The 70,490-nt window shown below is 45.4% G+C and overlaps 5 protein-coding genes across 8 annotated transcripts in view; 3 read left to right on the top strand and 2 right to left on the bottom strand.

Moving 5' to 3' along the window:
- LOC8053881 (peroxisomal targeting signal 1 receptor) overlaps positions 1–7,064 on the bottom strand; it is a 31,014-nt gene extending 23,950 nt beyond the window's left edge. For 2 of the 4 annotated variants that reach the window (XM_029982263.3, XM_029982264.3), the window contains exons 1-5: positions 6,456–7,064; positions 6,232–6,270; positions 4,983–5,006; positions 3,437–3,572; positions 1,580–1,775 (exon numbers count right to left, since the gene is read on the bottom strand). In XM_029982263.3, the coding sequence (XP_029838123.2) occupies positions 1,580–1,775; positions 3,437–3,572; positions 4,983–5,006; positions 6,232–6,270; positions 6,456–6,551 (491 nt within the window). In that variant the 5' untranslated portion in view covers positions 6,552–7,064. The remainder of the gene's footprint in view (positions 1–1,579; positions 1,776–3,436; positions 3,573–4,982; positions 5,007–6,231; positions 6,271–6,455) is intronic. The other 2 variants (XM_029982266.4, XM_029982265.4) reach the window with 2 other exon arrangements.
- A 150-nt stretch (positions 7,065–7,214) lies between these two features.
- On the top strand, positions 7,215–14,326 carry LOC8053880 (retinal rod rhodopsin-sensitive cGMP 3',5'-cyclic phosphodiesterase subunit delta). Its single transcript, XM_002434725.4, has 6 exons — positions 7,215–7,427; positions 7,655–7,717; positions 7,789–7,814; positions 8,907–9,032; positions 11,096–11,201; positions 12,929–14,326. Exons 1-6 carry the CDS (start codon positions 7,387–7,389, stop codon positions 13,008–13,010), a joined length of 444 nt encoding a protein of 147 aa, XP_002434770.2. The 5' UTR covers positions 7,215–7,386; the 3' UTR covers positions 13,011–14,326.
- A 7,295-nt stretch (positions 14,327–21,621) lies between these two features.
- Positions 21,622–22,899, top strand: LOC120836706 (zinc finger MYM-type protein 1-like). The gene has a single exon (XM_040205728.1). The coding sequence runs from the start codon at positions 21,622–21,624 to the stop codon at positions 22,897–22,899; it is 1,278 nt and encodes a 425-aa protein (XP_040061662.1).
- Positions 22,900–32,639: 9,740 nt separating this feature from the next.
- Positions 32,640–50,921, bottom strand: LOC8053879 (NADH dehydrogenase [ubiquinone] 1 beta subcomplex subunit 5, mitochondrial). The gene is made up of 4 exons (XM_029982261.2): positions 50,772–50,921; positions 44,165–44,364; positions 37,456–37,562; positions 32,640–32,855 (listed from the first exon to the last, which is right to left on the bottom strand). Exons 1-4 carry the CDS (start codon positions 50,860–50,862, stop codon positions 32,714–32,716), a joined length of 540 nt encoding a protein of 179 aa, XP_029838121.2. The 5' UTR covers positions 50,863–50,921; the 3' UTR covers positions 32,640–32,713.
- Positions 50,922–51,241: 320 nt separating this feature from the next.
- On the top strand, positions 51,242–68,302 carry LOC8053878 (sperm-associated antigen 7 homolog). The gene is made up of 7 exons (XM_029982260.4): positions 51,242–51,529; positions 51,628–51,695; positions 53,054–53,142; positions 55,708–55,792; positions 55,861–55,950; positions 61,526–61,682; positions 67,595–68,302. The coding sequence occupies exons 1-7, from the start codon at positions 51,448–51,450 to the stop codon at positions 67,741–67,743; spliced, it is 720 nt and encodes a 239-aa protein (XP_029838120.1). The 5' UTR covers positions 51,242–51,447; the 3' UTR covers positions 67,744–68,302.
- Positions 68,303–70,490: the final 2,188 nt, after the last annotated feature.

Here is a 70,490-nt window from a genome sequence, read left to right as displayed (position 1 = left end):
TTTTCAGAGTGTGGTAGCAACTATTCAAGCAGGGACTGCGGCAACACGCCGCAGTCCCTGCTTGAATAGAGACTGACAATTTCAAGGCCTCACTGAGGCACCCAATGTTAAAAAGAAAGGTAGGTGATCAAAATAGGCACATTACATGTGATTTAGAGACCTGTATAGTACTACGCTGAAGTTCCCAGACGTTTTCAGGGCCCTCTACTGGAAAACAGTAAGGCCTTATGCAATAGACACATTAAAACAGGAAAGCCAATTCTGTTGACATAAGAGCTTACTTCAGAGCTTTTATCTGTTAATAGTCTCCCGTCTTGTTGTCTTGTTTTGTGTCCCTGTCTTTGAGGCGTTTATTTTTCTTTCGATGTATACCAACTAGCCTAATTATCTATTTTGCTCCCCTCTCCTTAATCCTTTTCTACTTGCCCTGAATATCCCATTCAAACATATTTTTGCTTAGTCCAAGTTTCTACTTTCTAATAGAGTGCAGACATCGAAGCATGGTGTACAGAAGTAACAAGTATATATACTGATGTCATGAAGACTATTTGCTCGAGCTGGTATGAATGATAGAGGTTCCAAAATGGCCAATAAAATGTACTCAAATGTAAAACAGTCCTTCTGCATTGTCACACTTTGACACTAGCAGCAAAGAAATTGAGCAAATGGATTATTTGCCACACTCCTCATCGCAGTAATGAAATGAGGAAGAGTGAGGCTGACAAGATGGGCCAGATTCAGTCAGCGAATGAGATTTGTTATAACCAGAGCATTGCTCGAAGCTGCACGCTAATTCTGTTTCATGAACAAGTTGTCGGCGGTGTGTTTGTCAAATGAATTGTCACCAGTGCTTCAATTCTTCAGCCGAAACATTTGAGCTGTGGGGAGAATGAGGTGTAAAATGTGCAATCTCTACTCTGATAGTACCTTGCTATGGCCAGAATACTGTATTTTCCTGCATATATGCAGCATTTTTTCCCCCCAATTTTCGCCGACGCATTTTATACGACGGTGCGACTTATATGTGGTTTTTTCTCATATGTACTATATAATCAGTTACAGGTTAAGGAACATTTTCACGGGAAAGGAAGGCTGGGGAGGAGAAAGCAGACGGAACGCTGGAGAGAGGAGTGTGTTTCCTCCTCTCCTCTCAAATATTCTGTCTGCTTCCTCCAACCCAGCCCTCCTTTCCCTCGAAAGCTTTTCATAACCTGTAACTGACTATAGTATGGACCTTAACTGTGCAAGGTGTATGCTGTGAGGGTTATATTTTTCGTTTGATTCGTTAGCAAAAATATAGAAATTGGCTCCAGCTTGAGCACATGGTTAAAATTGCACACAAAAAGACGAGAACGGAGGAGAGAAACACGTAGACGACAGACAAGCATTCCTCTCATCTGTTCTCACCTTTTTGTGCCCAACTTTAAACCCGCCCAACTTACTACAGTGTACCAAAGTTTTCGTCAAACCCACAGTTTATTGGGGGCCTGAATCGCGCGGCACAACTTGGAAGCCGTAAAACATTACGACCTGAACCGCCATTTACGACAAAGTTAAGCAGCCGAACTGCACCACTCACCCGGCAAGGTCCTCGCTGTCCACGAGATACTCCTCGGCCCACTTGACCGAAGACACTCCAACCGTCCCCCGGTTTGCCGCAAATTCCTGCGACCAGTCTGCGGCTGTGGCAGCCACAGGATGCGCCGGCTTCGGGGCTTCTGAGGGAGGCAGGAACTCCCTGGCCCACTCCTTGGACGTGCCCAGGCCCCCGGCAACTGGAACAATAGCGTCCCTCCGGTTACGCGGGATGTGAAACTGTCCATTGCACACTGAACAGTGCCACTACAGTACCGGGAGTGCGTCTTCGACCGGTGCGTTTACCGTCCTATCCTGCCCACACATCGAGAATGGTCCCAGAGTGGCAACAAATTGCATCGCAGGGGCCGGTGTGTCATGCTATTGAACGCCGCAGTCCCAGCGGATGGTCATAAAAATGCTGGCAAAAGAGACAAGCAGATGCGGGGATCACTGTCGTGGTGGTGTCTCGACTCGCGTCTGCTTTGGTTTCCATCGATCATCTGGCAGTGGAGACACCCACGGCGGAAAGGGCACCTGCCGCATCTGCTTCTGTGGCTGTGCCGCGACCGGGATCGCAGCAGGCAACGGCATGACACTGATATGACATCAAATGGTGTAAATCCTTTCCACGAGCTAAGTCATGCTCACTCGGAGTTTACATCCGCTTACAACTGGGGCCCGTGCGCCTACCTTTGTGTGGAACATGCGCAAATGGCCAATCATTATGCTCTATGGCAGTGGTGACATGAGTCAATCTGAACAACCTTTTCTTATGAAAGCTTACACTTTAAATAAATTGTAAACAAAAAAGGAAAAACACAACTGTGCTCATTTCCCTCATACCCGTGTGCTGACCGAAGCATTCTCAGCGATGGGTCGCCCAAATTCGCCGCTGAGGCTGCGACTCTGCGGTAAGCGCACGTCGAAATCGAGTTTCTCAATGTTTCCCCTACTAAACTGGTTGTTTTGTGGAGCCAAACGAGCGAATTTATTTGCAACAGGCAATGCCTTTGGCTGTCGTTGACCAGAAAAGTATGTGAGCACCCAACAGTGGACAGAGATCAGTCTTGGCTCAATCTGATTGGTTGCCGTGGCACTGACAGTGCGCCTTTAGTGGTTCCATTTGTTGCTAGGGTATATCCTCCCCTGAATGTGATGGGAAAGAGTTTCGAGATAAGAGACATCAATGAGCTGTGCTTGGCATGTGCGTGAAAAAGGCTGTCCAAGTGATCACCTTCGCATGATATGCGACAAGTGCGTCGTCTGTCCTACCTGCGCTTTAACTAGAGCTTATCAGTGCTGCTACGCATAAACTGTAATGCTTCGTAAGAGTGCATGTTTACATTCAGGTTAAATGAACATATATACTAAGAAAACTGCTTTTATTTGAATGATGTCCAAACTGAGTACTATGTGGAGTTACAGCCTGGGTTGTTTGTGCTATGGGCCCCCACCCACCCTCAGAAAGTGTACGGAGACAACCGATCCAACGTAACGAGCCGAATGAATGACAAGGTCCAGAAAATGTTCTGGGCTGGGTTCCGAGCAAGTAAAACATCACTCAGCGTCCAGAAAAATGTGCAGTATTCAGCATTCAGCAACATGCACACAGCATTTTGTGCACAAGCATGTCTCTGATTGTCATCCACTAGGCTCTTTCCATAGATTACAATGACTGACCATGAATACCTGCGCTCCGTAACACAGTAATTCCATGCAAGCAATGTTTGTAAAGGGTGAAAGTAAACGCAACATTTTTCGCCCTCATAAGAAGATGCGCTGCAGGTCACTGTGTCGTTTGGAGCAACGAGGCAAAGAACCCAGACAATGAAAGAGGGAGGAGAGGCGGCGCAGTCACCTGGCTGGGGCATGCCCTGGTAGACTTTCTCGATGTCCTGCATCTCTTGGAGCAGGGCGGCCATGTGGAAAGTCTGAGGCGCCATCCTCTGCCGAAGGCCGGGCCCATGTCTCTCGGCCAGAAACTCGTCGACAAGCTGCGCCAAGTTGCACACCCGTCCCTCAAGCGTCATGCGTGTGTTAAGTACCATTCAAAAACCTATGCTTTAAAGTAACCACACTTCAGCCACGCTTAGCCCCTTAAAGGGCAACTCCGCTGTATTCCAAAGATTTCGAGATAATGAGTGATTTCACATTAAAAAGCCCTAGTAAAAGACACTATGTCATTTGGTTAACGAAAAATCGGGTATACACTTTTAAACCTAATTTTAAACACGAGCAGAAATCGAAGCCGAATCTTCGGCTTCGTCCGGCAACATTGGCCTCGGGCTACCAAGAACATGGCTATTACGTGGTACGAGATGTCAAATGATCCTCCATGCAACGACGGGCAGGATTGGGGCAGGCGTGTGCCAGGTGCAGGTGTCGTCTGCACAGCATTCTTCCCCATGTTTTGGTGTCTACGACATTTGACGACGTCTGCACAACTGCAGCATAAGTTTGCACACATAGTGTCCATAATGTGGACGAAACTCCGAGAAAATAATCACAAACGGTGAGACGAAGACAGCAATTGTGACACAGGAGATGGCGGTAACAGTGGGACCATGGCGGGGCGGCCGGATGGCCACCAAGAAGCGCACTGCGGAGGCACGTACGCCAATCGCGTGGACACTGCTGAGCGCAAAAAGGAAACATTGCCGACTTTCCCCGTTACGCTTCCCGGGAGAAGTAAAAACAAGCAAAAGGGAGCAATGGTGATGACGTTTAGCTCAAAGTTGGCTTCGCCCACGCCATAGCCTTGATTGCGCTGTTGGTTGCGGCTCAATTCGCCCACTCGAGTCAGCCGATTTCGGCAACTTGGCGAGTTGCAAAGCTTGCCGTACCGTTTAAGAAACATTCAGACAGAACTACGTCGTAATATTCGACGTGTGATCTTCCTAGGTGATACTGAAGAGGACTGCATTGTTTTTTCAAAAACAAAAAATCTTTCAGCCTTTCTACTCTGTTAAAGAAGGAAGAGCAGCAAAGCTGTAGCTTCTGTTCTCGGCGGTGGCTTTCCAGGCAAGTGATCTGTTCCTCTTTCGCAAGGGAGTCTGAAGCGCTCGATGCAGTGGAACTTTAGGCGATAACAGCCTCGCGGCCGTTGCGGAACCATTCGCGCTGCTGCGCACATCGCTGCTCGTTTTGTTAATGCTCTTCTTCTTCTGAAGAAATGTTGCCGCCATTTATGAGCAACACTTCTGCATCTTCTACAAACGTGAAAACAATCAGCTACAGAGCAAAACGATATTGCCTAAGCTTGCTCTGCGCTTGCTATGCACCAAGTACCAAAATGGCAGCACCCACAAGAAAATCGGGCAATGGAGTGCCTGTACTTTAAGAGTAGCTTCTCCAGTGGGTCTAGTCATGCCCAGCACCACTCTGCTGGTGAATTCTGTAGTTACCTCTGCAGAAGTGCCAGCTTGTGCCTGCAAAGAGAACCAGAAGGAATCTGTTTAAGCCTGAATAGCAACCAACTGATCGAGGCACGCGGCAAGTCATACAGATTGCTTCGTGAGCTGCGCACAGTAGAGACGCCAGTATACGTATACAACGCATGACCAAGTACAGTATCGAGAAATCAATGCAGGTTACAAGACTGGGACATTAAAAACAATCCACAATTCACGTAAATATCTTACAGCAGAAATATGTTTCTAGAAAGGCCTCAGTATGCTTTCAATAATGAAGGTGCTCTAGAAAAAAAAGTAAAGTAGATAACGTATGCATTTTTTTTTTCCTCTTCATCCAAACACTTAAAAAATTATGTATGAGTCATAGGTTGTGATGTCGGTTTTGCGAGAAACATGAAAGGGTCAGTATTTTACACGCCGCCGCTCGGGAAATCAAAGCACTGGTCAAAGCTATGATGTGTTGTGCATGCCCTTATTCTGTTTTCCCCTGAGTATTTTTGCATTCTAACCTTACTGCTGCCATCATACCCTTCAGTTCATTGACTCTCAAATTACTTTTTCTTTTTATTATTTTGAACTCATCAATGTGGTATATCATTCAAGCTTTTATTGTAAGCCAGTGTCGGGCTATGTCGCATCCATACTCCGGCGCCTATTTGTTTCATGTGTCAAGCACTTTGTAAAGCAGTATACTTTGCTAAAATTTCAACTACATCAATCTTTTATCAAATGCAAGAACTATAAATCTATATATTGCAGTGTTCGAAAACCAGCCTACTGAATCACAACACTGGATTCATTTGTGTCGAGACCAAATAGCAACAAAAACGCGCTACACATACAAATAAAAAAAAAAAAAATTGGTTGCAGGTTTTTTTTTTGTTTTAAAAATTTTCTTTCATATTTTTACACACCGCTTGACTGACTCACAAATCAATTATAGGTACACGGTGCAGCCGGAAGGACCAATACACTTGGCACGCCTTGCAAAATTTGCGTTCCAAACATACCTGAAATTGGGCTTGCAAACACAATTGTGCAGGAAGTTTTATGTATCTTTTTTAAAGCTCAATTCTGAGGTAGTGAAATATTAAAAACAAAGCAAAATCGGAGGCGGTGTATTGAGGGGGAGAGAGAGAGGGCCTTGCATTGTCCTTGCAGCGTGTGAAAAACGACGGGGAAAGGGTGAGCAGTGCCTCAGCTGTTGAGTACGGTTGTGCGTCTGTACATTGATTCTTACCGAGAGTGGACGACCGTGTCTTTCTCGGATGAGTCCTTCCTGAAAAACAGCACGTTTAAGTCCTTTGAGAAAAGCAAGTTTTTTTAAATGAAGAGTTCAGTCAGAAAGGATAAAAACAGATAGGACCAAGGCAAGAGCGTAGTTGCATCTGCGCCTTTCATCCAATCAGTTTTTACCGCTTCTAATTGAAGCGTACAGGCGCGTAGTACGTGAAAAGCCCTTACCTGCTGTAGCGCTCTGTCTTGGCTGACGTGACCCGTGAGTTTCACAAGCGCGTTCGGGGCGCCGCACTGGGCCTCAACCAGATCGCGCAGAGACATATTACTCCCCGAATAAAAAAAAAGCTAAAGCAAATTGAGAACCTCGAAGTGAACGCTGCACTTGCTACTGCGACGACTTCCTTCAAGTCGCAAAATTCGCCTGCTACCAGAATTTGGAACTCGCCCCGAATCTCATTCCTAAGTCAGGTTTCAATCTGATTGAACCGTGAGTGTGAGATTAACGAGTACGCTCGTGACAATGCGAGTCGCTAATTTACGTGGATTGAATTTTTTAAAGGGTTGATTAATTAAAGAGTTGCTGATTGTCGCTCAATAAGTGGTCCCGTGAGCAATTATGCCCCGAAGCTGGGCTTCGTTACGCAGAAAGCACTGGCAGTGATACATACGTTAATCCAATTTACAGTTACCGTACAAGCGCTGATGAGTGCCCAGTGCTCCGTTCTTGATTGTTTTTTTGTAAATAGTCATGTTCATCCACCACATCACATCGCTACGGCTGATCGCTCATTTCGCTCATCACCTGCTCGCGTACCCTCGAACGCAGCCAAACAGAAATAATAATTTTTATTTATTGTTATTTAAATGAGTATTAATTCTATTTGAATGGGTATTTTTATTAATTTATTTAATTAAACTGTAATTTAGTTAAGGTCTGATGCCTTGTTTAATTATATCGGTGTTGATGTTATTTGTAAAAACAGCGGTAAAAGTTGTAAATTACGCGAAAGCACGCCGGGTTCGCGGCTAGTCTCGTAAACATCGGCCAGCATCGGCTGTGGATGTTTGTCTGTTTGTCGGGAGTGGTTGTCGATTTCTCGCAACTGTTCGTTAATTTCTGTGCTGAGATTGCTTTTATACGCTTAGACGTTTTTAAATGCCTTCGAAAGGCGAGGATATACTCAATGGATTCAAGCTGTATCCTTTTGACCGCTTCAACGAGACTCATGAAGACCACTGTCGAGTAGCTTCCATACCTTTTGGCACGCAACATTGATTATCGGCATTTAAATGGCCTTGCATTACGCCTCTATCGTAGAATCTGGATTCGATCGCTATCTGCAGACTAGTCACTGATTTGGGTTTTCAAGGAAAGTGTTCTCCTACAAAGCCTAGGCGACTTCCTTAACTCCGAATACACCTAGGAACTGGATGAACTTGAGAGACGCCGACACAGGCAAAGTCCTTTGGCAAGGCACTGACGATCTGTGAGTGAATCTCTGACTAAAATTTCTGAAGGACGAAACGTAATTGGTCTTTTTTCCCCGTTCAATTTCAGATCGAAGCCAGACGTTGAGCACGAAGGTATTTATTTATTTGCACATTTATTTATACCTTTAGCTGTACGGACATGAAATTGACTAGACTTCAGGAAATGAATGAGTCGACAAGCGTTGATAATACAGTAACAGTAAACTATTAGTAGCAGTGCTGAACTCTTCGTCAGCAGTTTATTAACTTCGTTAAAATTAAGTTCTATCACTCATGTCCATGGTGGACTTTTGGCTAGGATCTGAACCTATTGAGTCAAATATAGACTCGATTATATAGAAAGCATCAAGGTGTTGATTGACTGATTTAACATAAAAGAGGACCAATTTATGGGTTGAGCTTTAGCAATTAGTAAAATTGGTTTATTGAAAGGACGAAGGGGTTAACCAAGCTGAATAGTATTCGCTAGCTACCTCGTGCTGGGGAAAGACGATGAGAGAGAAGAAAAAAAACAAAAAAAACCAGATTTAGATGGAGAGAACAAGAAATGGGCAAATAAACACGAAAACAAATAAATATATAAAATAAAGTGGAGGTCCCGTAACATGCAAGGTTGGTTCACTGATAAATGCTGTATTTGTTAAAGGTCTTCGCACAAAACCATTGATTTATTGCTAGGCTCAACTTGATGTGCCTGCTTGCTTGTAGATGATTTGAAATTCACATATGAGGTTACTCCTCTCATTACTGTAGACAAGCTGACTTTTCCGCTGCTTTTTTTTTTTTTAGATGCATACTCTATTGATGTTTGCTCGAAAAATCTGTGAACTCATTCTGATGCCTGCGTCTTCTCATGTGGCATCGTGCCCTCTAATGGTTTACACTCTCAGCATCCTATGTGGAGCGCAAGTTTGTCTGCATTTTCACAGCAGTTGCGATGATGTCAAAACGCTGAGTTCTTATTGGCTGATTAAAATGATAGTGTGTTGACCTCAAGTCATCTAGCATTGAGGTCTACCCACTATCATTTCAATCAAGCCAATCGGAGCTCGGTGTCCTGACGTCACAGCAACTCCTGCAGAAGAAGCAGACAACTTGCTCTCCGCATAAGCTTGCTGAACAGAACATAAACGAGGACAGTCTCTGTAAGGAAAGAGCTTAATGTCATCTGTACGTCTGTTCCAGCCCGCGTTCCAAAAAAGATACTGAAATGTCGGGCTGTGTCAAGGGAGATAAACTTCTCCTCTGTCGAGTCGATGGAAAAATTCCGGCTGGAGCAGAAGGTGCTCTTCAAAGGACGATGCCTTGAAGGTATGTTGTCCTGGATACTTGAGTGCCGACGTGCGCTTGGATGTTGCCATGCCTTCGTGCCAGGGTATGCAACAAAAGAAAAGAAAGTTAATATGTCTGCAAGATATCTGGAAGATCTACTTTCTGCGTTAAGTTCTAGAGCGAGTTTCAAGTTTTTTTTCTTAGCAACATGGCAGTGGCAAAACAGAATGAGGGACGAGGGAAAGCGGGATGTATATGGTGTCTGAAAAACCCAAGCTCGATCTAAAATGGACTGTAAAAATTGGCGCCTGCTCGTAGCAATCTAATTTTTTCTTCAAAGGTGTATTTCACAGGACGGTTTACCCTGTAAAATTACAAAGCGTAGCTCTTTTTCTTTAAAAAAAATAAAGGGCCAAAAAACTTGCCAGGGTAAACGGCAGACGGCGACGCAGACGACCGAGACGAGTGGCGGGGCACGTTTGGCGCACATATTGATAGATGGGTGGCGTTAGAAGCAGCATCGGAAGGTTTAGTCGACCAGCGAAGTAAAGCAAACGACATACAGACAAAATCTGTCGGCAGCAAGTGCGTCGTTAGCACTGTCATTACGCAACTGCCTTTTTTAAACTTTTGTTACTTCAAGTTTTGCAATCATTATCCACGTTTATTTTTGAAACCAAAGGTACATTACAAAATCGAGACTGCTCGCGATAGCCACAGTTGTCGTGAGCAGTCTTGATGAGGAAATAGTGCCATCTATCAATACGTGTGCCAAACGTGTCCCGCCACTCGACCTGGTCGTCTTGTGTCGCCATCCGCCATTGACCCGGGCAAGTTTTTTGCTACTATTTTTTTACAGAAATGGAGCTAAACTTCGTAATTTTACAAGACAGAACCGACCTGTGAAATACACCTTTGATGAAAAGTTTAGATTGCTACGTGTAGGTGCCGATTTTTACGGCCCATTTTAACCCTTTGCCTACCGCAAAAATTAAAAAAAAAAAAAATTGCAAATACCGATTACATGCACAAGCTCCTTGCTCTAAGGCACATCTCGGCGGCACAAGCTCCCGTGCACGAAGGGCAGCTGCAAACGCTATGAGCTCGCGGTTCTAGCCTTCGCTGCGGTACAACATAAGGTGAAACGGAGTATAGCCCAGTTCGTCCATGGTAGCGTGAACGAGCCCAGCTCGTCGTCGGGGGGGAGCGGTACAAACAGTGTGGACGAACCGAGGTCGTCCATGGTAGGGAAAGGGTTAAATTCAGCCTGGATATTTCAGACAACCTATGCATTAAGTCCCACTCTCAACCCTTATACTTTTCTGAGAACCTGTCTCATCATACACACCCCCGACACTTCCTAGAACGGTTCACAATCGCCTAGACTGCGGTCGCCTGCTTGAAACGTCTGACCCCCCAGAATTCAAACTCCATTGAATGTCCCAAACCGCAACCCACACTTCCAGCTACACTGAAGATTGTCACACTGCGGACATTGTCTTAGATATCCATAGCAATGACAAAATTCTTTTCCATCCTCCTTTTTCTTCTTACCCCTCCCATCATGCCAGACAAACGGCTCTTTGCTTTCCTGGAGTAGCCTTATCCCTATCAGCATGCTCCCTTAGACTGAAAGGCGCACGGTATAGGGACATTTACTGTCACCACGCACCACCACTGTTGCCTAGGGCTGGAGTCCTCAAACTTATAGATCTCGAGGAATCCCCATGTGCCTTGAGATGTGGCTGAGGCACCCCTCCTGTTGTCGGCATTAATGCGGTATAGCAGTACAGAAGCCTTCAGACTTTGTAAACAATAATGTGCCCATTACAAGCCGTTTGACTCGTAGCTATGCAAAAATGGGCGGCTCAATTGCATCTGCTAAAATAGTGCTTAAACTGGAAAAGAAAAAGTATACTTTTGGGCCGGAGTGCTCGGGGAACCTAAAGGGTACTGTGGGAACTTTAGAAGTACTCTGGGAAACATTTTGGCTCCTGGGAGCCCAGTTTGAGAACTCCTGACCCATGGATACCCTTTTGTCGTTAAAATGTGTGTATTGCCATTATCGTCTCCTTCACCGTGCCTTACTGCATTCTTTACAGAATGGTTCTTCGAGTTCGGTTTCGTCATCCCCAATTCCACCAATACGTGGCAGTCGTTAATAGAGGCAGCGCCCGAATCTCAGATGATGCCTGCAAACGTATTGAAGTAAGTCGGATTTACTTGCGGTTTACAGTCTGACCCTGGGACCTTTTTCTCTATGACCACACCCACGCAACAATCAGCTCGAAGGTTGCGAGTGCTCGCATATAATCAAGATTGGAATCTCAAAAAAGAGCCCTACGGGAAAAAAAAAAAAAAAAAAGAAAGAAAAAGGTGCTTGTTGTGAACGCGAGGATCTGCTGGTGAGACAGCATGTAATTGAAACAGGTCAGATAAGAAGGTTTGTTAAAGGAACATGCAGAGGTAACAAAGCAGAGCACCAACAACAACCCTGAGTTTAGAAGTCGCTTCCAGCTGAAGTTAGCCATGACCAAGAACTCATATTTGTGACTTTCAATGTCTTTGCCATTTCTGTCCTTTTCTTTACAAGTATTGTACACAACTATCCAGAAAAGCTGCATGAGTACTTCAAATGCTGGTATGGGCCTTTGAAGTGTGGATATAGTTCTAGAAGAATGGTGATATAGTAAATAGTTTTACTGTAAGCTGACTACTGTTCTTCTGTATTTAATAATAGTCGTCATCGGATGCAGCTGGCTCATTTGGAGGGTGATGCGGTCAGCAGACGAGTTGGAATACATGCCGTGTGTGTGAAAATGCTGGGCGTGGACAGTGTAAAAATCACGAAGTAACAAACTTCGGTTTGTAATGTGTACAACCGCACCATACTTAGTATTGATGTCCATAGATGCTGTTTTAGTGAATAGGTTTGTTAAAACCGTGTCATGAATGTAAGTACACTCTTAACCTTGAAAGCAGGGGTGTGTGTTGCACTGGGAGTTTTCATGCATTTTTTTAACATTCTGGGTTGCTACAGCCTCGCACTGTGATGCTGTGCCAGTAGTTTGCATATGTCCATGATTTTTTTAAAACTGGGTTGCTGTTTTGACAGCATGACTCGCACAAGGACCTTCGCTGCTAAGGGAACAACTTAAAAAAATGGCGAAGGGCAATCTTTGAACATGAAATGACAAATGGCATAAAAAAGGAATGACAGAATTCAAAATTACCACAATGCAAAACACACAGCACTTGTGGAGGTTGCCTTTAGTGTCGTGCAAAGGCAGGTGTGTTTACCCTCACACCACTTGTAGGCTTACATATGTATGTGAAATGTTTAAAACAGGGGTTCTTAAACTTTTTGGTCTCACGGAACCCCAGGAAGCCTCAAAAACTGCCGCGGGACTTCCCCCCCCCCCCCTCCCTCCATATTTGCCGACCGAGGTGCAACAGATGCACAATTTTAGGTAATTTTGCTTGTGTTGCTTCCCATATATCCCCACCATATCAAACGATGTCAGTACAAAGTGAGATGAAGGCGCTTTGCATGGTCCTGCTGCGCAGCCTGCGGCAGGGGGGGGGGGGGGGGGGGTTGCAATTTGGGTGTTCGTGGAACCCATGAGACCAGCTTGTGGAACCCCTGTGTTCCCTAGAACCCAGTTTGGGAACCCCTGGTTTAGAAGCTTGAAATAATAAATACTTTGGGAAATTGCATAGTAACTGATGAATTGGGATTACTGCAGCTTTGGGAGGCTGCAGGTGTGGTGTGAAGCCATGTCACATTTTCTTTAGACTTTTTTCTTTTATTTGGGGTTTGGTGGGTATTAGGACGTTTCAGCAGAAGCACCATACGGAAATGTACATTTGGTGTAGTTGTTCATTCTACTTGCACTTACTAACAGAGTTCCATCTTTCTTTTGCTCCCCTTTCAGTGGGAATGTTGTGATAGAGACGAAGTTCTTCGATGACAACCTTCTTGTGAGCACGTCCAAGGTTCGGCTGTATTACATCTAGCCGAACAAGCAAGGCAGACTGGGAACACAGACACACCTAGCTCACAATGATGGCATTGAACAGAAAGAAGACGGAGGCCCGTCTCCATTTTTGTTCCCCCAAAGATGTGCTATTGCCACTGTGTATAGTATTTTGTGTACGAGCGGCCACGCATTGTTAAAGAACCCTCGTTTGTGCTGTACATATTTATTTTATCGAGGCGCCGGGTCGCCAAAGATTCGGGCGTCTCGATTACCTTTCTTCATTGCGTTCTCCGAAAGTCTTAGAACGAGCCCAAAAGTATACTTTGATGTAGTCCTAGTTTCTTCGACGGTGGCATCCGTTTTCCTTGCATTCCTTTATTCTCACATTTGGACCAAAGGACGAGCCCGTGCAGCTGTGTGGCTTGGCATTTGAGAATGAAGGACTCAAGCTATTTACAGTGCTATGACAGCATTCAGTGTGCGTCTCTTCATTTGGCTCTCATAGCCCCAGAGCCAGTGGTCGCAACCTAGCTCAGTGGCATACCCATTGGCGGGAGGGCAAGGGTTGCCGTAAGTTCTCAGTAGTCATGCAACTGCTACGCCAGGGCTGTGGGTGTTGGAATGACCAAACACACAGACATTCTGAGCACTCTAGTTTCCAGCATGCTTGCCAAGCTTTGCGGCTTGTTGCAGCAATGCTTGCACTAGTCAGAGTCGCAAGACCTTGTCGTAAAACAGTTGCCGTACCACCGGCCGCAGACTGCGAGTCATGTTCGGCGCTAAAGCCAGCGGGCAAGGCAATCGAGGGGCTAGTCGGTGCTTCGGGCAAATGAAGGTGCCCAGGAGATGACCTTTTCCGTCAATTACTTTGCACGACGGCACATTCCACGCTTAGCACGCGAGCCACGAGCATCTATGTGCGGTGTTTCAGCTTGAACTGCATGCGAGCTTGGAGAAACCTAGGGAAAACAGCAGACTTGCACAGCCTCTGCTTGCAAAGGCAGAGTTATCGCCATTGAAACTGCCGCAGTACCCATAGCTATTTACAAGCTGAGAATGGCAGGAAGGAGCTTCCTACCTTCAACGATGCTTCGCTGTTCTTGTTCTATCTGTGACTCTAGCCCTTCTAGACGGGTTTGCTTAATTAAGAGTTCTGGTTCTTGAAAAAGTATTTAGGAAGTGACCACAAAATGTGATCCACTGGAAGACTTTTGTTTTAGGTTTCTCCAAGCAATCGTGTGTAGTTGTAGTGCCTGTGAACAGATGTTGACTGTCTCGTCTTCGGCAGGACACCCAGCATTATGTAGTTATACCTTGGCTTCGAGCAATAAATTTGTGGTGGACACCCCTCTCTGCACAGTTGTTTTTTCTCCCCTGGCTCATTTGCTGGACAGCGTGCTTGGATAAATTACTTCTGGAATGCAATATGATTACAGTAACCTAGCTTTTTACAATAGCGATTCATTTTTGAAAATAATGCAATTGCCCAACAATTACTCTCGTTGCATAAGGGCTACCTTAATCTTAAGCATTTTTTTCCTAATGAAAGGTCTCCCTTTTGACAGGGATCTATTGTGCGGCTCTTTACGTTCCTCACATTTGGTGTCTTTCACCAAGTTGGTAGATCGCGTCATAGGGAGCCGAGTCGGGAGTTCCATCGAAGTTGGTTTATTATGTTAGATCATTGCTTATTCTGTTACAATTCAAAGTAATAGTGAAATTCGGTGAGGATAGAGATTCAATAGAGATGCAGGGTTACAAAGTCGTTGCAAAAGTGGTTGTAATTGTAACGCAAATTTTGTTTTGTTGCCCAGAGGTAATCAAGTTCAATTTCAGTGAGAATTGCTAACTCATCAGTTACAATATTTTAAAAATCATTCAATTATTGAAATTGATTAAATGCCAAAGTATCATGGCATTTAGACTTGTGTATATAGCTGTATGTAACCGCATATAACTAAGGTGCAACTATATACACGTAAACGTAAAACAAGTATGTCGAAAACGGGTTAGCTCTTGTGGCAGCCAGTAGGGTCGAAGTGGTCCAAGTACCGTGTGCAAGCTCTTTCATAGCGCACTACTGGTGCCAAACAAGGATACAAATAACATCCAGCAACTTGGGCTTCCTCATTCCTTCTACATCCTAAAACTCACTCTAGTTTCGCCTATTCATAAAAAAGTGAAAGCCGTTTACAACTCCCTGTAACGCCGAATAGGAGCGCAGCTCTTGAGGAGGAGGAGTGAAGGGTACTGAGGGGAGGGTATACCCCTCCTCCATCTCCTCCTCCTCCCGTCATTCTTTAATATGCTCCGGGGGGGGGTCACGTGACTTCGGGGAGGGGTGATCACGTGACCTTGGGGAGGCGTGACCTGGGGGTCACGTGATCTTGGGGTGTCACGTGGGGGTCACCTTGGGGGGTCACGTGACCTTGAGGTGACCTCGGAGGGTCACGTGACCTTGGGGTGACCTTCAGGAGGTCACGTGGGGGTCACCTTGGGGTCACGTGACCTTGGGATGACCTTGGTTACGCCGACGGCGACCCCGCTCAAGCCGGAAACGGGCGCCTAAGAGCTGCGCTCTAAAAAGAAGCCGCCTTGTCAGCTTATTGGCTGTCTTAAGACAGGTCACAGCAAAATGGAAAACATGATTTAAAATCTAGACATAATGTGGTGTACAGAAGAAAAATTATGCAAAAAAAGAAAGTCAAGTTATTATTAGATGTTTCATTAAAAGAAAGTTGCACTGGCGAGATAAAGGCAAAATACCCCAAACGTCGCAATATATGCATCATGCCTACTGTATGGCAACTCTTCGCTAGTTGCGAGCACCAGCTTACAGGGACCCCGGAACCGGGGGCGCAACGGGGGCTTGAGCACCCGCTGACATTTTCCAGGGGGTGCTGGGCAATATGCTGAGCCCCCGTGCGTTTGGCTTGAGGCGTACTGAACAATGGCTGCACTCCTCCCCCCTCCCCTCCGTGTCCCCCTTGCTGCTCAGCTCCGCCAAGCCACGTATTGGCTAAGGGCAAGCACGTGGCTCTCTGTTTCTGTTACGGCTCGTTTCCACCCAACACGCAACCCCCGCCCACGAACTTCCAGAAAAAAAAACAATTACTAAGTAAAGCAAAGTGCCAGTAAACCGCGGACGACGCGGCAGCTTAAAAAAAAAATGGAAAATAAAAAAAAAAAAAAAAAGCCGGCGCCTGCGGCCTGTATAGCACCAGTCAGGGACTGGGGCCCTCCCATACTCCACTGGCGGGTTGGCCATACGGGGGAACGCATAACGCACTGTTTTTGTCCAGCCAGCCAGCCGGCTTCCTCGTTCGGCCTCTATCTGCAGCAATGACGTTTCCCAAAAAATACAAAAATTTCTTCTGACATTTTTTTTTTTTTTTTTCAACTGCGTTTTTGTTGTTGTTTTGGGGATCTGAGTAACCACGAGCTTCTTGTAATTGCTTTCGTGTGGAGCCGATCGCGAGGCGGGGAGACGGTCTGCGGGAAAAGAAAGCCCTTCTTGAGCGGGGGACTGCCTACAGATGTAGCGAGTTGAGGGGGAAAAGTTTCCCAACTCCCAAGGCAAGAGGAGGCCTTAGCAGGCGACAGAGGTTGTAAGGGGAGACATCGCACCGCAGTCTGTGTTGAAGCGCCGCTGTCACGGTGGTCGTCGGAGAGGCCAGATTCACGAAGAGCTTCTTAGTTTACGACAACTTAGCTAAGAAGTTCGTAAGTTAAGAACATCGTAAGAAGAGGAGAAATCGGTATTCACGAACGCGTTCTTAAGTGAGAGGAGGAAAGCGACGTTGTCGTACGGAAAAACTAAAACTTACCGGTGCTGTTGCTATGGCGACGGCGTCTTCGGCAGCACGAACAACCAATCGGAGAGCTCGGCATTTGTTCGGAGCCGTTCGGAGCACGTGGATTTTTCATAACAAACACAGGCGGCCTTTCTGCCACCGCTGGTCTGGGGTTCGTATCCGTGCAGTGACATGTCGCGCTAACACGATTTAAACTCGCCCGAATGCCGAGGCCGGGATGCGTAACCGCCCCCATTGACTGCTACGAACTCGATCGCTACCAAGTCAACACAACTGTCATCGTTGGTAAAAGACGGCCCGTGTCAGTCGTTTGCAAAGCGACGTAGATGGGAACAAATCGCCGCGGCGTTTTTTGCGGCCTCGGAGATGCAGGAGCGAGCCGACGTTAAAAAGAGATACGTTTGAACTACGACAGCGTAAGCAAGAGCCACGTAAATGCTTGTTTACACTACGGAGCGGACGCGCGCGTTTGATCGAAGTGCCGGATTTGCGCTGTTGGACCGCGAATTGATAAGCGCTTCGGGACCGATCCTTTACATTTGCAACTCGATGCTGACGTGACACCCGGCGAAGAAAGGTTGGACCGGCATTGCGACCCACGAACTGTTACAGCGATCGACAGTGAGGTGCAGTCGTGTCAGAATAAAATGGAATACTAATAACAAAGTGTACATACCATGTTGCGAAGGTAATCCATACGGCGTTTATTTGAGCTTGATATCACACAAAACAGAGATAGAATCGGTGAGAGCCCCTTTTCGACGACAGCGTTCGTCACCGTTGCCTCGGAAAACAAGGAGATGACAAGAGGAAGAGATTGACCTCTTAATCTAGAATTGAGGTCAGCGATCAAACTATAATACGGGAAGGGTTCACAAGGGTCGCGCGGGCATATTCCACTCAGCACGCCAGCCGGTCGTGGGCAGACGGTCTTCGCCAAGGACCGTCAGATCATCGCTGCGCCGAGTCAAAGCCGCCTGTATACAGGCGGCGTTGGCCGAGTCGTAGTGGTCGTAGTGCCTGCTAGGCCTATCTGCCGATCGGTCGGAGTCCGTACTCGTGGCCCTTGGAGTTTTTCCCGGGTGCCTGTGGATCCAGCGTTCTTGTTCGTTCGTCGTGGTCTGTTTCAAGTACTTTTTACTTGTTTCTTGCTGCTTGAAGTCGGGACGCGTGAGAAGAGCACGTAGAAAAATAAACATCCGTTGGTTGTCGCGACCAACTGAGCGACGCTGTCGGCCATGCTGATTTGATCGTAAGAAGTGCGTAAGACAGCTTCGGAGCTGTCGTAGGATTTCGTCGTAACCTGCGCAAAACTTACGAAAATTTCGTTTCGTGAATACGGATTTGTTCTTAAGTTTTGTCTTACGCACATTTTTGGCGTAAGATCGTTTCGTGAATCTCCTGTGTCTCGTTGTCGAAACACCATTTGGTTCTTGGCGAGCCAGCCTGCTATCTTCAGGCGGGCGCCCTATTATGCACCTAGACGGTTTCAGCCTATTTTCAAAGACGACCATAAAATACAGGAAACATGCTGAAATAAAAAAAGGGCATCGCCAGTGAAGGTGCTTGAGCGAGAGGGATGTGTTTTCCTCGTCTCCAGCAGTCCGTCTGCTTCCTCCTCCCCAGCCCTCTTTCTCCTCGCCCTGTCACTCCACTGAAACTGCAGTTGTAGATCTGTCACTGTGAAATCCGCGGACGGTTTCTTTGAACATCTCATCATCAGAGGATGTACGGTTGTTTTTTTCAACGAGTACAACGCTAAAAAAATACAGTATGTAAAGTTTTAAACTTTTAATCACTATGGCGACCAAAAGGACGCTCCTCGATGCGTGGTTGCGAGGATACAAGAAATTGGCAGTTTGTCAGGGTGAGCAGCCACCGGAAATATCCAAAAACGTCGACACGGCAGCAGCGGACCGTATCGTACCAAGAGTCACCCAGAATTTACAAAAATCTGGTAGGTTCTCTTTAATTTTTCTTTTTGTGTGTGTGCATGCGTAGCAAAGCAAGAGGGCGAAAGTCAAATCTTAAATCGCATGAACGGCATTGCAGGGAGTTCACAATGTTTCGTGGGTCCTATGAAATAACCGCATAAAACAGTTTTGTAATAGATTGCGAAAATATTTAGCACACATGCGTAGATAGTGGAAGTAATTCAGTAAAATTTTACTAAAGTTAATTAACGTAAGCAAAAAAAAATGTTTTTTGTTTTATTTTGCGTGATATTATGGCCCACAGTGGCCCAAGATATTAAATAATATCTTGGGCCACTGTGGCATTAATTCTGTCGAAATGAAGGCCATGTTATGTAATATTTTATGTTTATTCCACCCATTTTTTCAGTCCTAATAAACGCCTCAGTTGCCCAGAAAAAGATTTCATAGTTTCGCAAAAAAGAGATTCCGCGGATATATACCCATAGAAAAAGGCTTCTTTATTTTTCACTTAAAATGTTTATCTTCATTCTTACAAATAATGAATCCATTACCTTCGATCAGCTCGGTAGCAAATCGTAGCACGCTACGTTAACAAGCAAATTTTCGCAGTCACTTCAAAGGTATAACGAGACATCGTAAGTGAACTCCCTCCCGGTAAAGAATGTCAGATTCGCTGACCGCCTTTGGCGGGCATTTGGTTTTAAAAGCCATATTGGGGGTTTTACCTGTCAAACCAACGACAGGCATCTGGCACGCCCCAGCGGAGGACTGGGGATTAATTTTTACCACCCGGAGTTCTTTGGACGTGTAACCGAAAGCTCGGGCGCCTTCTCCGCCAAAAACCCTCCGTCAGATTGCGGCCACCGCGACCGGGATTCGAACCCGCCACACGGGGACTCGCAGGCCGGCGCTTTGCCTCGCAGCCACCGAGGCGGCTGTCTTTTGCATTTAATTTTCAAAAGCATTGCATTGTGGTGACGTGTTCTAGTTGCATCTCTCTTAACGTAGAAACATAATTTTGCGTTTGCCTCGGTGTGTCGTATTTTTATCCCGCCTTAGTGAAAAAATATATAAACCTCAATCACTTCTTTAAGAGAAAAGAATGTTCTCGACTTATACCCGTGCCAAACGGGCAGCTCGAATGCCATTTACAACGAATGACATTTGTGTGATCGGCAAATCAGCTCGCAATCTGTCGCGCGTGGAATGCGCTACGCCCGGAGTGTCGCGCGCTGATTGGCCGTCCGCTTAAGTGTCATTCGTTGTTAATGGCATTCGAGTTGCCCGTTTGGCACGGGTATTAGCGCGCGCCACATTCGCATTGTTCTAATGTAGATTTTTCAACGTGATAACAATAATCACAAGCGCTGTTGCCCAATAATGAGACCAATGGCGACTTTTGTCGAAAGTTTTTTTTAGTTACCGATATGGCCCAAATCGATTAAGAGAACAAATTTATGGTTCAATGTTGTTTATCCTGTGCAATTTATTGAGCACAGCCTGTAAAATTAATAATGCTTTAAACGACTTAATTTTTGCGGGCTCAAAATTTCGCGAATCGAGAGTAGCTTCCCCAGCGTTCACATATTGCCCGAATTGTTCGCGGCACGTATTTTTCGCGAATTGTAGGCAATTAGGTCCTCGCGAAAATTTAGTCGTTTATAGTAACTATAACAGGCAAAGTTTTTCTTCCGTTGAACCTCCTCGGTGTGGTACACATTTTTATGTCTTGTCAAAACACATCTTGAAGCTAGCGAATCATCTAAAGCGCAAAGATGGTATCGAGTTCGTTAAAAGGTTTAAAAGCGCAAAAAACACACGGACTAAGAAACAACACGTAAAACACAGACGGCCGCTGATTTTCAATTTCTTTGGCAGTGTGTTTTTTGCGCTTTCAGATCTTTTAATGAACATGAACTTATTAGCCCAATCCAAAATATTAATTCATGTTATCGAGTTTTTTTTTTTCTTTTTTTTTCCTTGGTGTCGTTTTTACATTTAAACCCACCCAAGTGTACGTCAGGGGTTGCTCTTTGAAAGATATCAGGCGTACGTGCACGAAATTAGTCGTGTAGACCAGGGGTTCTCAAACTGAGTTCCGCGGGCTGGTCTTCTAGGTTCTGCGAGCTCCCAAATGTAGGTTTTGCCTTTTTTTTACATATTTGTACCACAATACTAATATACGGGGGTACTGCGAATATTTAAAACCTTCGAATATCGAAGCAAATAGCCCCATATTGACTTCGTACTTCGAATTGAATAGGACTATTCGAAAAAAAATAGATATATCTAGCAAGCATTGCCAAGTTTGAAACTAGATCAGCCGAATTTCTGAGCCCCGAGAAAGCCAAGCTGCTCCGCCGCAATGCCCCGGTTTAAAGTGGCGCAGCTTAACACCAGCATGCTGGGCGAAGCGGTGATGCTTTCCCCAGGCGCGCTGGTGCAAAGCGCAGTATCGCCCACACAGTGATGCTGTAAAATTTTGGCTATTTGTTTTCGACATCTTGTAGACCCTGAGATGGGAAGCAATAAAAAGCGGACGAAAACAACAGTCTCAAAATATGGTCCCCATCTCAGCGTCTACAAGAAGTGCATTACTTACCAGCTCGCCTGCACACTAGCACTGCTTACAATTTTTTTTAATAGTCTACGTATTCAACTTACAATTCTTTTGTTTTTCTTCTAACTTCTTCAGCGCTCGATGATGGTGGAAGCACGGTCGGATTGTCTCCTCATTGCGGAGCGGATTGCCACAACACAGGTGAAGCGGGCCACCAGCCTCTGCCTGGATTCCACCCAGCGAAGAACTACGAATTCCCGAAGAACAACACCGACAGATCATGCCAATACTTGTGGTTCGAAAGGTTTTCCTGGCTTCAATACATCGAAGACCGCGATGTTTGTTGTTTGCCAGAAATGCATCCAGGCATTTAGAGAGAAGAGAGACGACTCTGCAGTCATTGGACCCAGTTTCATAAAAACTGGATTTTCAAACTGGAGGAAGGCGCTCGAAAGATTCCGCGGCCACGAAAAAAGTCGCTACCACGTCGAATCCGTTGCGTATCTCGAGACGAAAAAGAAAGGCTTGGTCGTTATTGGACTCCTCACCAAGCACGCAAGCAGGCAGCAAGAGGAAGCACGAGCTGCGCTGCGCGTGATCATCAGTTCGGTGCGATACCTTTGCACCACTGGCCAGGCTTTGCAAGGGCGCGCCAAACAAGAAGGTAACTTGATCGAGCTCCTGGAAGAACGATCAGACAATATACCTGCGCTAAGGAGGTGGCTGACTCGAAGAGACAAATGGCTAAGTGGGGAAATCCAAAATGAGATGATTGAAATCATGGCGCAAATGCTCCAGCATGACCTCAGCACTGCGATAAAGACGAGTCTCTTTTTCGGAATCATTGCTGATGGAACGACCGACGTGACGGGAGACGAGCAGTTCACGCTGTGTTTGCGTTGGGTGGAAAGAGGGTCAATGAAAGTGCACGGAGATTTCATCGGCGTATACAATCCACCCGACACAAAGTCAGAAACACTTTTCAGTGCCGTGAAAGACATGATTGTACGTCTGGGCTTTAGCTTTGACAAACTGCGAGGAATGTGCTTTGATGGAGCTGCAAACATGTCAGGTCGATTTTCTGGAGTGCAAAAAAGGATTGCTGATGTCCAGCCAAAGTCAGTGTACATTCATTGCAGCAACCGCTCCCTCGATCTGGCCCTACAAGAAGTCGGCCGTGGCAATGAATTGGTTGCCGATGCCCTAACAACTGTGAAAGACGTTTCAAATATCATCCTGGATTCAGCAAAGAGGAAAAGTGCTTACAGCAACATCGTTCTTCCTTCCGTGGGGGAAAATTCGGATCGTGGTCCACCGCCAGCCACCCTGCTTTCTTTGTGTCCGACACGATGGGTGGTTCGGGGGAAATCTGTGCAAAGATTCCTCGAAAATTACGAACGAGTTCGAGCAACACTTTGGGAAATCCTCCAAACTCCAGGTTCAGTTCGAGATGACCGCAAAGCGGCTATGAGAGGATATGAGAAGATTCTGGGTAAGCTAGAAACAGTTTTCGGGCCATGTGAAGAACTCACAAGGAGACTGCAAAGCGTTCATTACAGCGCCACTGGGGCCCGACAAGCTGCGAAGATCCTTACACAGACCTTAACACAGTAAGATCGGATGTCAGTGTCGAAAGCATCTGGTAGGAGTCCAAGGACGCGGCGGAGAAGTTGTGCTTGAAACAACCGTCTGCCAAACCACCGAGGCCTGCAAAACCACCGGCACGATTCGAACAAACCAGCACCCCAGCAAGACCTGCAATTCTTGATGCTAAGACAAGGTTGAGAAAGGAGTATTTTGCGGCGATCGACTGCGTCACAAGCGAAATCAGTAGAAGGTTTGCCAGCCCGGCATGGAGAGACTAGCGACGCTTGAGAACGTTCTGATCCACGCAGCAGCTGGACAGCATTTCAGCGCGGAGCGTCTGAGAGACGAACTCGGCTCTCACGCCCCTGACTTTGAGCTAGGAAGGCTTGGTGCACAGCTCATGCTCCTTCCGACCATCCCAGCTGCACCAATAAAAAAAGTTGAAGATGTGGTACAAGCCCTAAATGAAAATTCTCAGACGGTGCGCAACCTCCTTGACCAGGTAGCAGCCATGGTAGAACTTTTATTGACCGTGCCTGCGTCGGCGGCTACAGGAGAACGCTCTTTCAGTGCCCTGAAGAGAGTCCAAACGTGCCTGCGAAATCGGATGACTCAGAAACGTCTCGGCCAGCTGCTTCTGCTTCATGTCCATAAGGAGGAGACCAGGCAGCTTGACTTGAACGCTGTGATGGGAGAATTCGTCTCCAGAACCGCTGAGCGGTCGGCTACTTTCGGCGTGATTGCGCAACTTGCGTCATGAACTATTTTCAAAAAGATCGTGTGCACTGGTTCTTGCTCCAAGTAAATATGGGCGACTAAATAAACCCCGCTTTTTTTGGCAACGTAGTATTTCTTCAATTTCTGTAAAAAGGTTACTACTGCATTCTAATATACGTTAAATAGGAATTAATATATTTACCAATAATGGTAAGTAAATTATCAAAACTGCGAGACAAAAGAATGACGAAAACTCTTCTGCGACTCAATAGGATGCTGCAGAAAGCCGTTAAATTTATAGAACGGACGCGAGGCATGGTTAATGGCGGAACACGTCTATGCGAATACTAGCAAGCTTCACTGCTATTCAACGCAATATATTGTATTGTATTCTACGGTGTCGATGTAAAATGCACCGGGAAGATCGGCGTCTGCACGGAGACGGAGCTCATATTTTCATCGAAGGTATATTTTAGTCGTGCACGCATTCTTACCAAATTTCTCGGCGTAACTCTGCGTCTGTGAATGTTAGGCATAGCTCGGTTTCATTGGAATTTAATGCTGACGACCGCGTCCACCGGTGTAAACTCTGTCTATATGGCGGACGCATTTTTGAAATTTTCAAGAATGTCACAACTTTTCACAAGAACAAAGCTACGCCGAGAAATTTCAGAGGAATCCGTTCAGGATTAAAATACACCTTCGTTGAAAATGTGAGCTCTCCACGTGCAGGCGCCCGATTTCGGTGCATTCTACATCGACACCGTAGATCGATGCCACCGTGCAGCTACTACTATTGGATCAGATCGTGTCAATATTACATTGCTTCGTGACAAGAATTTTGAATTAATGTTGGGGCATACGGTATAGGAAATGATAATTAACCTTGTATTAACAGTGAAATCTTGGTAATGGATGCTTTTTTTTAGATTTTACTCCCCCCCCCCCCCCCCCCCCCCTTTCACCTTTTATTTCGACCGCCAGCCCCCCCACGTAAAATACACTTCCGGGGTCGCTGCCAGCTTATTATACAACGCCCCCCCCCCCCAAGCTGGGCATTTCAGCCACCATCACTGCGCTGCTGCTAGGTCCGAGCTTCAGAATTTTACAAATTTCCACAAAGTGCAAAATCACATGCAGGAAAGTTCACACAACAGGTGTAAAGCTTCATGATCACTGCTGCCAAAGCTTTATGAACCACGAATCTGGCTGCTATGCCGGAAACATTGGGACCACAGATATCATTGTAAAGTTCCATGGTAGTTATATCCGGTGTACGCAACAGTTTTGGTCGCAGTTCGGATTGGTCGGCAAACAGCAATCGGAGAACTCCAAATCTCTTCCCGAATGTCGCTCATGTGCCCATTGTTGATCAGTGTGGTGATTTCGGATTTTAATGTAGAAAAAAAAAGAGGATGACGACAAAAAGGAATGCTGATGTGGCTGGTTGACTGTGTGTTTGTGTGCACGAAGAAAATTTGGCGCGAGTGGCGGGTGCTGGAAAAAGAAGAAGTAGAAGGAAGCCAGGAGGTGACCGAACAGGACAAGCGAGCAGGATCTGGTGGACGAAAAAAACCGACCCGCAACGATAGGCGTGGTCGACACGGCTTCAGTTCGTCGTCCACAAACACAGGCCTGGTCAGCGGGCCTCCGGGGCTGCCCTGTCGCTACTTCAGGCCACACTCTTCAAGCCACCCTGTCGTCCACCACCCAGCCCCAACGCGCCAATCTACCTGGCATCAAGACTTCGGCGTGTCAACCATGATCAGAACTTAGACCCGCTTCACAGACTATGTGAAGTACTCCTCTTTATTTACCCTTTAAGTGTTAGATTTTCCGATAATTAATTTTTTTGAATTTTCTCCTTTTCTAGCGTTTTTTAATATATTTTTGTACTGGCCCAAAGATGTCGTCTCTTTGTCCATGCTCTTCGCGTCGCACACTCACGCAAGCGTGAATGCAGTCCTCTACATATATGGCGTCCGCGACAGGACCTTGCTCTTAACTGACACCCTAAAAAGCTTCACCTTGCGAATCGGTGCGACGGCTGAGAATGGATACCGAGAAATGAAAAAAGGTTGGCCAGGCGTTGGGGTTGTCTGGGGCAGCTTTGAAACAATGGAGGGATAAAGAGCGAGCGCACGAGAGGGACCAGCGTACAGCAGAACGCGAGGCTACTAAAGAAGCAGAAGCCCTTGCTCGGGCTCGCTTAGACGCGGACGACCATACTCGTGCGCGCCTAGAAGCAGAACGTGCGGTACTGGAGCTCCAATTACGTTTACAGGAGCGACGAGAAAGTGCAGTAGAGGGAATTCCGAACGAGTCTGGTGCGGGTACACCTGCTGGCTTTGTGCAGGGGTACCGGAGCCCACACAAGCTTATCTCCGCTTTCAATGAGAAACGCGACGAGCTTGACGCCTACATCCAACGATTCGAGCGGGTGGCAACGTGCCAAGAGTGGCCACAGGATAAATGGGCCTTGTCCCCGAGTCTATGCTTGACAGGAGAGGCATTAAGTGTAGTCGGACGCATGGCTGCTGACGCTGCTACAAACTACACTGTGCTTAAGCAGACTCTTCTCCAACGATTTCGGTATACGGAAGAAGGGTACCGCGCCAAGTTCAGAGAGGCAAGACCAGAGGAGGCAGAAACAGGCAGACAGTTTACTGGTCGTCTGTTGGGATATTTTGACCATTGGCAAGAAATGGCCAAAACGGAGCGTACTTTTATTTATTTATTTATTTATTAATACTACTGTCTCCTATTTCAGGAGACGTGGTAGGAGTGGTTTACAACATATGTGTACACAAAAACAATAATAAAAGAAACAGCAGGTAACAAGCACAAGGATATTCGTTCTAGCTGATCCAAAAACACAAACAGCGTTATACAAAGACTATTCATCGCAAAAAAAAAAACAAATTAATAAATGAGCATCAGATACAAGAATCACAAAAATCTCGGAGTTTATTAAAAAAGGAGGACTCTGGTGATGCTGTTATTATATCGCCTGGCAGGGAGTTCCAGTCGTGAACAGTCCTTGGGAAAAAAGAGTACTTAAATGCATTAATCCGACAGTTGAATTCTTTGAGCGTTTTGCAATGATAACTTCGCATGGGATAATCTTGAGGTGCGGGTGAAATATATTTAGAGATATCGATTTTGAACCGGTTGTTTAATAAATCAAATAGAAACTTTATTCTCGTAAACATGCGTCTATGCTTTAGTAAGTTCACCCCAGAAAGGGCGTACAGTTCAGAGACGGGATATTTTCGCTGGAATTTATTATGAATGAAGCGTAAACTTTTTCTTTGAACATTTTCGAGGACGTTTATGTTGGTACTTGTAAACGGATCCCAAACCACCGAAGCGTATTCTAGGATGGGTAATATGAAAGTTTTATAGGCTGTCAATTTAACGTCGGAAGAGGCATGTTTTAAATTTCGTCTTAAGTACCATAATTTGGATAGTGCTTTGCGCGCAGTAGACATGATATGAGTGTTCCAGCGTAGGTCATTCGATATAATAACACCCAAGTATTTATAAGAAGTAACTTCGGCTAGTGAAGTACTATTAATGGAATAATCGAAAGAAAGATGACTTAATTTACGAGTTATATGCATTCGAACACACTTCTTGACATTCAATGACATCTGCCACGAGTCGCACCAGTGCGCCATCTTGGACAAGCAGGTGTTTAGTAGAATCTGGTCACTTATTTCATTGACTTCTGTAAATAAAACCACATCGTCTGCAAACAGTCGAACACGTACTGGAATACTAGCGGTTAAATCGTTTATAAAAATTGAGAACAGTAATGGCCCCAGGACCGACCCTTGCGGAACACCCGATAAAACAGGGACTAATGATGATTCACTCGAGTTGATCTGTACATACTGCTTTCTGTCCTGTAAGTAGTTCTCGAGCCAGCGAAAGATACCTTCGTTTTGAACAATTGATTTAAGTTTAAGGAGAAGTTTACTATGTGATACTGTATCAAAAGCTTTAGATAGATCTAGGAATATGACGTCAATTTGTTTGGATCGATTCAGGATATTTGCGAAATCATGGACTGTTTCAAGTAACTGAGTCGTAGTAGAAAGGCCATGACGGAAACCATGTTGATTTGAAAAGAAAAAAGAATTTTTTTCTAAGTAACTCGCGAGGTACTTACGACGCATTCCGGGACAAAATAGTATCAGAACAGTTTCTCAAGAGATGTCACGAAAAACTGACCATCTTTTTAAGGGGAAGAGGCTGCCAAGGACTTGACAAGTTGGCGGAAGCTGCCGATCATTACCTGGAGGCTCAAGGACTAGTCCATCTTGGCAAAACAAATAAGGACCAAGAGGCGAAGCCACTGGGGAAAGCGAAGATTTCTAAACCTCCAGATGCAACGAGGAGACCCACCTGTTTCCTTTGCAACAAACAAAATCATCATGCAGCAGACTGTTGGTCCAAGTCAAGAGGATCCAACCCAAAGTTGACTGTTTGCTGGAAATGTCGCAAAACCGGACATAAAGCAGAGTCTTGCCCTTACAAGACAGACGTGGGTGGACAAGCATCGTGTTCCCTGGCACCTCAGAATGAGCCTGGGAAAGTTGGTTTGGACAGTCATTCCCTTAAAAGAAATGTGAAAGCTGAGGAGGATGAAAGAAGGATCGATGTTCAAACAGATGGCATGCCAACGGCTGAAGGACTGCTTGAAAGACACCCTGTCATTGTACTGCGTGATTCAGGATGCAACTCGGTCATCGTAAAGCGATCTCTGGTTCCTGATGACAAACTGACAAGGAGTCGATCGATCTACCTTCTCGACCGGACAGTTCGATGCCTACCTGAAGCGGAGGTGGACATCGACTCTCCTTATTTCACGGGCACAGTAAGGGCAACCTGCATGGAAAGACCGCTGTATGATGTCGTCTTGGGCAACATCGATGGCGTACGGGATGCTTCTGCTCCTGATGTCAAGTGGGGAGCAGACCAGAAATTTCTTCCCCTGCAAGAAAAGCCCTAAGAAAAAGACAAAATCTTGGGCAACCAACGAATTTGGACAGGGACGACCTCCTCATCGAGCTCCGAAGAGCAGAAAGGCGAGCTTCAGGCTAGTGTCGTAACGATGCGGACCTCGGCGACAACTGCTGGGCTACCAGTTGCAGAAATAAATCCACTGGACATCAACCTGGTGGAGCTAAGCGCCAAGCAAAAGCAAGATGCTACACTCCAAAGATGCTTTGAAGCAGTGGGAAGCAAGGTTGCCTCAAGATCAGCCAACATCGACTTCGTGCTGTAGAATGGGATTCTTTTTCGACGGTACAGACTTCCATCGCAAAAGGAAATGGAACAACTCGTTGTCCCAACTGGCCTCCGAACATTCGTTCTAAAAATGGCACACGAAGGAATACTATCTGGACATCAAGGAATCAAAAGAACGACAGATCGAGTGCTCGAAGAGTTTTACTGGCCAGGGGTAGAAGGGGATGTCACGCGGTTTGTGAAATCATGCGACATCTGCCAAAGAATCGTTCCAAAACACTTGGTAGGCCGCGTGCCTTTGGGAAACATGCCCGTGATCGAGACGCCTTTTCAACGGGTAGAAATTGACATCATGGGACCACTGTCACCAACCTCAGAGAAGGGCAACCGTTACGCACTAACCATGGTGGACTACGTGACCCGCTATCCTGATGCAGCTGTCCTACCAAGCATCGAGACGGAGAGGATTGCGGAAGCTCTCCTCGAGATGTTTTCCCGCGTGGAATTTCCTAGAAGAAATCATCAGCGATCGGGGCAAATCATTCACATCCGGACTCATGAAGGAGTTTAGTCATCTCCTCTCGTTTAAGCAGATGCCAACCACGCCGTATCATCCCGTGGCCAACGGCCTCGTGGAACAGTTTAATGGCACACTAAAACAAATGATACGACGAATGTGTCAAGAGAGCCCGAAAAGATGGGACCGATACTTGGCACCACTACTATTCGCGTATCGCGAAGTGCCGCAGGCTAGTGTTGGGTTTGCACCATTTGATCCCCTGTATGGCAGGTACGTCCGAGGACCGATGGCCATATTAAAGGAAATCTGGACAAGAGAGCACCTTGACGAAAACACGAAGACCTCGTACGGCTACATGGTCGAGCTCCGGCAGCGCTTAGAAGACACTTGCCGGATAGCACAGGAGCAGCTCAGAAAGGCGAAGATAGTACAGAAGAAGTACTACGACAAGAAGACAAGAGTGCGCCAGCTATCTGTTGGAGACAAGGTTTTACTACTTCTCCCCTCCGAGAACAACAAGCTGATCCTGACCTGGAAGGGCCCCTTCAAGGTTTTGGAGAGAAGAAATGACATCGACTACGTCATTGATCTGGGAACAAGAAGTAGTCTATTCCATACTAACATGCTGAAAAAGTACGAAGAGAGACCGGTTTCTAACCAACCACCGCAGCATGCCTCAGTCGCGGTCCAGCACGAGGAAGTAGAGGAAGAGGACATACCTTCTGTGACACTCCACAAGAAGGAAACTCACCAGGATGTGAAAGTCTCGAACGACCTAACAGCCTCTCAACAAGCGCAGGTGTCTATCCCCTTGGCTGCGCACAAGGAAAGCTTCACAGATGTCCCAGGAAAGACCTGCCTAATGGAGTGCAAACTGAAGACCACCACCGACATTCCTATTCGAGTACAACAATAGTTGATACCGTTCGCTATCCAAGAAGCGGTGCAGGAGGAAGTCAAAGAAATGTTACAGCGGGGCATAATTGAACCCTCCGAATCGCCGTACCAATCTCCCATAGTGGTGGTAAAGAAAAAGCATGAATCAATGCGGCTGTGCATTAATTTCAGGCAATTGAACAAGGTCCTCGTCCCCGACAATGAACCCATCCCAAGGGGGACATGATGTTCGCTAAGTTGGGAAGCAGCCGATACTTCTCAAAGTTCAACTTTTCGAAAGGTTATTGGCAGGTGCCGATGCACGAAGGATCAAAGCAAATGACAGCTTTCCCTACGGCTTCGGGACTTTTCCAGTTTCGATTTATGCCTTTTGGGATCAAGACTGCACCGGCGGTGTTTACCCGGCTCATGAGGAAGGTGGTCCAAGGCCTGCCAAACATCTACCACTATTTTGACGACGTCCTCATCGCCACAGAAAACTGGGAAGAGCACCTGGAAACACTCAAGTCATTCTTTCAGAGGGTGAGAGATGCTAGTTTGACGATACGGCCAACTAATAGCGAAGTCGGCTTTGCATCAGTCAAGTTCCCCAGTCACATCATTGGACATAACCTCCTGCAACCGCAAATCGAGACGCTAAAAAAGATTCAAGTTGCCGAACCACCCGAGACAAAAAAGGGCGTCCGCTCGTTTCTTGGCCTGACAGGCTACTACAGAGATTTCGTTCCGCAATACTCTGAAATTTCACAACCGCTAACGGAGTTGACACGAAAAAGGGCCCCGAACAAAGCGAGTAGGGGGAGAAAGGAACAACACGCTTTTGAGAAACTGAAAGTAGTACTGTCGAGCCGACCCATCTTAAGGGCACCAGATTTTTCTGAATCTTTCGTGCTTAGTACGAATGCGTCATCCACAAGCGTGGGGGCGGTTCTCATGCAGCGGCATAATGGAATACTTCATCCTGTAGCTTACGCGAGTCGTAAACTGCTACCTCGTGAAGCCAGCTATTCAACGATAGAGCGCGAAGGCCTGGCACTGATATGGGCAGTTAAAAAATTTCATGTGTACTTGTACGGGAAACTATTCATTCTGCAAAGCGACCATCAGCCTTTATTGTACATAAACTCTGCAAAGCACATCAACAGCCGTGTGCTACGTTGGAGCTTGACGCTCATGGAGTACGACTTTACAGTCGAATATATCAAGGGCTGCGAAAATGTGGGCGCCGATTATACGAGTCGCATGTCTGTTAAATAAGAATCTCAACTTTATTATTATTCTTTGTAGTGAGGCATTGTGTACAATAGTTAAGTTTTTTTTTCCTATGAGTATAACGTGCGTATGACAAGGTTGTTGAATCAATTACTTTCCATATGTTTGCGTGTGGGAGAAACCAAAAGTTTGAACGGACCAAGTGCCAAATCTGTAAACTGTAATATAGTTTGTGGACAAGTTTTTTTTTTTTGTCATGTTGTAGACATTGTTTGACCGAAACAACGCTCTTAAGTGAGGGGTAATTGTGGTGATTTCGAATTTAATGTAGAAGAAAAAAGAGGACGACGACGAAAAGGAATGCTGATGTGGCTGGTTGACTGTGTGTTGTGCACGGAGAAAATTTGGCGCGAGTGGCGGGTGGTGGAAAAAGAAGTAGAAGGAAGCCTGGAGGTGACCGAACAGGACAAGCGAGCAGGATCTGGTGGACGAAAAAAACCGACCCGCAAGGATAGGCGGGGTCGGCACGGCTTCAGTTCGTTGCCCACAAACACAGGCCTGGTCAGCGGGCCTCCGAGGCTGCCCTGTCGCTACTTCAGGCCACACTCTTCAAGCCACCCTGTCGTCCACTACCCAGCCCCAACGCGCCAATCTACCTGGCATCAAGACTTCGGCGTGTCAACCATGATCAGAACTCAGACCCGCTTCACGGACTATGTGAAGTACTCCTCTTTATTTACCCTTTAAGTGTTCGATTTTCCGATAATTAATTTTTTTTAATTTTCTCATTTTCTAGTGTTTAACGCTTTAATATATTTTTGTACTGGCCCAAAGATGTCGTCTCTTTGTCCATGCTCTTCGCGTCGCACACCCACGCAAGCGTGAACGCAGTCCTCTACAATCAGTTTGTCCCCCAAGCTCATACAAAATGGGCCTCTTCCCCCTCCAGTCGACAAGCAGGAGAGAAAGAAATATATCCAGCCTTGGCAGAAACGATTTTGCACGTCGTTCCTCGATCGTACGATTTCGACCAAGAGGAAATTACGTTTAACTCTCTCTGGATCTGACTACGACAGACGAATCCGTGGTCCAGAAAGTCGAGGAAGGGTATCAAACTATTTTAATAAACGACTCGACGAACAGTAAAAGAAACATTGGTCCTTGCGACATTTCTTTTAGGGTATTTATTATCTCTACTGTACAAACTGTCGTTTCTCCCAGACACGCCAAGGACGACAATCATATGGTCTTGGAGGAGAAGTCCAGCTCTTCTTGCTTCTCCTTGTAGAACTTGGTGTACTTGCTGTCGTAAGGGACGTAGTACCATGCCTGGTAGTCACCACGCTCATCCATCAGGTCCTTCACTTTCTCCTCTACCATCCTGCGAAACAACGAGCCCTCTCTGTACGCCGCCTGCGTCTTCGACTGGCGGGATTACCGACCGCCCGTGCGTCGAATCCCCGAGCAACCACAAACTGTGTCGCGGGAGCCGGCTGTCGGATGTCGCGATCCTGGCAGTTTGGCTGCGGAAATGGTGACGACAAAGGCGAGCGAACGCGAGGGTTGCGGTTGTTGCGGCGTCTCATCTCGCCTCTGTTGCATCCGCTTCCGCCGTTGGCAGGATTGCGGCAGGCAGTGGCACAACACTTCCGCTTCGTCGGGTAAAAATCGAGAGACAGCATTTGAGGAGGAAGGCCCCGCATAGAAATGACGGGCAGGTACGGTAGGCTCGCGATAATTCAAACAAATTTCAAAATTTCTGTTGTCCGTTAATATGTTTCTAATGTATTAATGAGCCGCTTGATTTGAACGGCGTTTTCGTGCAATTCATACTTTTCGTTTTTGCGGCCCGGTCGAGTGCACTTCTTTCCGATCACCGATGCGCTGCGGAGGAGCAACGCCCGCAAAACTCGCTTCTGCGGGTGTTGCTTTGTTACAGTGCATTGGTGCTCGGTAAGAAGCAGGCTCAATGGGGCTAAAGTGAGGGTGGGCACACCAGCAATGAAAATGGGCACCCTGTGACCATTTTTTGTAGCAACTTTCTGTAGCAACTTGCGCAGACGCTGTGACGTGGCGACGTGGCATGGGTCCACGTCTCGGCGTTCGCATAAGTTGCTAGGGAAGCTGCCACACAGCGCCTTAGCAACATTTTTTTCTGAATGAACAAACTTAATTTTGTTTTGAGGTGTTATGTGTTGTCTAAAAGGTCCACAATACACATTTCGAGGAGTGAATAAACTAATTATGACATACATTTCACCAACATTTTATGTGTGGCATGGTGCTTATGATTGGTAGGTGTGCACAGAGGAAATCATCAAATATCTGCTTTGTGCATGAATTAATGAGTCTACTGTGCTGTGGTCTGTGGCTTCCTGAATTTTGAATTAATGAGTCTACTGTGCTCTGGTCTTCAAGCCATTTAGGGCATTGCTGTCACTAGAGTGCACACAGTAACCAACTGCTGATTCAACAGCCCGTGGGTTTCAGCAAACCTGTTGTGGCGGCACTTGGCACCAACTTGCCGATTCTGTTCGATCACTATGGATCTCTATCTTTTCGAATATTTTCTCACTGATTTCTCTAAGTCTTACTTGTAGAAGAAGCTATCTGGATAGGCTATAAGCAGTGCCAACGTTATAATAGGAATATGCTACCGCCATAAATTTGATAAAAATCAAATGGCATTTCGTATGCAGTTCGATTTGTTATGCTCTTTTCCTCTTAAAATCTTTAGAACAGAGCTCCGATAAATACCTGAGAAACATTCTTTTTAAGGTGCTAGATATGGGCAAAGGCTTGCAATCCCTTTGCTGAGCGTGCGGTGGTGTGCAAACAATACAATGATACTGCAATGGACAATTTTGAAGGCACCAGCACCGTGCTACGGAGAATTATGGATACTGTGTTCTCGTTCAGCGACAGACTACACTTAAGACTTGCGTCAGACACCATAAAAAATTCACAAATGGAAGGGGGAAATAATGACTGCTCTGTCATACGAGCGCAAAAAGGTAAAACAGCGCCAAAATAGACGAAGGACACAAGGAACAAATTACACAGACAAGGCGCTGTATAAAAGGGCCTGATATTAAAAGAAACTGCAGCAAGGCATTCAGTTGGGCTGGTTGGTACGTAATTATAAAAAAGTACTGTTGAATCTCGTTATTTTAAACTCTCTTAATTCAAACTTGCAGATAATTCAAACCAGGGTATAAGATAGACAGGTGGGGAAACGAGAGCCAAATGAGCGACCGGATTGTGTCCCCCTCGGTTTTCCCTTTTCCTGTAGCGCCATCTATGTGGAGCACCGCGAACTCTCACTCCGAGTGGGCGACCAATGGCGACCGGCTAAACTGACGGAGATGGTTTCTCGTGGATTTTCAATAGAGGACTGTCGTGCTCTCGGTTTATTTTGCGCACTCTCCCATAAAGTTCCACGCAAATATAATTCAGATTTTTTTCCTCTCGCCGCAGCGCCATCTGTCGCAAATCGGCGGTACCCGCAAGCAGAAGAGTACACAATCCGGTCAGGGCGCTGCGGTAGGCTTCTATGGGCCGTTTCCCCACCTGTCAATCTTACACCCTGATTCAAACTAACATGCAGGTCCCATCCAATGCGTCTCTATGGGAGGAAACTCCCGGTAATTTAAACTTTGCTTTATTCAAACCAATGTTCGGTCCCCCTCGAGTTTGAATTAATGAGATTCGACTGTAAAACAGCCTCTTGTGTGTGTACACTCTTCCTAGTGTTCTTCGTCTATTTTAAGGCTGTTGTACCTTATTGTGTTATGTACCAATTAGCCCAACTTAAAGGGGCAGGGAAACAAAATTCCAGCGCTCATTTTCTACCTTGAATGTGTTGCATGTTGCACCCTAACCTCAAAAATACCAGTCTTCCATTGAAAGGCACAAGAAAACTAATTTTAAAGCTAAATAAGCAATCTTTCAATGTGCACCTGGTGGATGCACGCGGAGCCTATTTGGGAGGTAATCTAGCAACGTTGGGGAACTTGCTACGTAGCCGTGATGCAGCAGATTCCTTCGGAGCAGTGCCGCCCTTTGGAATTTCAACATTTTCCTTCTTAGCTTTCCTCCTAGTTCAACTAACAAATCGCACATTGTACCAAATGGTCCAAGAAGACGGAAAGGAAGGACTCCCCTCTTTCTCAGACCCTCGTTCGTGCAACCGGAAACAGCCATTCTCCCCCTAGAAGATTAGCCTGTCGCTCAAAACTCAAACAAAAGTTGCTTTCCCCACCCCGTTCAGCCTTCAGCAGACAGTGTTGTGGAAGCTACGTGCTCCTTGGGCCAGCCACACGCTCGTCACCCCACGGGTACTTCGAACGGCTCGGTTGTAATGCGCTGACGCTACTGACACCACCAAAACACTGACAATGCCACCAGGGGCAAAGCTCATAACCATGCCAGCCTTGCTACGTTACGAATGCAGGGAATCTTTTCTTTCTGTTTTTGCTTGCGCCAGATATCCCATGACGCATCGTGCTCTCTGTTTGCTTCTCTTCCGAGCGCTTGCTCGAGTGCACCGTTTGGAACGAAAAATATAGCCAGTCGTTCAAAATAAACGTGCGATTATCATTTACGGTTATTATCCGTCATGCTTGACTCGTTTCCGAACGAAATTTGAATATTTTAATTTTTGTTTCTGTACCCCTTTAATGCCTTGCTGTCATATGAGCTCTTTTGAAAGATCTCATTGTTTACAGGAAGAGTCATTCTATCATTGGCTCCGAGCTGCTAGGAGGCACTTTTTGTGAATTTGTTAGCAAGCCTCGGCAACCTGAAATTAATCAAGCAATGGTTTTTATTACAGTAAAAGCATGTTACAGGTTATTGGAAGAACACCTCTACCCATTGCCAATTTGTTTAGTCTGTGCCAAATTTAACACACTGATAATGAAAACACTGAAAGTGCATAAAAATCAACCAAATGTCAGGTTAAGCAAGGAGTTATATGATGTAGGAAACGGCACACACAAAATAAATTACCGTATTTGCTCGAGTAATAGCCGCACTCTTATGAACAACCCCCTTGCATCTACTTTCTTGCAGAACACACATACAGCCAATCTTCGAGTTCTGCATAAAAACGCAGCAAATAACGAGGTTGAGAACACGATACTTTGGTAAAATGCAATCTGAGCAGACAGCACAATAGCGAAGATGTTAGCTCTGTCCCGTAGATCGCTGTTGTTTTTCTGCCAATCGCAGCGATTCACTATCCCTGTGCTCTGCAGCAAAGCAGACCCAGAGGCTTTGTTCATAAACGGCGCGGCTATTACTCAACCAAATACGGTAATGCGATCATGTTTTAACAGTAGCAAAGATTAATTATGTGATGAGCAAATGAGCATCAAGATCACGGGAGATGCATCCTATTTAAGAAAAAGATGGTGCTCTAACCCTTTGAGCGCCTTGGACGAGCCGAGCTCGTCGGTCGGTTTCTAGTTAAAAATGCCATGGACGAGCTCAGCTCGTCCAGAGGTTTTTCGGTAGCCCTCAATTCCACGGACGAGCTAAGCTCGTCCGCGTAGTTTGCGGCGCTGATCATAGATCATATGGCAGCACTCACTTTAGTTGGCGCCTTTCTTTTCGCCGCCGGTGATTTTTGCGTAATAAATTGAAATAGTATTTGTGATACTAAAGGAATAAAATTCCTCAATAACAAACAAAAAAAAAAAAGAAAAAAAAAAGAAATATTAGGCTACTTCCAAAAAAAAAAAAAAAAAAGTGACACTTAAGGGGTTAAGGAACTGTTAAAGTTGCATGAATTTCTGACTCAAGATGGTAAAGTATCCCAGATTTTAGTACTGCAAAAGTCACTGGCGATATACTACATTATGAGCCTGGGAAATGTTAAGGTTTCCAGATCACCCTACCGATTGACATTCCAGACTTGATGTGGACAGTCTGGCTCTACCGATAGGCATTCTAGACTTGGTGTAAACACAGTCCCTTACCTAAGCTGGGCCTTTTCATACTCAACCTGGAGGAGGTACATCTTCTTCTCATAGATTTCTTGAGGGCTGTGGCCTATGTACCTCGCAATCCACTGCTTGATCGGGTGCTGGCAACAAAAAAGGTTAGGTGGGCTTGTTACATTTGTAGATTCGGGTGAAACTTGAGCCCGGCAAGCTCTAAGATTCTGCTTCCCCTGGGCTTCCGATTGGACCCCAGACAGTTGTGTCTGCTTCGTATCACTCTCGCCCATTGAAGCACATTTATTTTCTCGGGTGCATAAAGCCTGGTAATAGAAATATAAAGGTTCTACATAGCTTATAGGACACAACAATTTTAATGTTTCGAAAATTTGTAGCTTGTATTTTTTAGAATTGTTTAAGTTGCCTCAAGTGAGAAATTGTGCCACCATCCCCCGAAATACTGCAATCCTGCTGCATAATCGCAAGAGATAAAAAAAAAAAAAAATTTTCCCCCAATTTGCAGATCCGTGTAGCAGTTATGGGAACTACGGTGTCACGTCATTGGGAGTACAAAAGATTTTGTGGTGCCACCTATCGAGAGTCAACAAAACCATTTCCTCTCCACCACTACCCTTCCCCACCGTTTTCGCGGCAAACAATCTTTCGTGTCGATGGGTCACCGCAACCTTCAACCACGCTGAGTGGGTGTAGTGCTCTATTTGAGCTGAATCATGAATCAGACCTTAAAAAGGTCTATATTTGAAAAAAGGAGGGCTGGGAGCCCTGACGATATAGTACACATGATGAAGTCACTGTGCACCTCACCCGAAAGACAGCATGAGTTAGGGGTATCTTGACCTTCGATTTGTTTCATACCTCTTTAATAAAAGCTAGCACACTAAAATGAAGAAAATGGTTTTCTGTTCTTTGTTTTGTAAGTGACATAGACCAATTGCCGCGACTCATTGACCAAAGTCCGAAAACCGTTGGACTGCCCCTTTTTGATGCCGTATAAGTAGGGCTCCGTGTTTTCGGAGAAATCTGAAAAACTCCGAAAAACAATTTTTGTGAATTCGGATTTATCCGATAATCACCGAATTGTTATATGCCCACGGACCCCCCCCCCCCCCCCAAAAAAAAGTATATATTTTTTTAATTTGAGCAGCGCGGGGTTAATGGTCCTGGGAAAACGACACCATAATTATCTTTCAAGCCTTGGACCGTTGTCAAAAGGGGGTCTTACGGCTTGTCTCGTCAAGGTTGGTTCACGGAAACAGGTCATCGTACCATTCGTGTCACGACAAAAACCACTCTTTTGGTTTCCAGTTTGGGCCATGGGATTTGGGATTTAGAGAAAGCAGAGGGTATGTTTCTGGGGTAACAGTGAAAGCTACGGACCATAAAGATTGTATAAAATAGGGAAGACGGGCAGTTGAAACTTCTCTATTACATCCTTAACCACTCCACCTCGCGCGGCCACGGGATAGATTGATGGAATGACTACGAGCTTCATTGCGACTACCTCGGGCAGTTTATTGATTTTAAGGTATCGATGTTTATCGAAGTCGCACTTGTGTGCAACTTTCGTCAAGGGACAAATTAGTATTGCCAATGACACCCACGCCAAATTCAACTGAAGAAATCTAAATTGATACAAGCGCGTTTTATTTTTTTAACTGGCATACGTTTGTATCCGGTTATTATTTATCATTTTCAATAGGAAACACTGAGAAATTAATCTCTGAATTTCAGAGAATTAGGGATTTACGAAAAATAAACTCCAATAAACACCGAATTTTCGCTAAAAAATAAACTCCAAGAAACACCCTCCGAATTTCACAAAAAATAAACTCCGAAAACACGGAGCCCAACATATAAGTAACTTATTTAGGGGTCATTCCATGTCAAACGTCCCAGGCGTAGCGCTCGACCACCTTCGATTTCTAAAAAAAATTCATGGCTTTTTCCTGTATTGTTTGTAGCCATGCCCTAAAATAATTTTGTCAAAAAAACTTTTTTGTTGGCATGAGCGCGGTTTTAACTAATAAAAATAACGGGATACTAGGTATTACTCTATAATTTATGAAAAATCAGCTTTTTTATGAAAACACCCAACAATATTTTCTTCTTATATCTGCACGGCTTTCGACTTGCAATATGGTTGGGCTTGTGCAGTTTTGTTTAATTTAAATACTTTTTAAAAACACAATTTTTTTTTGTTGAAAAATTTCAACATTTTTGGTGTTTTATTAAAAGTATCTAATTACTCCGAGGACTCAATAGAACTTATTACTGGCTGCCCTGCAGATATATAATCTATAAAAAAAATGTTTCAACCACTCAATTGAATATCTCGCAGTAAAAAAAAAATCCTGAAGTTGAAAAAAGTGTGCTTCGACGCATAAACAGGCGTTTATTTCACCCTGAGGTGGTCCAAGTAAGAATACAAAATATGGTGGGTTTGGAAGAACAATCGATTGTCTTTTGAATCTGAAAGTTTAATCAAAGTAATTTTTGTTTAAAGTAAGAAAACAATTTTTGAAGTTGAAATCTTGCACCACAACCCGACATCGCTTCTTAATGCCTCTTCGCCGCACAGCACGCCACCGGAGACGATAGCTGACACGATTAGGTTCAAAGAAAGAACGGAGTTTACTGCCGCTTCCCCTTGTCGTCTTTTCAGCTGCAAGGGAAGAAACGGCGGGCATCGTGTTGATAATTGGAGGTGTTGCCAGTGCGTAGCCATAGCAGGCCCGTTGTGCCCTTTGTATCCGAGGGCGGCTTCTCACACTCCAAAACGCGATGCCTAATGGACGGGCGGCATCAGCTGACGTGGACTTCTAAAAGGGAAACGGGACAATATCGCTGCGAAATCTAGCCGTCACGCATACTGCGGTTAAAAGTGGAACTATTCAACGACGCAAGAATTTGCCGTTTCAAAGCCGATTTAAACACAAACAAGGCTTAAGCCTTTAACGGCGCGCATTCGTTAACACCACATCGCCTTGTCGTTTGAGATTGCCCGTTCACTGGGCTTTTGTGTTGCTGTTTAAATAGTGTCCTGACGTTGACAATAGAGAGTGATTGCGATTTGTATGTAAGAAACAGCAAGCTTACCAGCGGATGCTTTGACCCGGCAGCGCTAAGCATTTGCAGTGCTGATATCAAAACAGTGGAAGACCACAGGAGGACACCGCCGCGCAAAACAGTCGGAATAGGAAAATCCATAAAGTAATAAGAGTGGAAAAAAGCTTCTTTCCACCAAGATGTACCCAACAACTCGAAGTCCTGCTGTCTACCTGCGTGCACAAACCGTGACACCGTCGCACGCTTTGCCAGGCTTGACGGTGGCATTCTGTGCAGAGAAGAGGCGCAAGAAACGACGCCAGGTTGCAGCGTGAGAGCTCAACTTTAAAATGTTTTTACAGCGGAGCTGTTAAGGGCTAGTTTCCCCAAGATCGTGTCCGGTACCAAGCAAATGTCGACAGAAATTCTGGTTTCTGCCGTCGCTTATAGATGGCGGCAACATTTCTTCGGAAGAAGAGCGGGAACGGAAAGAAAGCAGCGAAGTGCGCAACAGCGCGAATGGTTTCGCAACCGTTGCGAGGCCGCTACAGTCTAAAGTTTGACTGCGTCGGGCGCTTCAGATTCCCTTGCGAAAGAAAAGCAGATCGCTCGTCTGGAAAGCCACCGCCGAGAACAGAAGCTACAGCTCCGCTGCTCTTCCTTCTTCACCAGAGTGGAAAGACTGAAAGTATTTTTTTTTTTTCCTATTTAGAACAAAATTATTTTATTTAAGCTTTCAAGAACAAAAGGCAATCAACTCTTCTGTAAAAGTCCCCATGTTTCGTATTTCTCTCTTGGGCCACCTCAAGGTGGAATTGACGGCTCTTGAAACAGCAAAACGCAATTTTGCACAAATTTAGTTGTTTTTCTGCATGATATTTAGTTGAACGGCCTGAAACCGTTCTTTTTTCTTTTGTGCAGTATACCTACACGGCTGTCACAAAGAATTTTTACAGTCACCTGCAGCAACGAGATAGTTTGCAACAAAACTATAAAAAATGATAAAATTCTTACATATTCCTTATTTTTTTAAAATTGCTTCAAGCCAATATTCATGACGCTTATTACATAGCAATCCAATACCATGTGGTTTTTAGGCAAAACTATTCCACCTTTCATAAATATATCTTACTTCTCATGGAGAAGACGACGTCGCCTGACCCTGACGCATTGAGAAGTCCACGTCAGCTGATGTCAGCTGATGCCGCTGATGCCGCCCGTCGATTAGCCATCGCGTTTCGGAGTATGAGGAGCTGCCCCCAAATACGAAGGGCACGACGGGCCTGCTATGACTACGCACTGGTGGCACCTCCGATTATCAACACAATGCCTGCCGTTTCTTCCCTAGGAGCTGAAAAGACGGACAAGGGGAAGCAGCAGTAAACTCCAGTAAACTCCATACTTTCTCCGGACCTAATCGTGTCAGCTATTGTTGCCGGTGGCGTGCTGTGCGGAGAAGAGGCGCTAAGAAGCGACGCCGGGTTGTGGCGCAAGAATTCAACTTCAAAAATTGTTTTCTCGCTTTAAACAAAAATTACTTTGATTAAACTTTCAGAATCAAAAGACAATCGATTGTTCTTCCAAACCCACCATATTTTGTATTTTTACATGGACCACCTCAGGGTGAAATGAACGGCTGTTTATGCATCAAAACACACTTTTTGGCAACTTCAGGATTTTTGTTTACTGCAAAATATTTAATTGAGCGGTTCAAATTTTTTTTTATAGATTATATACCTACAGGGCAGCCTGTAAAAAGTTGTATTAAGTCCCCGGAGCAATTAGATATTTTAAAATAAAATAACAAAAATGCTAAAAATTTCAAAAAAGAAATTGTTTTTAAAAATATTTAAATTAAACAAAACTGTGCAAGCCCAACCACATTGCAAGTCGAAAGCCATGCAGATTTAAGAAAATATCGTTGGGTGTTTCATTAAAAATCTGATTTTTCATAAATTATGAAATGATACCTAGTTTCATGCTATTTTTAAAAGTTAAAACTGTGCTCGCACCATCAAGAAATTTTTTTTGTCAAAAATATTTTAGGGCATGGCTACAGACAATGCAGCAAAAGGAAATTAATTTTTTTTTAGAAATCGAAGGCGGTCAAGCGCAACGTCTGGGACGTTTGACATAGAATGACCCATAGGGCAGTAAGCTGGGCATGTTGGTAGACAGTAGACATAATGAGAAAAACAGCACACAAGGACGAACACACAAAGAAGGAACATGTAAGGCACACCCAAGTGCCAACTTGCAATTGATGTGTCGTATAAAAAGGAAGATGAAAAAGTTCCCCCACAGCGAGCGTGTAGTACGCTCAGAAGGAGCCAGGACCGGTTTGCTGGCGAGTCCGGATATCTCTCCTGATGGTTAAAATGGCCGCAAGAGGTCACATGACCGGCTCAGTGAGGTCACGTGATGGGCTCAGTGGGGAGAAAGTACATAGCTTTCCAACCGACTCCACTCAGCAGACGTAGATCATGCCTATCACTTTCTTTACTTTCTGCTCCAACACGACCTTCCCCAAAAAAGAACTTCACATGCCGCTTTTAAACTATACGTATGTGGTTTGTTTCACTTATATTTAAAGTCTGTTCACCCTTTTTCTGTGTGCAAAATCAGACTTAAAGGGAAGATGGGGCGGTTCTGCATTCGAGAAAAAACACTTGAATTGTGTTCACTTGGCCTTTAGAATAACAGATATCACAATAATGTTTCAATGCGACGCGCCGGAGAGCCATAAGAGCAATTTCAAAATAGGGCTGAAGCCCCGCCTCCCTAGCCTTGGCCAGCCAAAAGATCCATCGATGACGTCACGGACAGCGACTGTCTTTCGCATTCTACAATACTTGCGCTGAAAATAATTTGGGTACTTGGGTTCACGGGGTAAAACTACACTCAAATTCACTTCTAACTCATTTTCTTCAAGAAGCTCCGTAGCTTCCCCTTAAGTAATTGAAGCAAGAACGAAATTAAGGCAGCCATTTGCCAGAAACTAGGTGCCTTTTTTTTTTTTTTTTTTTGTCTCCATGGAGTCAGTATTTTTTTTCCGGCTATTTTAACTGCCGGTAAAGATACTCGCGTTCATCAGCGAATCGGCCCAGGAGGCAGGAAACACGAGTTAGTCGAGGATCCGTTTCTGTAGCTGTAACCACTGTCTTGCCAATGGAACGGTAAGTCAACAAGAACATTCTTTTTCTGCAGGGCAGGTAACCACTGTCTCGCCAATGGTATGGTACAATGTCAACAAGAGCATTTTTTTACTGCAAAGCAGGTTTGCCGCATTGCACACATTGATATACGGACGGCAAACTGGTGACTGCAACCGAGGCAAACTCAAGATTCGCCTGCCTGTGCAATGCGGCAATTATTAATTTGGCGTCAGCAGCAACTTCTCGGTGGGTGGAAACAGGGGCCCCTAAAATTCATACAGAATGGGTAACATGCGTGCCTCTACATTTCCTAACAAGGCAGGGGCTTAGCTGAGGGCTTATGGGGTTTCAATCCTCCCTGAAATGTAGTCAGTCCCCCATGCATTTTCATGGTGCGCACCCCCTTCTCCCCATCCCCTCAAAAAAAATTACTGGATACGAAACACAAGTTGAAACCTGCCACGGAGTACCAGCACGGCATGTAATCGTGAACCGTCACCATGGACAGCTCTAGAACTGGCACTCACGTTGTAGTACTCCCAGTACTTTGGCTCATAACCTTCCGGGATGTCGGCCAGCTGTGGCGGCCCAATGAACACGTTCACGAGGAAGATGAATGTGCCAATCGGAATGACACCCAGCAGGAAGTAGAAGTGCAGGTGATCCTTGAACAGGTTCCAGGTGAAGCTCGAAGGTCTGATGCGCATGTGCTCGGACATTCGCCTGACTGGGAAGAGAGGAGCATATGGTGCACTGCTAAGCCGCACAAAATAATACGGTCGAAACCAACCATCCATTTTGGCATGCCACTCCCACATAGAATGGATGCATACATCGACGGATGACAGGAAGTTGGTGTAATTTGCCATGTGGGCATCTTTAGACGGTGCATTTGGCATTCTAAAATCTAGCGCTAGTTTGGGATTCCAAGATCAAATCTTTTAATGAAATTTTTTATATTTCCCCAGTGGGTCACGCAGGTATTATCTCAAAGGCCGTTAGCGGGGACACGGGAACATGTTGGCATCGGGTACTATTGAAGCACTCCATTGACCCGGTGTGCAACTGCAACTGCTGCAGATTTGCGGCAGTTGCACACCTAGCTGTTAGCATGCTCCGATAGTAGCTCGTGGCCATGCACTCCCATGTTCTCACTTGCTGTGATTAAGACAGTTTCCACTATGGCAGAGGCTGGCCCCAGAGTTCTAAACTGCTGTGCATCTACATAAGCAAAACAAGGAGTAACTTTTAGGGCCAGTTCACACATACATTGCAGCACTAAACCAACACTAGGAACAGCAGTGATTCAGCACTGACTTGAATGTAACTCAGCACTGATGCAGCACTCTATCAGTGCTCTATCGCTAATAAGGTGTGAAGTAGGCAAAGGTCAGTACACTATTTCCAGTGCCAATTAATACCACTGAGGTAGCACCGTGGTGCATGTGTGGACAGGCCTTTATGCCCCAAAATCAGATGCAGGGAGGAACAACTGGACCTATAACTGGTCACAGTCTCAATAAATTTGAAGCTTTGGCTGCTGGAGCAATATCTGACTACCAAACAGCACATCAAATGATGACTGCCTCCTATCGAATACCTCCAGATAAGCCTGGTGCATGTTGCTAAGCTTAATTTTCTTACAACAGCAGATGAAATTGGTTACAATGCGTCGAAATGCCACATTCTGATGTCAGATGAACCGAATAGGTTTGTGGAAAATTCAGGTAGAAGAAGGCAACCCTAACTCAACCGAATGAACCAGCTTATCATATCCAAAAAATACAACAATTCTCCTGCCTTTTCTTTTTTTTTTTGGTTTTTGAGGTATTTGAGTTTGTCCATGATTATAAAGGCTAATTCACACACTTGAGTTCATTTATGATCGACTGCACTACATCATGTCACTGCTTAGGACAAAAGAATGCAATGGCACGCTGGTGCCCTCCATGAGGTGGCCCTGAAACTGCATTTCACTAGAATGAATGTTTTGCAGTATTCGCGAGATCAAGTGTACATAGTATCCATGAGAAATGATTGCTTATAATATCGTAAAGAGTTGTTAAATAAAGTCCATTGTTCCACAGCTAGCTGATAGATGGCGGCAGTTCATTCTCTCGTCGTAAAAGACAGCAAGACTGCACAACACACTCAAATGTGTGCAAACCAGCCTTTCAGCTCGAGCACTGGAACAAGTTTGACATCTTGATTAAGCAATCGCAGACCCTAGCAGGTTGTAGGATCTCTGTCCTCTGTTTCACGACGAGTCCATGGCGGACGCCACAAGCCGATGGGGCCAATCAAGCGTTGCCAGAAGTGCAATGTTGTGGCGTTCATTGCCTTTCTGTGCCCCTGCAATCACTGGCTAATCCAATCAAGCACAACAATTGTGCTGTGACCTTGCGCCTGTAGTTCAAGTGTTCCTGTTTGTACGTCTTTTAGCCTCTCCCTTGGCTCGGACCTATGGTGAAACGAAGTACGCATGGCTTCCATGCGACGTCATTGGATCGTACCGGTGGTCGTTCCTAGACGTTCTAGCCAAGTGAAACCAATTCGGTGGTGCAAAATGAATGCTGCAGAAGGTATGCATGCAGCAGCAAGGTCGTTCATAACGGCTGCCAATGTTATGTCAGCACAAGCCACGCGTGTTAATGCCAATCACGGAAAGTACCAGGTTTTCAATGGATAAGAAGTAAAATGAATCCTTTGAGACAAACAACAAAATAATACATCGAGCCTTTTTCTTTTTTTCTTGTTACTTCTTGGTTGTTTTTGGAGACCACACATTTGTAATCTCTGGTTTCTTTTGTGCCACGTAAAGAAAGGTCAGACAAAACGCTTCAGGGGTTCTGAGCAGTGAAGCTCGGAGCGAGGTCTCACAGGACAAAGACCTTCAAGCTCGAGCCTCCTAAATACGGCCTTTCTTGTCATCACTCCTTTCTTGTTGCAGCTGCATGTCAGACTCATCTACCAGTAGAAATAGAAAAAATGAAACCATGTTCTTGACACGCATAAAATAAATTATGCATCACAGAGAGCTGGAACTCTGAGAATGTGATGCCAGCGGTGGAAACAAAATGTGGAAGTTTGAGCACACGACATCACCTGGATCAAAAGGTACAAAAAAAATATATATAATTTTTTTTTTTTTTGTGAGCTGGTGAATATTCATCAAATTGAGATTGAGATTTTTGGCGCGTGTAACAATTATGTCAGTGAATAAACTTCTCAGCAAGAAAAAAAACAATATTGTCTGACAATATTTTTCACTGAAATAACTGCTACACGTGCCCATAATAATATTGGTATAATGCAAGTTCGGCTGAGGTAGACGTCGGCTCATTGATTATTATTTTTGTGTATGTGTGTGTTTCTTTTGTATTTTTTGATCCAGCTAACGAGGAATGCTCAAAATTTAGCATTTTATCACCACCGCTGCCGTGTCACTTTCTCACCGAGTTTTAGCTCTCGGCGATGTGCGATTTATTTATGTGGGACGAAACACCAGGATTCATTTTCTCAATCTCACCCCGTAAAAAGAGTAAAGCTATACGCACTAGCTAGTGCACTTCGGTCGGAAATGGCTTATTCGCGACTCCAGCGACCTATAGGGGGCGCCACCACCAAACAAACATGGCGGCTGAGTCCAGGTCGCGGCGGCTCGGCCGGGCCGCCTGAACAGGTGGCGCGTTCAATTTAACAGATTTTTTTTTTGTTTAATGCCTAATTTTACAGGTATTTGAACTGAGACGGTTGAGTGTAGCCGGTGCAGATAAACTTGCAAACCATATTTTGTTTTGCTGGTGTTTTTTTGTTCTTTTCGTGTCAAACTTTCGTTTCGGAGATTTCGTTCAAAACCAAAACTATGGGCTCCGGAGAGACTGTAATATACTAATCAGTTTTGGTCATCTAAGGAAAGCGGTGATGACTATAGAATTGTTCCACAGAGAGTAACTTTTCAGCTAACTCGCATGCCTCGACCATGCGACTTATCTGTCCGCGAAATCGAGTTTTTGTGCGTATCCGCGTTTACGAAGCAGCTCCAGTCGTCTGCTCGGCCAACAACACAGGCTGCAGGAAAATTACGAAAATTAAGCAACCGCTTCTTGAGCCAAGGACCATGTTAACCCGCCGGTGCCCCACTAAGCAGCTGATACTCGTATTTCAATTCAGGTTTTAGTAGATATCGAGAAGTAATTTTGACGAGCGGGTTATGCATTATATTACGTACTATGGGGGGGGGTCCCACTGAAGCGATATTAGTATATCCTTCGGGTTGAAATATGAGCTTAGTTGACTAGCTATTAGGTGAGCTGCTGAATAAAAGTATATATGACAGACGGAGACATACTACTTAAACTTAGCCAAATGGTTCTATAGCCGGCAGCAAGGGGACAAACTGAAGAGAGTCTTCATTGAAGATCCGCACAGAACCCCTCTGTATTGAACGGAGAAAATTAGTATTTCTTTGTGGCCGGTCAACCTGACCAATGTAGACGTATATTGCTGCTGGCTTCGACGTCCTCGTAATATAAATATTGGAGGCGCGATAGGTCAAAATGCCGTGACAGCATCTTACGTTGCGAGACTTGTCTCCCACCTTTTGAAAACAGATAATTTCCCTCATTCATCATTTGCAGTGAGCAAGTTTTCCTGAATCAAGTAATTGCGAAATACGCCCAACTCCTTCAGTGTGGTCCAGAGGCTTTTTCGGCGAAAAGCAGCCAAGATGAATAGCCAACGCACCGACCGGCGTGGGTGGCTCAAACCTAAAGCTAACCGAACACAACCAAACTCAAGAAAAGCAGCTATCGAACCTTCCCATTCACTTGACTGCAACATTGGTGTTCCCTCCAGTATCAGTTACCAAGCAGTCGTCACTTTGAATGTGATTCGAGACAGACAAGAAATCAAAAAGTTTTTCCGTGATTACTCCCCATCCAAGAAATCGAAGCACGCGACCGTGTGCTGTAAAGTAAACGGGCTTTCAAACACGTAATAGAAGAAAACCTACTGAGGCTTCATCACACTAATGATCACTCAGGCAAACTTAAGAAATATTCGGACCTTCGTCAAATTACATCGTTCGCCACCGCGCCGACAACACGCCTCCGCGAAAGCCACCAGAGACGCGGAGGGGCGCGGAGCGACCTGGACCGGCTGGTTCCCAGTTTTCCCGCTTGGCGGCGCCCGTTTTGCTGGAGTCGCGAATATGCACTACGCAAAGAGCTCATGCCATTTGGGTCACCCGTTTCAAACAGCGCATGTATCACTGGAGAGCTCGTTAACACACCCCTCCACCTGCGTTCACGCAGCTTCGCGGCGACAAAGTGCGGCTGCTAATTACAAAACTTAACCAGTATCGTCTAGCCGGCAACCCAAGCCCCGCTGTCCCCGATCGCACCTCCGGAAAGGGAGTCCCATACCATTTAGTTCTGCAAAGTTTCGTCAACAACATTTTTTTTTTTTTTAGTGTTTATTGTAAAAAAAAAGAAAAACGTCGTAAATCTCGCCGAATGCCTCAACAAAAAAAAATGTTTGAGAAAAAAAAAAAAAGTAGGCCCATTGCGGACTGAACTTGCATCCACTTGCGTACAAAGCAGACAGACACCTTACCACCACGCTATGCCACTGCTTAGAAAACTCGTTTCAAGCATTTGTTTTATACACCAACTCATGTTTACAAACAAACCGGAGTGCCCCTAGCAGATGCCACCGACGCCGCGCATGCGCAATGGGGGTGTGGGCAAGAAGCTTGCCGTCGTCCATAAACAAACTATTGGAATGAGATGTTGTCGGCGCCGGCGTGAGTCCCCGCAATCTTTTTCGCGTTGGACTGGTTGATTCTACGTCTTCCTGGCAATGTCTGACTACTTGAGCGGTATCAGCGAAATTAACGAGGCTCGTTGCACCGCAAAACTCGGCGTGAATAATGTAACATGCGGCGATTCATTCCGCGTGGACGCCACAGAATGGACGCCAAAGCCCGATTCAGATGGTGAGGTTCTGCTCACTATTTTCAATCATGACGCCGCTCGGGCTGCAAAAGCCTGAACCGTACCAGAGATGTTGACGTCTGTACTGAAAATCGCAAGCAGAATCGGACTGAGCGAATCAGGCATAACAAGTCGGTGATGGCCACTGGTAATAATTATAAACATTTCTGTATACTGTTTACACCGACCCTACTTACCCGAAGCAACCTTCAAACTTAAACATCTTTTGAGGTCTGCACTTCTTACCGCAATTACCGGGTCAACATTTGGTTTACAGTCCACTGTCGTTTGAACGAGCAGGCGACAAGCAGAAATGTTTGAGAGAGCAAACGACAGCTCGAACGATGCGGCGGCCATTTGAACGTAATGACGCACTGAATGTGGTCCGCAGGTGGTCCACGCAACTGACGGTTTTCCCGCTTTCATGTTGGAACAAAAGAAATAAATCTGACGACCACTAGTATCCGTGAATTCAATACAAAGTGCTTCCCGCCCAAGCAATCGTGGTCCGACGGCGTTTTTATGCGATTGCACGGGCGCAAAACGCATGAAAACTGACCTTCAAACTGTTCCCGACTCTTTTGGTACAGCCACAGTCGCGGCGTTTTGACGAGAAGGCAGGTTTTCCAAAGTAACACAGAACGCACGTGCCCCATGCCGGATTCCGCCCACAGGCCCAGACTGGAAGTGCGCCCGACGAGCCACCACCGCGCCTTGACGTAACAGAGATCAGTTAGTTTCGCGTAGTACGTATAGCCATTTCCGACCGAAGTGCACTACGGAGTGCGTATAGCTTTACTCAAAAAGAAAATACTCCAAAATCCTACTGCGGTCGTACGGTCTACTGCGGGCAGACGATGTGTTGAGATGCACACACCAAAGTTTGAAATCGTTAAAAATTACTTTTTTTTTTTCAATACATTGCACGCTGTTTATGGCATGGAATATAGGGACGTCTGCCAGATTGTTCGCTGTCGTTTCAAATCGCCGTCTTTGTTTCTCAGCGATACAACCTTGTCCGGTAAGATCGGCGTGTTATGTTGCATTGAGTGCACATAAAGTCCAGGCTTCTAGGTTGAAGCGGTAATCAGCTACACTGTTGAAGCTCAACACAAATGCACTAAAGGCACATAATTACCTGCGCATAGTTGTCCTGCGTTGGCGGCAGGCTTCCTGAATAATATTGAACCGCGGGACCCCACGGCCCGCAAAACACTCAGAACGGCCATTTTTTTAGAGGACGAACGGACGGACTATGCGCAGTTGCGTAGTGACATAAACTAATTGGAAATCAACAAGCAAAAGAATCTAAAACTTAAATTTGTTCACGCGTGTTGTTATTTGTTTCTTTGTACTTAAGCATCATATGATTTACTGATTTAAGTATTTTTAGAAGAGAAAAAAATAAATAGTAAAAAAAATATTTATTCAAAAGTTTTATTTTATTTTGATAGTTTTAAATGTGTCCAAACTAGTAAACCACCCTCTAAACTTTATTAAATGCATTAAAATTTGTATGCACAATTGATGTAACCGGTGGCTTGACTTTTTTCTGAATAAAAGTGTGCTCGATTATTCAACTATCAATACAATTTGAGAGTTAAAAGCGCCGTTTAAAAGTACGTCACGTGCTTTGCGCGCTCTGTCGTTCACTGATCGGTTGTTTTGGTTGTTTTCGTTGTTTTGTTGGCGGTAAAATCAGTAAAACCAGTAAAACTACGCGAGTATGTACGAGTCACCCGTATGACGTCCTTGTAAGCGCCAAAAGCGTGAGGTGAGAAAAACCGAACGCGAGCTCATTGAGAGCTTTTACAATGGCGGACCTTTTGGGTTCTCTTTTGAGTTCCATGGACAAACCCCCTACTGTTGGGGACAAACAGAAGAAATTAATTCAAAGTAAGTGTCTCCCCGTCAACACTAAGAGCCACAGCCTCCCGCCGCATTAATATTTCTTGGCAGAACTAATGTCATCTGACTTTGTTTCTGCCTTGCAGAACAGCGCGACGAACACATGAAGCGGGAGGCCGAGGAGAAAGCCAAATTGAGAAAATTTCGGGATCAGGTAAAGGGGCACTCTCCTCTCCTTTTTGCGACGACGTGTATCCTCTTAATTATCGATCGTTGAGTGTGATTGTTTCCCAATTGTCGCTTTCTGCCTTTTAATCCACCGTTCGCGCGCGCTCGTGCGAGCCGCGGAGTGTAAACTATACTTCGTTCCAGCTTCGGTCCAGACGCAGCCGATGCTACAAGCGCGAGCATGTGGCCCAGAACAGTGCTTGCGCTGCACGAGCGCGCGTGCTTGGCAGGGATGCTGAAAGCTTGGAGCTCGCGCTTGTAGCTTTGGCTGCGTCTGGACCGAAGCTGAAACGAAGTATAGAGGGAGGTTTTCCCCGATTCGCAGAAATCGTCCAAAGGACAAAGCTACCGAAGCATATCAGTTGATGGTGTACTTCTGCCGTGACCTACTAAAATGTTAAACGCTAGTTAACAACAAATCAAAAATTAAAAAAAAATACGAAAAACAGGTTATTCTGTGGCGTTCTAGGCTCGGGAGCGCAATACGGAGCGCAAGTTCTGCAGCTTCATTTGCAGGGGCTGTTTGATGTCAGAACGCCGAGGTTGGATTGGCTCTGATTGGCTATGATTTAAGGGTAGTGGGTAAAACTCAAAGCAAGCTGCCTTGAGTTTTACTCACCATCCTTCAATCAGAGCCAATGTTATTAGATTGGCTCAGTTACGGAACTGCTCATAGACGCTGCACGCACGAGCAGTACCCCCCTTTCACACACCACGACTCGCCTTCCGTTGTTCGACACACCGGACGGCTGCTTTGGTAACTACAGTGTATCCTATGGAGTATGTACGTTTTGAAGCGCGGCGTCTAGATGGCGTTCCACCATAGTCTATGGAACACACAGTTCGTAAATAAAAATCTAGATGGCGCTTCGAATGACGGGAGGTGGACTGAAGTGAGTGAGGGGCGGTACCGCCTTCCGCGGAAGTTCCACAACTGAGGTAATCTAGTAACGTTGATCAGAGCCAACAAGAGTTTGGCGTTCTGTCGTCAGCACAACTCCTCCGCAAAAAGCAGACGAACCTGCTCTCCGCATACATCAAATACTTATGTCACCGTCGGACTCGGACATTGGCGAAGTAGGGTGCACAAGGGGGGGGGGGGGTTACAGGCAATTTGTTATCTCCCAAAATATTTCCTGTCACCACGTCTTTAGCCAGCGGCTCAGGAGTGTCATTGCACCTTAGAACTGAAAACAAAGCAAATTGTTTTCTTTTCGCGTTACCCGCTAACTCTTTTAAGCACGAGTGCATCTTCACTGAGGACTTTTTTTTTTTTCTATATTTGGTGTTTTTAAACTTTTGCAAACAGAGAACAACAGAATGTCTTTGTTTAAAAATTTCTAGGTTGAAGATCGCATCAACAGGTTCATCCAGAACCCCGAGAAACAGAAGCACAAGTTTGAACCCATGTCGAAAGTTCATCGGACCATTATGTAAGTTCTGCAAGTCATCTAGGTGCTGAAAGAAGGGCCCTTTTATGGTGCCATTTGGCCTACTTCATTATTCTATGTACTGCTAAAGCAATTAGAGTTCAGTGAAAAACAGGCGAAATACTGGATTCAAATGCTAAAATTCAAAATGTAGTTGAGCTTCAAGTGCTCACAGTATTTGTTAACCAAGTTGAATAATAATGACAGAAAATAATTGCAGGAGGTATTTTGGTTGTCACAGCATTGTCACACATAGAATATGCTTTTGGGTCAGTAAATGTTAATGCAATTGTTTATGTACTGAGTCTCGTACTTCAACCTCCAACAAGAATGAAATTGGTTATTTTTATGGTCACATGGTCATATACGCTGCCAGTGGGAGTGAGGTGCTACCTGCGATAGATCCGTGCTGTGGCGCAGGCTCATAAAAACATGGTGGGGTCTTCATACTCCAGCCTTTGAGCAGGTGTTTGAAGTCTCCTGCTACATTTCTATGAGCCATTTCAATTTTGGAAGTTTAAATTGACTTGCGATGCTCGAGCAACTATTTAAGCAAGTGGGTTTGTTTTAAGCAAAGCCGACAGTTGTAACTGTCTCACAGGTGTTCTTTATTATTGAGAAGCTGATGATTGCAGTGATGTGATGGGTCACTCGGACCAATCGCATCACTGTAATCAGTTTTTTGTTAACCGAGAATACGCACGAGGCAGTCAGCATTTTCAAACATTGTCTTGTCCCGCTTAAACATCTCTTCAAGACCCTCAAGCTCAATTCAAGAATGGCCACAGAAATTATCATAGTATTGGCAGATGGAAAAATCTGTAATCACATTAAAGGAATACTACAACGAAATTTAAGCACTTATATTTTGATTTATATGGGTTCAAAGGAGCAGTATCACATTGGACACACCAATATATTGTTAAAAAAAGATACAAAAATTGCATGTGACATGCTCTCCACTGGCTGCTCTCCCGAGTGTTACCAAAGTAGGCTGTTTGTAACGAAAAATACAGCCAACAGGCTCAAAATACAAACATGCAATTGACATTTATGAATATTGTGGATCATATTTAGCCTATTTTTGAACACGACGGGTATATTTCAAATTGCATTGACGTATCCCTTTAATATGTCTCTAAAAGAATGAGAATAGACTTCTAAATCCATAAAACAAGAAAAGTAAAATGAAAAAAAAAAAAATATATCACTGAAGTCTTTTTTCTTACTGCAAAGCCTAACCATAGAGTGCATGAGAGGTGCAGTGAAACTAACAGAAAGCAAAATAGCAGTGAGTCCCAATCCTGGCACTACTTTGGCATAGCCTTAAGCCACTGATAGTCAGCTAGCAGCCAGTTTTGTGGCCCCAAAGACATTTAAGGCTGGTTCACACGGTTGCATTGTCCGTGGGAATGAAATAATTCTGACAATGTTATAAGCAGGCCGTATACTTTCGAGTGTTTACTCGCGTCACAAATTGGGTGACGCTTTTCGGTGTTCGTTTATTTCCAAAATACCGGCACATTTCGGTGAATTGTCTCATGCAGGCACTTCAAACGGCTTTTATAGACTGAGAAAATTGCAAATAGAGACAAGCAGTCAAGATGAGAAATGGTTCAGCTTTTATTTGCATCTGATACACAATGTTCTTCACACTTCATTATTGTAATATATACATGCATACATTCCAAGGCTTGCATCTGTCATTATTCCAGAATGTGCGCTCTACATTTGCGTTAGGACACGGGAAGTCCTAAAACGTCCAAAGAGGCTTGGGAGAGTACTGTCCAGTCTGGTGAATGCAACTTCCAAAATGGCACAGGGTCAACAGCGGCACTGATGGCATAGTAACAGTAATGGAGGAACTCATCTTCCAGATCGCTGAGTTTACATTCATCGAGCACAACATGCCTGTAGATGCTTTCATAGGGAAAAAATCCCTCTGGCAGTTCCATCTTGGTGCAAGGATTAACTATCTGCATGGAGTACCAGAACTAGTCATCCATGAACTACGGGTCATCAGAGATGTTATGTGAAATAATCTTGAGCCACTTGGCTTCAATCGAGTCTGGCGAACAACTACATAAAACTTTTTCAATAAAAAAAAAAAAAAAAAAAGATTTGTTTGTACAAAGATATTTAAAAACCGGTATATTTCGGTTTTAACCAATCTTTTATTTTCGACGCTGGTGGATGTTTATCGGTGGCTTTCGGTTAAAACCGGAAAGTATACGGCCTAGTTTTAAGCAACTATTCCTTATAAATAGTGCATAGATCTGATCTTGGAAATAATGCAAAACCTTCGGTCTACTTTCACAAGTTGGAAGTGTTTCAGGGCTGCTCGACAGACGGCACCAGGGTGCCGGCGGTTACAAAAGGTGTTGAGGCAGACTCGGCATGGCCATCGCAAATGTGTGAACCAACCTTTACGGGGGAATGTGCTCATCGGGGAACGTTTTGTGACTAGCCAAAAGCAGAGTAAAGAAACATAGGAAATAAGTATGGAATAGAATTTTATGCGTCGTGTTGTTGCCGTGAACGTGTCTGTGCTTGCTTCGTCTGCTCCAGTCATGACGTCGCAGACATTGCGGGTCTAACCGCTTTCTCCTTTGGCGAAGAGGAGGTGGACCGGTACGTCATGGTATTCAAGAAGGTAAGTGGGATGGGTCGCGGCGCCGCAGATGCGGTATATCAAACAATGTCATTACTTTTGCGTTGCAGGAGTTTGCGCCCTTGGACGATGAACTGGCGGCCTACCGCAAAGGGGAAGAGTGGGACCCGGAAAAGGCAAAGGCAGTCGCCCGGCAAAAGGTTTGCAAAGTTCCTCTTTATATACAAATTTACGCACATTTTATGTCTTCCGTCAAGTGCCGCGGGGCCCTTACAAGTACCATCCCAGCCTCATGTGGGCCGCAGCTTCTCTCTTGGAATGAGTGCAGTTGGTTGCCTAAGCCATTCATCCTGCCTTACACCTTTTTCTTGCTATGAGCTTCTTCTCTTATCACCCGGTTCGAGGGGGGATCAACGTGGAGCGAAAGCTCGCTCTACAGAACTCGGGGTTTAGTTCCTACCCCTGCCCATTTCAATCTGGATGAGTGTCACACTAGCATGTGGCCGTGTATCATGCGTGATGCACGTTTCAAGGGCAACAGGTTAGCGGTAGTATAGTCGAACCTCGTTAATTCATACTCGAGGGGGACCGAAAATTTGTTTGAATAAAGCAAAGTTTGAATTAGTGGGAGTTTCCTCTTATAGACACACATAGGAGGGGACCTGCATGTTAGTTTGAATTATCCGAAAAATTGAATTAGCGAAATTCAACTGTACTGCACTTGCTAAATTTCTCGTCTACAGCGGAGACACCACACGCCCATTGGGGCTGACTTCCCACTCTCTGAACATACACGGAACAGAATTACTTTACACCACTTGTTTGAATTTTTCTCAACATGCGATACTGCTGTGCTGCTATTTAAAGAAAAGGGTGTGACTGGCTGGGAGGCAAGGATTGAGAGGAAGCAGAGTCAAGGCGAAATGCTGCCTTCCAGTATAAAAGAGCTCTAGTGAAAACTGGCAGTCTTGGCAGTGAAGGCAGCAAGCTGCAGCAAAAGCTAACAAGCGAGCAGTAGCTATGGTAAACTCTGCCGCAGCTCAGCCACTAAAAGTTAGGGCAACTGAGTTACCTCATACTCCTATCCTTCTCTGGTATTAAACTGCAAGATCTTACCTTTCTGAGGTGGTACTCCTGCATCGAGGCAGTGATGGAAGTGCTGCGCCAAACTGCCACGAACGAAAGTCTGCTACATCATGCGCCAAAATGTCATTTTTGCTAAGAATTGCACCACCTCTGCACCAAGGTGGGCATAAACAAAGCACAAAATAAAAAATATTTTATTATTGGCCGGCTTTAATTTTTAGACAAGTAGGAGGAAAAGAAAATGGTGGAAATATGTATTTCACAGCGTCTCTACTTAATGTATAGTTTGTTTCATCTTACTAGATCACAGCAAAGTCGAAAGTTAGAACACATACAACCCAAAACACGTAAAAGCGCAAGTCACGGGACATTCGCTCCACATGGTTGGTTTAGCCGATGAGAGAACATGTTTTAAGAAGATGACGAATGCTTGTAGCATCAGCTGCACTTTGACTTAAGGTGAAACGAAGTATAAAGATTGCTTGTCAACCATGTTGGCCGATTAATGCTCTGGCCAGTTGATCACCGACATTGTCTAAATTTTAAGGTGATGTCGGCAAAGTCAGAAGCTAAAAGTTGCGCAAAAACTTTGCAAACTAGTAGGATGGTGGCTACTGTGATAAAACAGAACCAGGGTCTTGTACTCCTGGTGAGATCAGGACCGTGGCACTTCACTCATGTCAACCTTTAACGAGGGCTGTGTGAATATTAGATATTTCGAATATTAGTTTCGAGTAACAGACTATTCAATATTCACTTCGACAAGAACTGCACTAGTCGCGTTTTCTTAAGTGTTGACTGCGGCAGGTTAGCCATGTTGAGTGCGCTTCTTACCAAGCACCGGTGCACTGCGGAGCAGCAGTACCCGCGGAGCTTGCTTCCATGGGTAGGCTGCTCCGCAATGCAATACCCGTGGAGTAACCTGCGGTTATTGCACTGCGCTGCACATGTTGCTTTTCTGCAATACATCAATGCTCGGTCAAGGCCCATACGCACATTCGCGTTTGAACGCGTTTGAGTGCGTTGCGGAGTCCTTGCGGCCTGGCGCGGTCGCTTGCGGAGCAACGCGCGCTTTCCCTCAACGCTCGGTAGAGCGACGCAAGCGAGTAGAGACTCGCTCAACTTTCCGAAGCGTTGAGGTGCATTTGGGTGCGTTCGACCAATCAGGAGCCGAAAAAGGAGAGGGGGGGACGTGTTCGCTTGCACCACCTAAAGTCACCAGGCCAACTCGGCGAGACGTATCCGGTTCGCCGGTCGCAGTGCTTGCTTTTTCGTTTTGGGGTGTGGTGTGGACTGTATTTTCCAAGGCTGCAATGGTTCAAGCTTGACAAAACGTCGAGGAAGCCGGCGAGATTGTCCCAAGATCGAACACTTCGACGCTGTCGCTGTGCGCCGCCATGTTGCCTTAGATTTCGCTTACTATAGGTGAGCTGCTAGCGATGATAGCGCATTCTTATTGGCTCTTGACTGCGGTTGACTGCGTGTCAACGCAACTGTGCGTACAAGTTTGGCGCAAGCGGTCTTCGCAACGCAACGCGCCCGCTTGCCGCTACAGAACGCACCGCGCTCAAACGCGAATGTGCGTATGGGCCTTAAGAAGCGCACTCAACGGGGTAACCTGCCTCATTAAACACTTAAAAAAGTATGAATATCGCAATTGCGTTCTTGGAAGAAACGCATACATTCAAAGCGGGATGGTGCACGCGTGCCAGCTGTATTTGAAAATAAATGGAAACTTTGTGAATGTGTTTATCTACATTGTAGTAAAAGTTTCAAAATTAAACTGACTTATGCATGAGTATACTATGTTAGGCAGAGATGCCCTTACAACCCGCATTCATCATGCGCGATTCATACTTTTTTAACTCGAGATTAAAGAAAGAATATTTTATATGGCAAGATTGGTAAGTTCACTCGACTGGGTATCGTTGGCCATCTCTATAGAATTAATTTTATGTCAGATCCGTCGTTTACTTGCCATCCCAAGACGTCAGACCTTCTGAGGTCACAGTTCATAAATGTAGATATATTAAACTTTCAAGCGGAACAACCTTCAAAAGTTAACTGGGTTTTCGTCTAAGCATTATGCAATGGTAGTGAAAGGCATGGAAAAACTACTTGATATTCAAATCGAAAATATTCGGCCAAAACCACTTTTTGCGTCAAATTCACTTCAAACTCAAAATTCACTATTCGCTTAAGACTACCTTCAATGCCTCTCGCCAGCGTACGCACGCACATCAAGCTTTATTGCTTTGCGTGGGAGTATTAGGAGCAGCGGTTGACAGGGGGGAGTGCCTGGGTTAGCTCAGTAAGCATGAAAATTATGCTCAGTATTGCAGGTCGTCCTTTTTTGGCCTTGATCTTATGTTGATCTCTAATTATAAAAAGCTGCGCTGAGAAAGAGAATAAAAAATTGTAGAGCCTTTCCACTTCACATGAAGATGAAGGACCAGCGAAGCTGTTATTTTTACGACGTCTAGGACGATGCCTAGAGGACAACGTCTAGGACGACCTTGAGGACAACGCCTAGAGGACGACCTCAAGGACAACGTCTAGGACGACCTCTAGGACGACTTCTAGGACAACGTCTAGGACGACCTCAAAGATTACTTCTAGGACGACCTCGAGGACGACGCCTAGAGAGGACAACCTCAAAGATTACTTCTAGAACGACCTCAAGGACGACGCCTAGAGAGGACGACCTCAAGGACAACTTCGAGAACGACGTCTAGGACAACCTCAAGGATGACACCTAGAGACGATAGCAAGGAATCAGGACCCCACTATTTAATAATGCCAAGGAAGGCTGGTTCACGTTGGTTGCTCTGTCTTTTTAATTTTTTTTTATCCATACTTTCCCCGACCTATGGGGAGTTGTCTGTCAACATCCGTGGACACATTGTTTCCCAGATCCTTGTGCATAACAGCTTCGCTGTAAAAACACGGGTCTATATTTGAATAAATATACTAGTCAAGGTACTTCGCATGCAGCCGTCGATTGAAAGAGCAGCTAACTTTGACTCAACTCTGGTTCCAATGCCGCTAACAGTGTCACCTCTAAAGCGCAGGTGTAGGCTCTCATAATATTTGTGGGTGGTTGTTTTTGCAGTTTATCATATTAAAGCCTCGAGTTTTGTAGGTTCATAAAACTTGGGGTATGCATTTTTATTGCTAGACGTGTTAGCGGATAGGCTGGCTTTTCCTGGCGTTTTACAGAATTTACAATTTCTAGGCTAAATAAACTATCGAGCGTAAAAGGGGAAGGGGAGTGAGGCTTTATCCCAACTGAAGTGTTGTGCTTTGACTAGTCTCTCAACTGTTTTCTTTATTTTTTTTTTAATATTCATTGTAAATGGAATTTACTCTAACCAGAGCATTATTTCTAAAAAGAAGGCTCTGTGTTCCTTTTGCCCCCTATCTATTCTTTGTGCAATACCATAAATGAACTTGTTGAGCGATGCAATAATTTTTTGTTATTATCAAGTGATGTGCTAACAGACCTTTGCATCTGTTCCAAAAGCATCAGTGGCTGCCCCTAACCAATATTTCGCCTGCTACAGAAGCTGTTCCAAAAGGTATAATGCCACTTCCATCACTATTGAGGGCTCTCATGTCATGCTTTCAGCTTTCAATCAAGGCATACAGAAAGGCTAAAATCTGGAAATGCTCCTAGTACATGCTTGACCGGCACAGCATTAAGAACATACTCTGCGGTCAGATGACGAGCTGCTCCTACCCGGGCAGCGATCGGTGGCTCGTAAAAACTGGGAGCATTGGCACTGGTGTGTGGACTATACTCAAAAGTCCTACTTTCCTTTGTGCACATTCCAGTACAGTATTTTCTAAAAATAATGCTTAAAGATTAAATCGCCTCGTCTCTTGTGTGAGAAGTCTGCAACATTGTGTACTGCTTCTTAGCCTTAGCGCCGCCACACGAGCGTCAACCTCTGGTGAAGGGGCGCTATCCTAGCAGTTGTCTTCTGTTACGCAATGGGCAGTCAATACAACGTTCATTAGGATGGCACCTCTTCGTTACAGTAGGGCCCTCGCATTTACACATAATGAACTATACTCGGGAACAACTTTTCTTTGCATCTCCGGCGAGAGGAGGAGCGCCCGTGCACAGCTTTAATCGGCACTCAAAATGGTAGAGGGAATGGGTGCCTGTACCTTCCACTGCGTTGCCAAGAAAAGTTGCCCCCGACTATAGCAGCTCCTCCCCCCGATTTTTCTTGTAGGTTAGTAACTGGTTAGGGAAACTAATTGAGTGCACACTGTTGTTCCTAATCTCTTTCTATGCTTGGGGACAACTTTCTGTGGCATTTCTTTAGTCGGTGCTCAACCTGGCCGAGGGCACACATTCGTGTACCTTTGGCTCCATAGCCACAAAATGTTCCTGCCGAGCTTCTTCCTCTCCGGCACTCATCGCCCAGACGAAAAATGTCATTGGGCTGGGGACGATCGTGCAGCACCTGATATTCTGCGCGAGAAAGCTACCGCGCATGCCGAGGATGCGTTCCACAGCGTAGAGGACAAAGTGGGCGGAGCGCAGAAGACAATCGTTGGAACGGTCTCTGGCTGTGTGGTACGGGTTCAATGCATATGCAGCGTTGTCACAAACTGGCTTAGATAACGAATCTGCTGCTTACAGGCATGCAAGGTGAGCATTGTCATCGCTTGTCGCAGGAGCTCGCCGCTGCAGCCTTAGCAGAGCAAGACAAGGAATCGAGCAGGGGGAGCACTCCCCAGACGGACTACCACGAGAAGTACGAGAAGTTACTAGGTCGGGAGTCCGGCAAGGACGCTGCCAAGATCACCACTCCCAACAAGCAGTTCGGCTTTGGTATGCTTTCTGCTCAATCCCTCCACTTCTGCCGCATCTTGCACAGTATTGCGCGCTCCATTTCACCCGCAGGGCTACCATTGTCTTTAGAGAGCTACCTAGGCACGACTTCTAGATGTCCGTAGAAACACGACCTACAAGTGCCCGATTATCGTGGGAAAATATTTACAGCTCATATCCGGACTATTTTCCGCATGATAAAATCGCCCGTTAAGAACTGCATGCTCAAGGTTGGTCCCGTCTCTTTTCCGCAGTCACGTGCAACGACTTACATAACTTGGAATATTTGTGACGTAATAAGCTATCTCAGGTACATCTTCATTCTTAAAGGGTCAATGCAATGATTTGTGTACTTTGCGCAAATACCAGTTGGAACGAATCCCTGAAGTTAATGGCCTGTGAAACACCCACTCGTTTTTCACCACATGCAATCGAAGTCGCAGAAAAAAATGAAAGAAAAACGAGTAGCGTTCACCCTCTCAACTCGCAGCCAGAACAAGCGGCCGCTTGATCTGGAGTCATTATATTGTCACGGATGACAAGTGATGAGGCGACAGAAACTGAAGTAAACTAAACGTTTAATGGGGGCGAACTTGTGCCAAAATTAATAAAAGGAAAAGGAAACAGAAGAAAGCAGGAGAGTGTCGCGGGCGTCGATGTCGGCGAAACCACAGGATCGAGCGCTGGGGCGAGACTGAGTCCGGTTCGCCATGCGGCACCCCTTATGTACATGCGTGAGCTTCTGGAATAATCAGCGTAGAATGTTCGACGCGTAGAACGTTCGGACCTCGAACACGCAACATGATTCTCGAATCTACCAGAAAACTAAATTGCAGGAATAACAAAAGATGTGGCGCTCCCAGGAATCGAACCCTGGCTTTTCGCGTGGGAGCGAGGTACGATAACCGTTAGGCCACGCGCGCGCTGCCTACTTGGCCAGTTGCGCACGCAGCAATATGCCGCCAATGTTAATCATAGCCACGCGCTAAGGTTCACAAGGCACAGGACACGTGCTGAGTTCCAGCCATTGTTGGGGGTCGGTGGCCGAGTGGTCTAGCGCACACCAGTTCGGAGCACGTGGAGCGAAAGCTCGCGCTGCAGAACCCAGGGATCCTGGGTTCGAGCCCCACCCCTGCCCGTTTCGATCTGGATGAGCATCGTACCGGCGTGCGGTCGTGTATCACTACTGCGTGATGCACGTTAAAGACCCCAGGCTAGCGGCTGTACCGCACTGGCTAAATTTCTCATCTACAGCTGGGAGACTCGTCGCCCCTGTGAGGCAGACCAAGTTCTAGGCTGTATAAACACACACACAACCCAATTTTTTTTTTTCCAGCCATTGTTATGGTTCGGCTGTCGTCGTCATTGCAGCGATCGGACACAGGCCACTACCCAAGTGCTTGTTGAGCTATCGATTATCACGAGCTCAGATTGAGTGCCCACGCAATGCTCGGGTCCAATCTATGAGCCGCATTCAAATATCCTCACTGGGCAGTACTGCGACTGCCCAGCTACGTCATCAAGTTCTGCAAAAGAGAGATTGAATCAAAAAGCCTGCTTTTTTCCTTTAAATTGCACTGCAACAAATTAGTTTCTTGGCCAGTGTAATAGCGTGTGAGTATCCCTCAGTCCCACTACTGCCAGTGAGCTTGTGTAAAGTGAAAAACATTCCAATTGAATATCGTTGCCTTTCCCCTTTAAGAACATAGTACACAATTTCGATGACCGCTGAAACACCAAAAACATGTTGACCTAAAGAAAACTTGAGTGTACTATAGCCAGGAGGAAATGAGACAGCCCACACGACTTGCAGAGTCTATGCTGGCCTCCTGGTTTCGGTTGGATTTTGGTTTTCTCTGCAAGTGACCGTAAAGCCTCTCAATCTTGAGGAAATTCTGCACCTGATTGCACTGCCTGTGGAGCAAATCATCACTGCAAGTCTTTATTCTCTTTAGTCTGGCGGTCTTTGTGGTTCAATATTTTGCAGGTTTTATAAGAGGTAAAGAGGAAAACTAGGATACAATTAAGTTAGTGCGGAAAACAGCAATGCCAAGTTTACCAAAATTTGTTCACGAAAACACCGCCAAATGCAATGGCTCTAGATGAATATATGGAGCTGAGAAACTCTCGCTTGAAGTTTATCCCATGCTTTACATTGGGCCCTTTGACACTTAAAGATTGCCGTTGTATTACCCTCGATACCAAGCAAGAAATGTGCACCAACAGACTGACGATGCACCTATGCAGTCATGTTTCGGGGGGGTGGTTATCGTTTGAGCCCGTTTTCGTTTCGCCCATCTCACTTGGCCCTTTTCAAAACAACCATACTCAAAAAGATCTTCTCTTTTGGACCTGTCGCATTTGGTCCTTTCCCGTTTCGTCCTTTGCATTTCAACCCTCCTCATTTGGGCCTGTTCTCGTTTCGACCTTCTCACCTGGCCCTTTCCAAAACAGCCATTCTCAAAAATATCTTGCTTTGACCCGTCGCTCTTTCCACACCAAAATTGTTTTCTTTTCGGGTAATATTAATAAATACATTGATATCTATTGTGTGTGCGTGCGTGCATGCGCGCCACGCTACTGGCGTACTCTTTCTGCTAAGGACTTTTGCAGTGCGTCGAGGTTGTCATGAAAAGCTACTAGCTGACAATAAAACAGACGAACTATTTATCGCAGCCAGATCATATTCCGAAATGTCACGTTGCTTGAGGTCTCTCGACTTGGAACAGTGCCACCACTTCTATAATGTATGCTATTTCTGTTCAAACAAAATTTCCAAATTAAATGTTTATCGCTGTTTTTTTTTCGTTTGCTTAGAGGAAGAGAAGTAGGCGTCATTGTACGATTCTTGGTGCGTACCTCTACACATAAGATATATCTGATGGTATGTTGGGTGCCCAAGCAAGCTAAGGCTCATCAACAAAGCCGCGAAGGCATAACGACGTTAGAAGCATGCCGAACTAGTGCCATTCGGTCGTAGCGCGAACGTACGAAATGTGAATGGGTCCAGTTGATGAAAAATACAATTTGGATCTTACGAGAAGGTTCAAACAAGGCGGACCAAATGAGAATGGGACGAAATACGCACGGTCAAAATGTGAATGGGACATTTTCAGTTAATGGGCAAAATGAGAATGGGCCCAGTTGCGAAAAAAAACGATTCGGATCTTATGAGAACGAATAAATGAGAATAAGACGAAATGTGCAAGATTCAAATGCGAATGAGACGTTTTGAGATACACCCATTTAAGGGCCCTTGAAAAGAAAAAAATTTTTTTTTTTAAACAGGCTGGTTGGGACACGCCTGTCAAAAAAATTAATTTTACGCGAAAAAAAAAAAAAAATGTTGACGGCGCGAGGCACGATTTAGTCGGTAGTCGCCTCCTTTCCACTTGCTTTCTTTTGGCATTTCGGGTGCGTAGAGGAGAGGTGGATCGGCTTGGCCATCATGTTGAGGTGGAAAAAGCATGACCATTCCGTGACATCATGGACTTCGTGTGCAGAATTTAAAATGAATCTCGCGCCGTCAATATTGCTCTAAAACATTGGGGTTTTTTTTGCGTAAAGTTATTTTCTTGAAACGCATGTCCCAACCAGACGGTTGAAAAAAACATTTCTTTTATTTTCAGGGACCCTTTAAGGCACATTCAGATATGAACGGTCGCGTCACAACAGGTTGCAACCGTTCACGAGACGGTTGCCGTGGCAACCGAAATTCATGAAACAATTTGGAACAGGACGTTGGGAGTTGCATAACACAGTCGGTGATGTCTGAACTTATTTTCTTCAATTCGTAGAACCATGGGTGCAGAATTTTTTTTTTTTTTTCTTTTTATATTTACAATTTTTGTAATAAAAATTCTCTTGTCGCACCACACACTTCCACGCTTGCACAGACATCTTGCGAGAAGCGTGGGACACCTGCCACGAGACGACGGGTGTCCCTCATCTTCCGGGGGATGGGTGTCTTCACCCCACTTGGCTGCAAAGTAAAGTTGTTCCCAAACATATTGATCATCTCGTCGACCCCGGGCGTAATCTTCAGCTACACAATGAGGCGGCTTCGAGGTATCCAAATCCAGCGTTCCCCCGGTAGTATAGTTGCCGACAAGATGAGAACAGCAGGCAAGAACTTCGGCTGTCCAGCGCAAGCTTCCTACCTTCGACAACGCTTCGGCGTCTCGTTAGCTTCGAGCTTGCACGCACTGCCAAAGCATGACAGAAGGCAAAGGGTGTGAACCGGAGGTTGGGCATCCGAAAGAGAGCACCCTGCCGTCCTCATTATGTCGGTGACTGGGGGAGCGCAGAATTGTGGTACAGAATATTCGGGGTGCCTTTTTTTGGGGGGGCTTTACAAATTTATTTTGGAAAAACCCATGAAAGCTACACTAATGCGGTCTGCAGTGTTGTGAAGCACTTTAAGTATGCTGTACTTTGCTTCAAGCAGGTGCATACTTGTACTTGAAGTTTTTTTTTTTGTTTTTTTTTTTTGGTACTTTCCGAGCAAAGTACAACTTCCGACTAAAGACGCATTATCGTCTTTCGAGGCGTCATCCAGTCATTTCTCCGGGTGAAGTAATGGAGGCTATAAGACAGGTACAAATAAGTGCCTTATAAGCTGATGGTGTTAAATAGTTTCTCAGCAAGAGTAAAACTACTACTCTGTGGCCACTTGACTTTATCCAACATTTGCCACTATTTTCGAAAATAACGGATGCACTCTCAAGTACTCATGGAAGTTTAAAAAACAAAACATTGTTTAAGGGAATGAAAGGGCATCACGAAAGATTCTGTGTATTTACAGTACTTTATTTCAAGTACATTGCACCTGGTGTACTTAGTACTACTTTATTGTAGTAAATAACCTTTACTTTACTTTGTACTTAATTTCAGGTACTTTTTACATGTACTTTAGCCAACACTGGTGGTCTGTGCGGGTAAGTCGTGCGGCCAGGGGGACATGATATGAGGGGCTAGTTGCTACGATAAGTCGGATAATTAACTAAAATTTGTTCATTAACTTTTTAATTAGTGAGGATATGCATATGGTTCTAATTAGAAACTTGCTGAGCATTAGTGAAAACTGCCAGGTTGATCAATTTTAGGAAGACTTGAAAGTGCGTGGGAAGCATGGTAGTGCGCCAAAGTTACCCTTGTGCGAAAAACGGAAAGCTGGCGTTGCAAAAACGCAAATGACAGGATGCGAAATGTGCCTTGCCTTTTCGCATCAATAGCGCACCATGCTCTCCAAGTCTTAAATTTACCTACCGTAAAATCCTGAGAGATGCCCCACCCTCGAAAGGTGGCCCACCATTACGTTTTGCTTGATTTTATACATTTTTTTATACACCAAACGATGGCCCACTTCTAGTAATAGTAGTACTGGGATCCATGATGGCCTCAGCGCGTAAATGCGGCTAGTTAGCTGCAGCGGGATATACCCGATCATTGATGATTGGGAAGCAGTCATCTTTACTTCGTTGCCCCTCGCCACGATAACAAGCTTGGAAGGGAAGCATGACCTAAAAATATAATAATTTCAACTTTTCTTGATTGTACACCGAAAGTTAGCCCACCACATATTTTCACCTGATTTTCTCTTGATTTTAGGTGGGCTATCTTTCGGGATTTTATGGTACTTGGTGGTTTTCGAAGGTACTTGGCTAGTTTCTAAATTGAAACCATTTAGTTATCTTCACTAACTCAAAAAGGTAACTAACAAATTTAAGCTCATAAACTGACTTATTGTGACGATTAGTCCCCTGTATTATGTCCCCTTGGCCGTATAACTTGCTTGAACAAATCACATTAGTGTATCCTTCACAATTTTAAAAAACAAATTTGTAATGCCTAAGACAAAAGTGCCCTGTACATCAGATTGTCCCCGTTACGACAAAACATTAATCTTCCAGTGCCGAGCGAAAACAAGAGGGACAAGCGGACGGTAGAGCAAGCCCTCGCCGACATCCGTGCCAAGAAGCAGAAGCGGGCCGACGAAGGGAATGTGGAGGAGGAGAGCACAGAAGGTCACAGCACAGAAAAGGCAGGAGACGGCTGCTAGTAGACTACAAGGCCTCGTCGGGGAGCCCGTCTAGTCAGACGGAACGCCCGTTATTTGCTGGGGGGGCAGGTTCCTGCGTTGGTCACTTCAGGCTCTATATTCCTGGCGTCAACCATTTTGTACTACGTTGTTGGGGCTAGTCTACCAAAGCCAGTTGCGCATGCGAATGAGACGCTAGCCGAACCCTTGTGCTCTCACAGCAGTGCGAAGTTTCAGCGCCGAGGAAGCCACGCTAGCCTCGACAATCAAGTGCACTATAATTAACGCCGAGTATGAACTGAAACGACGAATTAGCCGTAGTAACTCGTAGCTTGCGTTGCATATGCAGCTCGTCTGCGATACCAATATTTTTTTTTGACTGTGTATACGGGTCGCTTAGAAATTTAGGGTAGAAGAGACCCTGGGATGCTGCATACCCCCCAAGCAGTTGAGGACAAGCATACCGCCGCGTGTACCTGGCTGCCTTTACCTGTATTTTGTAAAAATGTATTATCAAAAACTTTTGTTGACTGAATTATTTTTAATAAATTTATTCCTACCACAGGAAGCTCTGCAGGAATCAGATGAAAATGAGTTCTGAGAGCAGCAGGGCTGAAAAAAAGTCTGTGTACCTCCCGACAGCATCTGAGCAGACACATGACTTTGCAGCCTGTTGTATATTGCTCGAAACCTGTTTTAGGGTATATATTTCAATTCTCCCTACAATAGTTTACAGCTAAAGCCTGATACAATTGTGAGCCAGTTCAAGAAACTTGTATCGGAGTGGTACGCCAATGCGCATGTCTGACCAGTATGTTTAGCAATCTCAAACTTGCTCTCGGTTGGACATAGTGGCCTATAGCTTGAACTGTGGTCCGTCCATGGGGTGAGACAAAGTATAGGTCCAACCATGGTCCAACCACAGCTCCCGTCAAAGTAAAACGGAGCGCCGGATCGGCGACCGAACTCCATCGCCGCGCTATCTAGCAGCGCCGGCTGGAACTGATAGGCTACATCTGCGCATGCAAACGTGCCTTCCATGGGGCCTCCGTTTTCTTCTCCTTACCCACATGTTATCGGTGGTTCGAGCGGCACAACGCTCTTTCTAAAATCGACGCCTGATTGCGCAAGTGGCGGTGCTCATCGACATCACTCGCCCCTCTCTCCCACTTGCCTTCAGTGTTACCTCCCCGTGCGAGCCCGAGCCGAACACCTAGCGGCGTTTATTGGAACAGCGTTTGGCAGCTCGAGACGCCGATAATGCGAGGATCAAACGAGAAAGACGGAGGACACCGCGAACGACACGCGCACGTGCGCAGACGGCACCTATCAGTTCCAGCCGGAGCTGCTAGATAGCGCGGCGATACAGTTTGGTCGCCGCTCTGGCGCTCCGTTTTACTTTGATGGGACCTGTACCTTTGAGGGTTGGTTGGGTGGCGCTGAAGCTTAGTCTATCAATGCTCCTGCCTGCAAGAGTATTTAAATAATTAACTTTGTTACATTAATAAAACTGGTATAAGGCATATGCTGCATCATATTTTGGAGTTGCAATGCAATTAGGATGACGGGGAAGGTCACAAAGACTGTATAGGCATGGGCGTCAGCAGGATTTTGTCTGTGGGGGGGGGGGGGGGGGGGAGGCAGGGACTGACGGCCCCTTTTGGGCGTGTGCGCTCAATTGGAAAGGTGGGGGGGGGGGGGGTTCCACAGTAAATTACGAAAGACCTAAATACAGCTTGCAAGATACACATTTTTTATTAAACAATTATTTTAAAAAGTACAATGCATCAGTAATTTTAACGTAAGAAAAATATTTTATAGGTATGTACAGGAACAGTGAAAAAATAAAATAAGGAATTTAGTCTATGATGCAGCAAAACAACAAAGCAGTCCACTTAGTTTATAAACATCTTGGAGGTAAAAAAGCACAAAGCTTTTAAAGACAAGTATTGGCATCATATGTACCATACTCAATAAAATAGCAAGACACTGCACGCAAGTCACGCGCACACATAATAAATTGTCGCAGCAATGAACAACACCCTTTTATTTCCTTATTTAACAGTATTTGACATTTATATAAGTTTTTAAAAGCTACCCCAACTTGACCTATGTTCAAATTTACAACTAATTTTCTGCACAAAACTGTCTTCGCTTGTAATATTAATTTGAAGCATTTCCCGGGTTGTGGTCCGTGGAAGACATCTGAAAGCTGCGTTAGCTGTGTTGGATAGCTAACACAGCGGGGCTACCGCCGGAGGGTTGGTTGCCATTATAACTTTTCGTATTTTCTTGTCGCGGGCTCCCTTAGGTTGCCATGCTCACTCTGTCTCATTTCAGAGTGAGCATGGTTATATATTGATCAAGCTCAGCTTTGCTTGAATACTCCCACAGTTAAAGAGGAGTTTGACATACCTGTCAGTGTCGAGTTGAGGGCAAAGCCAATGTCCAGCTGGCTCGATGCTCAGGAGTGACGGAGACAGCAGGTACATTGAGATTGCAGGTCATGACACGACTCCGAGGTCACATGCTTCTTCGTTGCACAAGATAGATTCTCATTATCCCTGTCGGCTTTCAGTTTAAAAAAAGCTTCTGATGTCCATTTTCACTCCTGACCCATATCAGCCCACAGCTATATAAAAAAGTGGGATTGGGTGTGGATTATAGCCCTTTCAAGCAACTGGGCCAGGAAGAGAGAGCTAGCAATAGCAAAGTGTGCCACCCTGTCACAGCTATTTGACAGTGTCACGATTGTGAACACGGTTTGT

Source organism: Ixodes scapularis, unplaced genomic scaffold (genome assembly GCF_016920785.2).
Source record: "Ixodes scapularis isolate PalLabHiFi unplaced genomic scaffold, ASM1692078v2 PGA_scaffold1__304_contigs__length_218370807, whole genome shotgun sequence".
Taxonomy (NCBI): domain Eukaryota; kingdom Metazoa; phylum Arthropoda; class Arachnida; order Ixodida; family Ixodidae; genus Ixodes; species Ixodes scapularis.
The sequence above is the reverse complement of the archived record's forward strand: the minus strand, read 5'-3'. Positions and strand labels throughout refer to the sequence as shown.

Coding starts and splice junctions, on each gene's coding strand:
- LOC8053879 (XM_029982261.2), bottom strand. CDS start 50,862: ATGGCCGTTCTGAGTGTTTTGCGGGCCGTGGGGTCCCGCGGTTCAATA. Junction 44,365..50,771: donor CGCAGGACAACTATGCGCAG/GTAATTATGTGC, acceptor CTCTCTTCCCAG/TCAGGCGAATGTCCGAGCAC. Junction 32,856..37,455: donor TATGAAAAGGCCCAGCTTAG/GTAAGGGACTGT, acceptor GTTGTTTCGCAG/GATGGTAGAGGAGAAAGTGA.
- LOC8053878 (XM_029982260.4), top strand. CDS start 51,448: ATGGCGGACCTTTTGGGTTCTCTTTTGAGTTCCATGGACAAACCCCCT. Junction 51,696..53,053: donor TGAGAAAATTTCGGGATCAG/GTAAAGGGGCAC, acceptor AAAAATTTCTAG/GTTGAAGATCGCATCAACAG. Junction 61,683..67,594: donor CAACAAGCAGTTCGGCTTTG/GTATGCTTTCTG, acceptor TTAATCTTCCAG/TGCCGAGCGAAAACAAGAGG.
- LOC120836706 (XM_040205728.1), top strand. CDS start 21,622: ATGTTTGTTGTTTGCCAGAAATGCATCCAGGCATTTAGAGAGAAGAGA.
- LOC8053880 (XM_002434725.4), top strand. CDS start 7,387: ATGCCTTCGAAAGGCGAGGATATACTCAATGGATTCAAGCT. Junction 7,815..8,906: donor GCCAGACGTTGAGCACGAAG/GTATTTATTTAT, acceptor CGTCTGTTCCAG/CCCGCGTTCCAAAAAAGATA. Junction 11,202..12,928: donor ATGCCTGCAAACGTATTGAA/GTAAGTCGGATT, acceptor CTCCCCTTTCAG/TGGGAATGTTGTGATAGAGA.